This window comes from Cariama cristata, unplaced genomic scaffold (assembly GCF_000690535.1).
Source record: "Cariama cristata isolate BGI_N322 unplaced genomic scaffold, ASM69053v1 scaffold37496, whole genome shotgun sequence".
Classification (NCBI taxonomy): domain Eukaryota; kingdom Metazoa; phylum Chordata; class Aves; order Cariamiformes; family Cariamidae; genus Cariama; species Cariama cristata.
The window spans coordinates 1-58,868 of record NW_009623338.1 but is presented as its reverse complement, the minus strand read 5'-3'; the positions used below and the strand labels follow the sequence as shown (position 1 = coordinate 58,868).

General features: G+C 43.6%; 2 protein-coding genes across 2 annotated transcripts; one reads left to right on the top strand and one right to left on the bottom strand.

The window, feature by feature from the left end:
* Positions 1–1,706: 1,706 nt before the first annotated feature.
* Positions 1,707–29,351, top strand: LRP6 (low density lipoprotein receptor-related protein 6; the record flags this gene model as incomplete). The annotated part of the gene is made up of 14 exons (XM_009702691.1): positions 1,707–2,001; positions 4,202–4,386; positions 6,136–6,462; positions 10,054–10,256; positions 12,139–12,350; positions 12,544–12,734; positions 17,159–17,368; positions 18,684–18,809; positions 20,204–20,440; positions 22,139–22,249; positions 24,079–24,309; positions 25,289–25,425; positions 26,594–26,691; positions 28,413–29,351. Coding segments are annotated over 14 exons (2,855 nt in total), but the record flags the coding sequence as incomplete, so codon positions are not given.
* Positions 29,352–48,648: 19,297 nt separating this feature from the next.
* BCL2L14 (BCL2-like 14 (apoptosis facilitator)) lies at positions 48,649–54,889 on the bottom strand. Its single transcript, XM_009702689.1, has 5 exons — positions 54,454–54,889; positions 51,753–51,917; positions 50,744–50,811; positions 49,451–49,723; positions 48,649–48,690 (listed from the first exon to the last, which is right to left on the bottom strand). The coding sequence occupies exons 1-5, from the start codon at positions 54,887–54,889 to the stop codon at positions 48,649–48,651; spliced, it is 984 nt and encodes a 327-aa protein (XP_009700991.1).
* Positions 54,890–58,868: the final 3,979 nt, after the last annotated feature.

The window sequence follows — 58,868 nt, the reverse complement described above, 5'->3', positions numbered from 1 at the left end:
GTGAAGTTGAGCCTGGGAAGAAGGGAGGTGTCAGAGGAAGGTGATTTAAGATTTGGTTCTGTTTTTCATTACCCTACTCTGATTGATTGGTAATAAATTAAGTTATTTTCCCCAAGTCGAGTCTCTTTTGCTCGTGACAGTAATTGCTGAGTGGTCTCCCTGTCCTTGTCTTGCCCCATGAACCTTTTGTTATATTTTCTGTCCCCTGTCCAGCTGAGGAGGGGAGCGATAAAGCGGCTTTGGACGGCACCTGGCCTCCAGCCAGGGTCAACCCACCACATCATTTAAATTGAACGTATACATTTTCAAATAAAGGATAAGTTTGCAAAAATGAAGTTTTTTGGCAGCAAGCTGAGAAGAATGCCATATGGCAGGAGATTTTGGGGCTCACAGATGTTTTGCCAGATACGTTTGGTGGGGGGAAGCCTTGTCTTGGGTCAGGAAGTGAAAATGGCTCTTACCTATTCATTAACTTTATATAGCTACTGCACGTGAGATATATTATGAATCACAGGCTTTGTGAAACCCGTCTAGGGTCTAGACTGACAAATCGGAAAAGGTTGAGGGGAGGTGTTTAAATGTGGTGGTTAATGGAGTGACAGAAATCTGTGTATTGTCTGTCTGCTATCCGTGAGTCCAGTTATTCCCTTTGTTTTTCATGGGTTGTAGATGTAGTCGGAATTGTGAGCACCGAAAATTAATTTTTAACAAAAGAAAGTTTTCTGCAGTTGGGTTGAGTCCTGTGCCAACAATAACTCATGGACCTTTGCAGCTGAAGAATCATGAAAGTTAAAAACACAGAGTTTAAGTGAGTTTGAGAGAGGTGAATTGGCTGAACTCTTTAAGTATCGTATTCATTTGAGCTGTGTTTGAAATGAAAATAAAGCAACAATCTGATCAATTTTTAAGGGTGATACAGATGAAGACTGGGATACAAACTTCCCTGCTGTGTACTGTCACAAACTGGCATAATTATCGGGTAGCATCCACACTGGGAAGTAAACAAAAATCAGTCTTTGTGTTAACTTCTGATGGGTTACGAGGATGAGGAGTGTGTGTAGAGGGGAGTATTATGGACACAGAAAGGAAGACCATGTTTGCCAAAAATAATTTTGTACCATCCCAGTGTTGTTCCTTTACTTTCAGGCTGATAAGCGGTCATAGTAAATCAGGGAATGCGTAAACTCCGATATATTATGAAAGTATACTTCTGGCTGGTCCATGATGGCAAGAGTTAAAAGAAGTCTTTTATTCAAAAGACCAAGAAGAAATTATGCTTAGTGAAATTAAATTAAACCATCATTACCGAAGCACTTGCACTGCTGACCCTATCAGTTGTTAGGTTGTTTTCTTCTCTTTGCTTTTCTTTCCTGAACTTTTTCATTAGGCTGCTCTAAATAGTGTTCCACACTATAACATCGATGCTTTTGTATAGTCCTAGGAGCACCGAATACTTCCCCCTGGAAGTTGGCACTGAGTTATTAAGGTCACTTTGGCATGTAGACTGCTTAATTGAACCAGACTAGTTATCCCATTTATTTCCCCAGTGAAACGCTGTTGTAATTGACACAGGATACATTCATCGAGTACAGTAAACCCTTACTTCTGAATAGCAGCATTGTTCACCTTGCAAATAAGTAGCATATTGTAAGATCCTCTTTCCTGTGAGATGCCTAAAATCTGAAAATGTTTAAAATGCAACAAAGAAAACAACCAGCCCAATGACAGACGGGTAAAATTTCTAATTTGCCTGTGTATCTTTGTATCCCTGCAGACCATCAGCAGAGCGTTTATGAATGGCAGCGCACTGGAACACGTTGTGGAGTTTGGCTTGGATTATCCGGAAGGCATGGCTGTAGATTGGCTAGGGAAGAACTTGTATTGGGCTGATACTGGCACAAATCGTATAGAAGTGTCAAAGCTGGATGGGCAGCATCGCCAAGTCCTGGTGTGGAAAGATCTCGACAGTCCCCGGGCATTGGCGTTGGATCCTGCTGAGGGGTAACTTGCTGATTTAATTTTATGTTTATGAGTGGTGAAAAACAACATCGTAATGCTTCCTCTAGGGCATATTAGTTAGGCACTGCATGTAAATCCTGAGAGGACTGAGCTGGGGAATACAACCTGGTAATTTAGAGTATGAGGGCTGGAGGAATACGCTCTTAATGTCCTGAATAATCATTAAGAATACTACAAAAAAAATCAGAGCAGCTCATTAAAAAGGGATTTATATTTAGTTTTTTAATTAACCGCAGAATCAAAGTAGTTTTAGGTTTATGGAATTCATTAATTAGAAAAGGACTATAGCATTGAAAAGAAAATATTTATCCTTTTAAAAATGAGGATCCTTTTTATCACAAGTTAGAGTCCAATAAAAGTATTAAATGATTTAACTTAACAGTGGGGGAGTGAAGCTTGTTGTCTGAGAATAAGGAAGGTGTTTGTTTCTTCAAATAAGGGGGCCTTTTTATGTGGTATGGAGAATGGAAGCGAGGACAGAGAACGAGCAGAAACAATTATACCCATCTATCCCCAAAATGAGAGATTTCCTGAGAAGAAACTTCTCATTTGGATTCAAATGTAATAGCAAAAGTAGGGCAATAAGCAGGGGGAGGGAGGAAGGAGCAGGGCAAGGCAAGGCAAAACTAGTTAGCTTCTGAAACAGCTCTTCTACCATGAAATGCTCATTTGACATTAACTAATTACTGCAAAACCTTTTTGACGTTATACCAACATTGCACTAGTCTTATTTTACAAATGAGGGAACTTCATTTTCAAGCGTTATGAAATTATCGCAGTTTCTAGCCTCGCTGCAAGAGTTACAGCAATGCAGAGAACTCGAAACATGTTCCTCCTGCTTCATTTCAACAAGGTGGTGCCAACTGTCGCAGGGCTTAGTCGAACAGAGTTCTGCGCTGGCCCCGGTGGGACACCTACACGGGGTTCAGCCCTGACATGCCAGGGCTTACCTGAACAAGTACATCAGAGGGCATCCAAGACCGGATTGTTAGATCCAGTTACTCGGTTGTAACAAAAGGTTACTACATATGATTCTAGTTTTACACTAAGAATAATTTTTTTCCAAGGATTATTATAATTCAGTGCTTTGTCTCTTCACCACATACCGGGGAAAAAAAATTAGTTGTGAGTCTGAATGCCTGTTTTCCCTTTTGTCTTATAGCTGAGCTATGTTGTTGTACTTTGTGTGGAAGGTTTTGTGGCATTGCTCCCAGGGGGGCAATTCTAACACTTAGGTCCATACTGTGTACAACTTGCAAAATTTATGCACAGAATAAATGCTGAATTTTTAAGAAAAATTTGCAAGTATTCTTGGTGTCTAAAGAATAGCTCCCCCTTGATCATCGGTTTCTGAAGCAACCTTTCTCACTCCATCGATTGATTGAAACTGAAAGCATTTCACAGGTGCTTGTTACTAGAAGTATTAAAGCAGAAAGAGGTAAACATTGGCTAGCTATGTCTCACTTGTTTTTAAAATGGTATTGGCTTTACATTTTGGAAGAAGTGACTAACCAGCCACCAAATGTCAAACATACAGCCCTCTCTACGGTGCCTAAAGAAAACGTACGAAGTCTGTGCTGCTGCCAAATGAGGCAGAAACTGGCGTGTGAGTACGTAATAGTTTGTACTTTTGCTCCAGTGGAAATGCCGTACAGTTTTGTGTTATTCTGCCCTTGGCTGCAATGTAACACACTGTTACGTGGCTGACTGACTTAGTTGTGCGGAGATGAGCAGTGGCACCGATTAACAGAAGTACCCTGCATACCTCCCTCTTTGTATTCCTTCATTTGATGGACAACTGAATAGAAACAGAAGTGCGTGCCATGGGATGTACCTTGCTAAATAGCCAGGTATAAATGAAGGTGCCCAACTGCCAACCTTTTGCCTCTTAACTGATGTGCGTGGATTAGTTAAGATTGAAGGGCTTTCGTATGGAACTCGCTGCTGAAAATCCAGCTCCAAGTGGAAAAAATAATGTTGGAAGCATTTTAAGGAAACTTGACTCACTTCCTTGCTTGTATTTTGAAAAAAACATTTAGCGTAATGGGACTTAATAAATGCTCGAATTTACAGCTGTTGTTTTTGTCTTATTCTTTCTAAGGATTTTTTGTTTTGTTTCTCCCCTTGAGTTCTTTTTTTGATTAAACATAATTTTTTTTTTTCCTTTTGTCCTTTTAATCAGGTTTATGTACTGGACTGAATGGGGTGGTAAGCCGAAGATTGATAGAGCTGCTATGGATGGCAGTGAGCGGACTACTTTGGTACCGAATGTGGGACGTGCTAACGGCCTAACTATTGATTACGCTAAAAGACGACTGTACTGGACCGACCTCGATACCAACCTTATAGAATCCTCCAACATGCTAGGTGAGCCCCAGAACCCTGGGTAGCGTTGTGGGGATGATGCTGCTTTTTCACAGTTCCCTGTGGCAAATTATTGCTTAAATAATGCAAAGATACACGTCTTAAGACAAAAATAGATTTTTCCAAACTCGCACACCTTTAACATTTGCTTCTATAATTGATGTTTATGCAACACAGCATTTAGCACGGCCTCGGTTTTTTTTGTTGTAGGTGATATAGTTTCTCACAAAGTTAAAATTATACAAGCTGTACACGTTTTCAGTTATATGTAGGACAAAGCTGTCAACTTTCAGTGTTCTGGAGAGTCTTGTTTTGCTGCTTTGAAGAGCACTGGCAAATACATAACAAACACTTCATCATCTGTGGAAAGGTAGAGAGAAAGCCAAGATAACAACAGCTTATTGGACATTGTTCACAATGTAATTTAATACAACTTGGTTTTTAATCTTTGTTGGTACCCTCAGGGTTCATGTGTTTCCTCCACCCTCCCCCATCCCCAGTATCTTGCACGCTAAGGAACTTTTCCTGGCTAGTACTAGTCACCAGGGCGGCACGCTGTCATGCTGGGGTCTGTGTGATGGTTTTATAAACTGGTCATTACAGCTAAATGGAGGTGGAATATTTTATTCTTTCACCGTCCCAGGGTAGTGTACTGAGGACTCGAGCCCTCTCAGATTGCACAGTATCTTTTTTTTTTTAACTTCTCATTATCCACAGGAGTGGGCTGCCTCATTGTGTGCCAAATGACTCAGATTAGCATTATCGCTAGCCAATATTTAAGGCTAAAGGAGTTAGTCTGCTTTAAACAGTACATTTGCAATAGTGGAACAAAACTAGAAAAAGGTCAAAACAGGAAAATGCATTATAGGAGTTATACGTAATATAAAAGCTTTTCTTCAGCTTCTCATGTACTTTGGTGTGCTGTTGAGGCTGGCTCAGCATTCCCCTTGTAGGATGGAAGTGGACACAGCATTAGAATTTCATCTTCCATGTGCCTGTGGCTAGTGATGGTAGAGTGCAGGGCTCTGCATCCTCATCTTCTCAGTGCGAAGTGGGAATGACTTCTTGCTTCATAATCTCCCAGTCATTTTCTGTGACTAGACAGCAGGATGTCCCGTGGTGATGAAGTGGTTGAAATAACGTGGTTGAAATCATTCTGCTCCTCCCCATGCCCTGCTCCTTAAGGTCTCTTAATATTTCCACATTATACACAATTAACTGTTCCTACCTTGAGTTTCTGACTGCTCCAACATTCCAGAGACAGGTTAGTTTAACCTTGTGCATTTAATTTTTCTCGTAATACGATGTAGAATTTTATTAAGCTCGTAACAATTCTCTCTCTGTAAGCAGCAGGCAGAGACCCAAAAGTGATGCAAGAGATGCTGAACTGGGAATACAGTGTCAGGATCCTGCATCTCCTTCAGAGGGCTCCTGTTTGTTTTGAGGAGGAGGAAAGGACAGAATCTGAGAACCCTCAATGTTTTCAAAACAGAGATTTTTTTCTTTAGTAAAATACATTCTCTTCTGTGAATTGAAAGCAGGATTAGCACATTTCTGTGATAGACTCTGACACTTCAGGATGGTCTTTTGCATCTTGTACATTACTTTACAATTTTGTAGTACTGAAATAGTAACTGTAAAGTAATTATATGTTAACCTTTCTGTGCAGGGGACATGTCCAACAGCATTAAACAGCATATTGTTTGTCCCCATATAATTCTGCTTTTTCTCTCCCTTCCTTTTTGGAAACAGGCCTTGACCGTGAGATTATAGCTGATGACTTACCTCACCCGTTCGGCTTGACTCAGTATCAGGATTACATTTACTGGACAGACTGGAGCCGGCGTAGCATTGAACGAGCCAACAAGACCAGTGGTCAGAACCGAACTATCATCCAAGGGCATTTGGATTACGTTATGGACATCTTGGTCTTCCATTCCTCCAGGCAGGCAGGCTGGAACGAGTGTGCCTCTAGCAACGGTCACTGCTCTCACCTCTGCTTAGCGGTCCCGGTCGGTGGTTTTGTCTGTGGCTGCCCAGCTCACTATTCCTTGAACTCTGACAACAGGACTTGTAGCGGTAAGCCATATCGAACGAAAAGAAAACAGAGAAGCAGATGGGTTTAGTAACAGTTGCAAGCACTGTACTTGGAGGAAAGAAGAGTTTTACTTTTACATGAGGTAGTGAAGCTTGTTTGTCGATCGGCCAAGTTAAAGCTAGTTTCTATTTTTAATACTGAACGTGTATTTGAAAAATTTTTGGTTCCTTAGCCTCCTTTCCTCCATAGGAAGCAGGATATATGACTGGATATAGACAGCAATAAAAATAGGTATTTTTAAATATAATTTTCTAATACTAAAATCCTACTGACTTTTACGAGAAGATAGGATATTGAAAGCAAAAAAAAAAAAAAGTCTTGCAAAATACCCGTATTCCCGTAAAATAAGAAGAGCGGCTGTTAGTGAACCTTTTCAGTGACTCAGCTAAATCTGTGTAAACAGGAGAGCTCAAAATTTGGTATCTGTCTGTCAAACCCTCCTCAAGTGCTTGCTTGCTTGTTTATTTATCTGCTTATTTATTTCTAATCCTGCCTGACATGAAGGGTATGTGATAGCTCGGTCTGTATTCTGGACTTTGTGTAGCCTTTAGGTATTCAAGATTTAATTCTATAGTAGCTGTGTTTACTAGCGGATGAGATGCTGAGATGGGGCACTCTTGTACCCCTAAAAGTGTTTTTTCCTCAGTGAGGAGAGGCTCGGCTCCACGGCCTCCCCACCACTTCAGATTTCTGACCTCAGTGCAGCCAAGCTCTGGTTTTCTTTATTGTTGTGCAGAACATGAACTGCAAGGCCCCTCAGGCTGTGCGTAATTAGTTTCTAACCAAATAATTTATCCATCTCTCAATAACTGGCTGCCAGTGAAGCTCTCATAATTTTGGCAGCCACACTGGATGGCTGATTTCCACTGGTGTCATTCAGATTAGTCAGTGGGTGAAGAGATTCGTGGTACAGAGAGACAGATTGTATCTTGTCCACATTACGCATGAGTAGAGAGATCCAACTGTTCTTTTAAAACCAAAAGCAGGGCAACTTGTTGCACGAATGCCACCTCATGGCATTTTTTGAAAATCATGCTCTTCGGAAAACTCTCCTTTTCCACCCCTCCGTATATCCTGTACTCCTCCTTTCCTTTTTTATTACAAGGGACGCTTGCATGACAACTGGATTCTTGTACTCTTTAACACTCTCGCACCTTCCTGCGAGTTGGAGGCACGACTGGCACCTCTCTGGTGATGACTGTGATTTTGTAGGCGGAAGAATTTGACTTCCAGTGGAGAATAAGTAGCAAAATGATCAAAGCTCATGTTTTCTTGTGAAAATGCTCTTGGAAACAACGGAAGGAGAAAAATACAGGAAATACGGTGTGGGCAAATAGAGCCGTTTCCCCGCAGGACAGTTCGGGGCTGTTCGTGAGGTATTAGGAGCTTTCCTTCTGCCACGTTCAAACCTGGGAACTTTCCAGCTTCTCATTTGTAGGTAATTGGAGACTTAGGCTTCTCTGCATATAATTTAATTCTTTTTCTTGGCCACTATAATTGGAGCATGAATCGTTTTAACTTTCTCTTGCCCGTTTTACTTGCTTATGTACTCCTGAACATGATTATTAGCCCAAACCCCGTCTAGGGGCCAGATCCTCCCTTCTGGATTACCCTGCTTATGCGTGCGTAGATTCTTTTCATTATGGAAAGGACACACAGCACTGATGAGATGTAGTATCTCATCAGCCCTACCACGTGTCATGAAATTGGAAGGCAGTGTTACACAGGAGACGTGCTCATTGCACTCCTTTCGCTTGCCAAAAATACAGTTAAAATATGTGACTGTTGGGAGGGAGGATGCTGAAAACTGGGAAGGGATTTCTGAAATTGGTACTGTTTCAGAGATGTGGGGACTCAAGGGGGGAAATTCTGCTGTTGCTTTTTATAACGAGCTACCAATTCAAGGTTGTAAGCTAGGCAATCTTAGGTGTCTTTGGGGAAAAATGGAAAGAATTTTAGCTGCTTATGATGGTATGTTTACCTGCACTGTTTATCTTAAGCTTTTTCCCCTTTCCATTACTCTCTTCACTGCTTGGAAAGAACTCTGATGTTTTCTGAATCTTATTATTTTGCTGTACACATTCACGTAAACTTGGCTTTGCTTTTTTTGTGTGTGTGTGCTTTCTTCTGCAGTTTAAAGTTAAGTAGAAGGTGGCTTAAATTATTGGAGAAACACTTGGAGGGGAAATACAGGTTTTCCAGAAAGCCAAAATACCTTGCAATTAGGCCTGATTGTTATAGGATGTTAGGATCGAGTGTTAGTTACCAAGGAAACTCCCCTGCGCCTTTTTTTTTTTTTTCCCAGCAGCCAGAATAAATGTTCAAAGCCTACGCCTAAAATAACAAAGCAAAGTGATGATGTTCTCTGGAAGACTTTTGCTACCTCCCCTTTCCAAGGTGCTGCCTTACCTGTTTTACAGGCTGGATTGAATGAGTGCAGTGTCCCACTGCTCATCTCTCCAGACTTGTGCTAGAGAGAATTGATTGTACAAACTTCAGGGAGGCTGGAAACTGCATTTCTGGCTGTTGGCTCTTGTGCCGTCTTGCCCAGCGGTGGCTCCAGGTAGACCGTTATTGAAAAGAACGCTGTGAAAAGGGAAAATGCTTTAACTACCTCCTCTGATTTCTGACCCAGTTATGTAATACAGGGATAAGTTCCTTTTAACGATGTATTAAATGTGTTGTGCACTTACTGTAAGATACAGCTGGTAAACTACAGCTATATGGGATGGGGAAATCTTATTTTCTGATGTTTGATGGTATTTCTAAGGAAAAAAAAAAAAATCATTTGTCCAGGAAATTTTTGCTGGGCATCTGGAAAGCTGGAGCAAAGCATCAGATTTTTTTTTTTTGATTGCAAGTTAGCATTCCCAGATGAGCACCTAGAAATAAGAAAGATATATAAATTTGAGAAGAGTGAATAGATTTTTTTTTTTTTTTTTAATCCAGAAACACAGCCTTGCACACATCTAAGAGATTTTCCTGTGAATTAGTTGTTCCGCTCCGGTGCAGGCAGAAAGAGGGTTTGCGGGAACAGGACTGAACCTTTCTTAACAGCAATCTCTCTTCTTTGGGACCTCTAAATAAGGAACTTGGTGCTGGCTTTTGCTTGACTTCCTCCGCAAGTAGAAGCATACCTAGCAAAAGGTTCAACTTCAAAATAGTGGAGCTGCATTTCCCTGGGACCCCTTTAGAAAGAAAATTCACGGTTCTTTGAGAGGCATGGTTGACCGTTCTCCTTGGAAGTGATTTTGACAGAAGTCTTCACATTTGTTAGTCCTACAACTTACAAAATTGTCTCTGTAAACGTTGAGACACTGATAGTAAAAAGAGGGCATTTGAAAGGCTTTCCAAACTGATCAGAGTTTGAGATTTTTATATTTTGTTTTGGTTTTGTGGGTAGGGGGGGCAGCGAAAGGAATCAGGAGAAGGGAATGAAATAATCACAGAATCATAGAATAGGTACTGTCTGGTTATATATAGTAGTTGTTGTTATTGAACATACAAATACCCAATGTTATTGCTATGTGTAACCCTTTCACCTTCCTTTTTTTTTTTTGTAACCCATCAAGCTCCTACGACCTTTCTGTTGTTCAGTCAGAAGAATGCAATTAATCGCATGGTGATAGATGAGCAGCAGAGTCCAGATATCATACTCCCTATCCATAGTCTGAGGAACGTTCGAGCCATCGATTATGACCCCCTGGATAAGCAGCTGTACTGGATTGATTCTCGGCAGAACATCATCCGGAAGGCACAGGAGGATGGCAGCCAGGTATCCTGTGGGTGATGGAATTATTAAAAGATGAGGAAGGCATGCCCTACACCCAGCAATTAAAGATTGTACATGAATAATTTAGATACACAGACTTCCTGTAGATCTCTAGCTGTCACTTGGCAAAACAAGTGGCATCTGGAGTTTCTGGAGTCCTCAGCCCGTAATCTGGGAGGTGCAGCGAGAAATAAAACACGGAAAACTAAGGCCAGCTTAAAGATACTGTTGTTCACAGTGCATTATTTGCTTAATGCTGTCTTTTGGCTGGGGGCTGTTGGAAACCCCTGTTTGAGAGAAGTGAAACATGGGAAGGGGAAGTTCTTGGGAGAAAGGGAGTGTGTGGGAGAGAAGGAAGGGTTGCAAATGAGCAGGGTGCAGGGGCATTGACTCTGAAATGAAGAGAGTGGGACTTGATGAGCACATGGCTGTGTCCAAGGCCTCCCAGGTTCTGGTGAGGGTAGGAAGAGAACTGGTGTCAGCCGCCGAGGCACCGAGCGAGGAGGTTGAAACTAGTGACCTGTAAGAGATATAGCAGGCTTGGGAAATGTATTTGACTGGGGAATACAGAAAAAGTAGAGTAGGGTAGAAGGCGAAAGGTGATACGGGTTTAGTGAGGTTAATTGTGAGCAGTGACTGCTTGTTCATTTTCACATTTTAAAATAGATTTTTTTTTTCTTCTTGATTTTTTTGAATGAGGGAGGAGCGGGATACTCAGATGAACACACAGAGGTGCTGTATTCAGTTTAATTTGTAAGAAAGTGTGGTTTCTGGTGGTAGGTGTGGTGGTAGTTGGATCCTACTGAACGCTTTTCAGCCTTAACTCTTAATTTAGCAGTGGTTTTAATTCTGGAATATCTAAATAATTTAACACTCAAAACTATTCAAAGGCACCAGGTTTTTGCCAGCTTCAGCAGAATAAACGAATGTAAGACTTGTAGGCACACCCTTTCATAGAGGTGATAAGCCAAATAAAGTTAGGCAGATTTTCCAGTGAAGTTTAATTCGGAGGTGAGAGGGTGGAGGCTGCTCACCTCAAAAGCATGAAGTTTTCCAGAAAGGTTATGTAAGGCTGTGTTTTGTGAGTTACCAATCCTCTTCAGATTTTTTTTTTTGAAAAGTTCATGAAACATGTCTGTTAGGTTCACCTTTCACTATAGGGAGACTCTGCAGTTTCTTTCTAAAAAAATAATAAATTAAAAAAAAGAAAGGCATATGAACTCCAGAGGTCTGGACCAGTAGAAGGCAAGAACTTTGAAGCAGAAAGGTGTCAGCTGGCAATGCTCTGAAGTCACTGGCGTACGCTAGCTGATGTCCTTTCTGTGCGTCGGCAAAGTTGCCTTCCCGTTTGTTATTCATCCTGATGTTGTGTGCCCCAAGTGTGATGGCAGTGATACTGGAGAAGAATGAGGGCAGAATTTCAAGTGCTGGCTGACCTCACTTTGCCTGTGTTTTTATCCGTTCAGCTGCAGCTTTGGGAATTAGTGGTGATGCGTTTCTGTTGTAGAGTGCTAAATGTGCTGAGCTGTGGTCTCTCCAAACTGAACTTAAGAGTTGTCAAGAAAGCAGAAGAAACGTGGAAGCTGACCCTGAATCTTCAACATAGAGACAATTTGGACTTACTGGTCAAACTTGCTAAGTCTTATGAGCTGCAACCATCTTGCATGATTGCCATTACAACAAACCAGCAGGACTAAGTGTCTATATCTGATCAAAGGTGTCGGTGGGGCAACTGAACCTGGGTGTTTCCTTACTTTATGATAGTATTTTGGTCGCCTTCTTTTCCTGAGCAGTAGTTTGATGTGCTGCATCCATAGCAAATAAAATTGCTTGCGTTAGATCAGATTAAATGTTCTTCTGTGGGTTGTTTTTCTTTCCTTTGTAGAGCCTCACCGTTGTGACAAGTCCAGTTCCCAATCAGAACCTAGATATGCAGCCTTATGACCTGAGCATTGACATCTACAGCCGCTATATCTACTGGACCTGCGAAGCTACTAATGTGATCAACGTGACACGTCTGGATGGGAGAGCCATGGGAGTAGTGCTCAAAGGAGATCAAGACAGGCCCAGGGCCATTGTGGTGAATCCTGAGAAAGGGTATGTAGTTGAAATAGTGATGTGGGGAAATTCAGGCTGAAAGTCTTGAGAATCAAATTGTTTTCTTGCTGCAGGTTGGTTTCTGTTTGTCAGAATCAAAACATCTGTGACATTTGTTAAGATGTCTTGGTCATATAGCAAAACTATGGAAAGATCAAATAAACTTTTTTTCCTCTAATCATTCCTATTCCAGATACATGTATTTCACCAACCTACAGGAAAGGTCTCCTAAAATTGAGAGAGCAGCATTGGATGGAACTGAACGAGAGGTCCTTTTTTTCAGTGGTTTGAGCAAGCCCATAGCCTTAGCTATTGACAGCCAGCTAGGCAAGTTGTTCTGGGCTGATTCAGACCTGCGGAGAATTGAAAGCAGTGACCTTTCAGGTAGAGTAGCACTTTAATTCAGTGATTCATTTGTGTGGTGTGGGTGTGGGGGAACGCAGAGAAAAGTGTCGTCTTTTCCTTCCTACTATAAACAGTCTGTACTGTGATTCTAATTGCTCCCTAAATTCCCAGCCGGGGAATGTGCATGATTCATGCAGCGTGCCTTTACAGTCTCATGTCTCTATCTGTGATTTGCATTATTAATTGCTACACATGCTATTTACTTCAGTTTCTCACTGCAAGACCTTCGAGTGGTTTCCCAAAGTCAGTTCACAAATAAATTGCAGCAGTTTTGGAAAGGGGAGGGAGAGGGTTGTTTTTAAAGGCATTGGTTTTGGTGCAGTAATCTGTCAATCAGAGGAAAGTTTCCCATTAGTGGAAAAATCTTTCCAGCAGAGTTAAAGCAGCAGGTGTGCAGGTCACTTCTGTACCTGTCATTTAGGGTGAAATGATGTGAGAAGGATAGAGCAGATCTAACATCTCTCTGTTCTCAAAAGGCAGAAAAACTCCCTCTTCCAGCTCTGGAGTTCTTTTTGTCTGCTCCCTAAGGTTGGTTATGCTGCTTGTCTGACCTCCTCTGGGAGTTGATTCGGCTCACTTAACCACATAAGTAAAACAATAACCTAACAACAATATCCAGAAAAATAGAGAACGGTGTTCTGTTGGTTTGGAAAGCTGAATTGGTTCAGGAAGGAGTGCAGCAAGCAGCCAGAACTGGAGCAAGAGGGAAAATCATGCAGTCAGATTGGGTGAGGGAAGAGACTGAGATGTTTCTTACCAACTAGCCAGATCCAGCAAGTTGTTGGATCAGCTGCGCTGTCTCATGTGGCTTCAGTAGCAATTTGTGGTGATACAAATTGGGCTGGATGTTGCTGCTGGGAATGACAGGATGTTCTGAGCACTTAGGTACCCATCTCTGTTAGGTGATGGGGTATGTGCCCTCCTCGCGCTGCTGCTAGTGGAAGGCAGTGGCAGAATTTCTCCGTCCTCTGCAGTAAGTCCATCCCCAGTTTGAATAGTGCATGTCCTTGTACTTCACCTGAGTGTTTTCTACTATCAGAAGTATAAGTACACGTGTAAGGAAATAAGGACACACTTTGCAGTCCGTGAGCAAGTTTGGAAACTTTACAAACTACCGTACTCAATTGTTATAATATCTTTCACCAATGATAAGATACCTTCGTTCAAAGTAGCAGCATTTAATCCGGTTGACACGCTGTGATTTTCAGCCTTTTATTAAGTTGCTAGAATAAGCTTTTGTTTTGGAAAACATTTCAGGTTTTCTAGATGATTGGAATTGAGGCTCAGCAAGATAGTAATTTTTTTTCAGTGATTCATGTGGTGTGTCCCTGGAGGATTCAGAGTCACTAATGAGCTGTGATATCCTGATTGTTTACTATTTTAAAACACAGAAGGTAACCTGTGAAAATTTTTTTATTTTTTTTTATTTTATTTTAAGAATAAGTGGTACGGTGCATCTCAGTATGTTCTAGACTATCCCAGATCCAGGGTCTGCACGAGTAAAGTAATGGGCGGCAGAACATTGCACGTGCTTTGTTTCTCTCTTCGTCTGTTATCTGCCAGAAATTAGGACACCAGAGAAGGAGATGGGTCTAAATTCTAATTCAGTCTGGTTTTAATGATTCTGCTTTTTTTTTTTCTTTCCTTAAAGATGTGGCTGTTGGATCACCAACGTTCTGTAGTAAAAACTTGCCATATTTTCGAAGAACATGAAGAAAAATCATTCCCAAACCTCTTTTGCTTTTTGGCATTTGCACTGCAAATAGATTGCTATAATCACCACAATAAATTGCTAACTGCTGAGATGCATTCCTGTGCTTAGGAATGTTGATTAATAGGCTCTTTTGACCGGCAGAGTAACTTTTCTGCATGTTAGCTTCCTAAAAACATGCACAGTCTCTGGCTCTGTCGATGCCAGTACCCGTAAAGAGAAGGAGAGCTAGAATGCCTTTTAAGTGATGCAGTCCTCCTCTTCCTCCCTGTCCTTCAGGCATGCAGTTAGGACTTGGTTATGCTGCCCAAATGGGAGATCCTATTGAAGCTAACCAGATTCTGCACATGATCAAGGGGTTGTTTATGAAAAGACGACTGGAATTAACTCCCTAGAATGGAAACTATTTGGAAATTAGTTCTTCTATTTGAGAATAATTAGTGTGATTTGGAAATGTCTAATGATTCTGGAATTAAGTTGTTTTTATTAGGAAATAGAATGAGCTATGGGTGTGTCCTGAGTTTTGTATGTATTTGTTTTTAAGTCTTTTTGTAAAAGGTATTGCTGGAAAAAGAATGGTTATGTCAGGAGACAAAGCTCCTCTTAATCACATTTCCCTTTCATCTGACATTCCTAATAAAGGGAACTAGCACCCTGATGAGCCAGCTTTGGATTTTATTGTTGGCTTTACGGAAGGGGGGATTTCAGTGTCTCGGTTTAGTCAGAAATAGTCGGTTACACTTGGTCACAAATATTAAAAAGAAAGATTAAGACATTAAGGGAGTGAAAATTTTAAGCTTCAGAGCTTTAGGAGCATACTGCAAAATGCCATGCTGATTGACACGGGCATGGCAGAGCAGGGCATGTACAGACTTTGGATAGGTCAAGGTCTTAGTTTTAATTGTGTTCCTTCCTGTCATCTTTGCGTTTTCCCCTATTGCCAGCTTAGCTTTTCTTCTCCTTGAGATGCAGGTTGCTGTTTCTTACCTTTTCCCTGTATAATGAGTCATGTTCATGGGGGTTAATAGACAGTTGCAGTTATTTAGTTCGATTTACATGACTCAGTCTATTAATTTCTACATCAGTCTGGGTGTTGCCTCCTTCAGAATCCATCAAAGTTTTTTCTTAATCAGATCATTGCTGGTGGTGTTCCAAAGTGGTGGGTGAGAGCCCGGTCTAGCTGAGGGATTAATATTTGAATTTCTGTGTTCTGCTTTAGATGTTACCACTTGTTAAATGTTTGGAAGCTTACTTAACTTCTGAGCTCTGTATGCATTTAGTGAAAAGGAGATAAATACACTCTTCGTAGCTGAATCTGTTTGTAAGTCATCATCGCTGACATACTGTTGATTAAATTCTCAACAAGCCAAAAAACATTCTTGCTACTAAACAAAGCAGAGAGATAGAACTTACTCAAATTATAAAAACAGGAAACATATGTGTCTTTTGTCCCATAACATTGTTTTGTGTGGGTATGGTAGAGACATGGTGGTGTTTTTCTGTAGTATTCAGTTGTACTAGTGTATTTTTACAGGATGAAATATAAAAACTTATTGGAAATTGTGTTGTGGATGAACATATGCAAAGCTATTGTCTGCTGTAGTAAAAGTGAAAAATAAGCCTAGCAGTGAGCCCAGATATCTGAAATACCAGGATTTATATGTAAGTTTTCAAGCTGTGACCTAAGTTTAGACGGTGTGATATTGTTTCAGCATTTCAAAACTGAAGCAGATTCTTTATGTTTGTGAGTAATTTTAGACTCAAAATCTGATAAACCTCACTGAATACTTGAGTGTTAATGACCATGTCGTATCATGTAAAATAAATGAAGCATGGATTAAACCTCACTCCGGAGCTCTCAGGTTTTGAATAACATCTTTTCCTTCTGTGTATGAGTTACAAAGTCTCCACTGTCTTTGGACAGTCTTTAATGATACCTTTAAAATAGCTGTGGACCGTCTTGTGTAGAGTGTTAAGCATGAAATGTGACAGTCGCCCTTGACTATATTTGACGCCAGGTAATCTAGCATAAAAGTCAACAAATACTCTTCAGAGGTGTAAGGCTTCTTGGCTGCTGCCAATGATTGCTAAAGGAACTGAGGAAAGCAAGTCTTCACTAGGAAGAAAGGAGCCTTCCCAGTTTAGCATGAAAACTTTAGTGAAGATAACGTAGTTGAAACGAAAGAATACGAGGAAGTCAGAAGTCAAGTGTTTGCCTTAATCTCATAATTCACGTGAGAAGTACTAACTACCTTGTCTTCACTTGGATTTTGTCTTGTATTAGTTAACTCAAGCTACAAATCCATCTTCTTATTCCCTGTTGTATGCAAAGACAAAGCAGTTAATCTCTCCAAAAAAAGGACAGAAGAATGAAAAGAATCACCAATTCCCATCATATCGATAAAAGACTGGATAGGCTCATGAGAGCCCAGCCCCCAACTCCAGATGCTTCTTAAATGTATTCGAAGCACAAAAGCTGCTGTCTTGATGAAAGCAGAAAAAAAATTTGATCATCTGTCTGCAAAATGCATCAGTCTTGCATCAGACAGCCCAGGATTGCTTGTGGTTTTGTAGTAGGCTTATCCAGTAGTGTAAATGTAGTAGAAAATAGTGGTGTGAGTAGTGTAGAAAATGTTTGTGATAGTATTTCAGTTCATTCTAGTTGAACTAAACCACTCGTTCCCTTCTGCAGGTGCTAACCGGATCGTGTTGGAAGACTCTAATATCTTGCAGCCTGTGGGACTCACGGTATTTGAAAACTGGCTCTATTGGATTGACAGGCAACAGCAGATGATTGAAAAGATTGATATGACTGGTCGAGAAGGACGTACAAAGGTCCAAGCTCGTATTGCACAACTCAGTGACATCCATGCTGTGAAAGAGCTCAACATTCAGGAATACAGTGAGTGCAATCCCTGTTTGCAAGTGCAAACAGTGCCTGTGGGGCTCGAGCCAAGGAGTGGCCGCAGAGGGATGAGCCTGTTTGGCCTTGTCACTGATCAACATCAGTGCAGATTGAAGGGGCCAGGAGTTGGTATCGGTTTGTGTCTGTACATTGCCAGGGTGCAATTAAGTTTGTTTCCTTCAGGCGCTTGGCAATGGACTGCAAATCTATCACAAACCCAGCATCACGTTTTGTTGCTGCTGCTGACTTTATTGGTAGTCCCATACAGGCACCTGGCATTTGAGTGTCTGCAGGCACAGCAGAACCATCCTGTTGTCCCTCGTACAGGATTGTCTGGGTCACGCTAGCGAGTGGTTATTAGGTGTTTACTCCATTTAGACAAGCACAGATCCTTTTACTAGCAATAAATGTTTCGATGGACCGCCTGCCTTGAAGGCAAAGTGAACAATTTTTGTTGGTGGCAATTCATATCGGAATTAAATGACAGAAGAGCAACGTTACATTGCACAAAGGAAGCGTGTATTGAATAACAATTTGTGTTGAACATGGCTGCACTTTTAAAAGTTTTCTGTTTAGTAGGATATAGCCTTTCCCCACACACGTGCTTGAAACGATGGGAGCTGGATGGTTAAAGCAGTGGAGCTGCTGTCATCTTGGAGGAAATAGGCCTGGTTAATAGGCTGTGGAGCATGCCTTGGAGAAATATGTAGAAAAACGTCTGGGGATGTTTAATTAAAGCATCAGTGCAGAGTACTACTAGTTTTGTTTGCTATTAATCTCAGTAAATCTGTCAGGAGTTCCAAGAGAAGTACGTTGTCCTTATTAAACATTAAAATGAAGAGACATATTTATCTAGAGCATGTTAATTTGAGTTTCGGAGACAGTGTGGAAGCTTCAGAATTCATAAATTAGAAAAGTTTACTTTTTTAACCATCTTTAATAGAGAAAATGAAGTATGGAATCCAAGACATCTTTTTGTATTACTAATGCTACTATTTTTGCTGCAGACAACTAATTCTACCTCACACAAGAAGCAAAGCACTTGGAGTGCTGTTTTAGTCCCCATAGCACAATTCTTACAGTGTTTGAGATCACGAGCAGTTACCGATGTGCGTGCTAATTATTGATGTATAAAGGGAGAAAACACGCACAACAAAACACAGCTTTTTCAGAGTTGTTTTTAGTAGTGCTCTCTCCAGGGGAAAGGAAGTAATGAAGGGAGTCCTGTGAGCCCAAAGAAATCACTGAAAGGTCGGAAAAAGAGGTGGGGATTTCTTGTCAGTACCTGTCTTTCTCATTTTCAAAATCACAGGACAGCATCCTTGTTCTCAAGATAATGGTGGCTGCTCGCACATTTGCATCGTGAAGGGCGATGGCACCACGCGCTGCTCTTGCCCGGTTCACCTTGTTCTGCTGCAGGACGAGCTGTCCTGCGGAGGTAAGTCCTGCCCATGATCTGTGTCACTGAGCGCTCAGCTTCTCGAGTGAGGGGGGGGTCCTCCATCTTTAAGGGTGGCTTCTGAGCAGAAAGGATGTGACAGTGTGCCAGGTGCTGTTATATATGCTGTTACAGCATAGCTTTTACGCACTTACCTCTTTGTGTCATCTGTTGCCCCCCGCCCCCAGCTAAATCTGCAAATATTGAGAATGAGTAAGAGAAGAGGAAAAATTCACTAGTTGACTATTGAATAAGGATCTCTGTTCATCCTTTCTACTTAAGACCACTGCATTATTTCAACTTGATTTCTTCATTATATGATTTTTATTACTTTTTTCTATCCCTCTGTATGTTCTCCTTTTTCAAAGAGTGGTCCTTTCTCCTGTTCTGGCATATCACACCATGTCTGTGCCATTTTATTCCTCTCTGCTGTCCTCCTCAAACTCGCCCTGTGTGTTGCTTTTCTGCACCACAGTCCCAGAAGGGCGAGTTGCCTCTTCCATGGCGATACGGCCACTGTAGCCTACGCCCTGGTGCCTCCAGGGGTGGGCTTGAAATGGGGGGGAGGAGAGGCACTTTGGTGCTCGGCTCTCTTTGTGCCACTGTACGGAATGGATTTATTATGCAATCTTCTCGCCATCAAGGCGACGTGTGGTCTTACAATGGAACAAGTGCTAACATAATCCAGATATTTTCTCAGAGCAAGTTTAATACCAGGCCAAAAGGCAAGGGAGGAAAGGGGGATTAAAAAAAGGGGAGGGGGGAAATCCGCACTTGTTTACTGCATGAGATTAACAGTTACTGTAGTAAGTGTTAAATAACAGCTAACAGCTGTGTTGAGATGACGGGACTTGACTACATGGAGCGTTTTTTTGTCATTTTAGAAGAATTTTGACTGAACAGAGCTGTCGAGGGCACATAACTAGACATTGAGTCACAGTGCATCCATCTGCAGCGCATTACATCCTTTTAACGTTTTCTAGACAATGGCTGTCGAACATTAAAAAGAAAGTGAGCAATTGGTCGTGTATACAGTGGTATTGCAGAAAAAGGGGGGTAGAAAATGTGTTGACTTTAAATGAAGACTTTTGAAGACCTGGGAGAAGGGTGTAAGAGGCTGAAGCGGGAAAGGAAGAAAATAGTTGTGTTTTGAGTGTGCGTGTTTCTCTGTTCCTCTTGCTCTTTGTCAAATGAGTCTGTGTCGGTCATGTGGGGTTCAAGATCTGCACAAATGACTGCAGAGACAGTGGGGGTAAAAGTTACCTTAGGACGTGGCACGTTTATCGGCTGCTTGATAAATCAAAGCAGCCGAGATCTTCTTGTCCTTACCTGTCCTGATCTGCTGTTTGTTCACCTGGATTTTTAATTTTTGTTTGTTTGCTTGATTTTTAAAGAACCACCAACATGCTCCCCTCAGCAGTTCACCTGTTTCACAGGTGAGATTGACTGCATCCCGGTGGCCTGGCGTTGTGATGGTTTCACCGAATGTGAAGACCACAGTGACGAAAAGAACTGCCCGGTGTGCTCAGACACCCAATTCCAATGTGAAAGTGGACAGTGCATAGACAGTGCCCTCCGGTGCAATGGAGAAGCAAATTGCCAGGACAACTCGGATGAGAAGAACTGTGAAGGTACAGAGGATCTTTCAGAGTGTGATGAAAATAAAGCTGTCCTGGGGACTCTGTGATACCAAAGTTATTGCTGAGTAGAATTTGGAAGGATCCGAGCTTCTGCTAGTTTTTAAATTGTTGTATTGAATGGGAAATTATTTCACTACTTTCGTTTCTCCACTTGTGGGATAGAAATAACACTGATCTGCACAGTGATTTAAGCTCTGTTTGGGGAAAGTACTATTAAAAAGATGATATGTTTTTAAACGCTAAAAACCTAGTAACTGGGCGTGAATTACAAAGTGAATTTTTGTGTGCCTTGTACCGGGTAAAGGTCTTGGGATTGTTTATTTTGTAACACCCGAACAAAATGAAGTTAAGCTTTTGTGAGTAAGTGGGAGTGAGAGACAGGCAAGATTTCTGGAGACCTCTTCTTCCTATAGAGCACAGCAAAAGAGAGTATTTAAGCCATCATTACAGAGGGAAGTGCTGTTGCCAACAGAATGTGAATTAGGTTCTTTTAATTTTGGAAAGGACAGGTTATGCTGGTGGAATCTGAACTACCCCACCATGATACAACGTGAAATATGAGCAAACTCGCCCTTTCCCCACTGTGCAAGCAGTGAAGAGTTGTAGGGACAACTTGTGAGCTTGAAAGGATGCCTCTTCTCTATATCCTTTCAGTACATTTTCCTTCTTTGAAGAGACTGTCTAAGGGTCTTTGAATCAAGGCTGAATTTCTTTCCAAAAGATGTGCTCCAGCTCAAACAAAAACATACAGACTGATGCAGAAATTCCTGTGCAATGAAAGGTGATTGTTAGCCAGATGAGATGCTGACATCTGAAAATGTATTGTGCAAGTTAGCTTCCCGGTTGCCATCCAGCAGCTGGAGATATCAGACTTGGGGCTGTTTATCACCTTCAAAGTGGCCCTGTTATTCAGAGTATTCAAGTTGATTACAGATCAGAAAAGCCTTTAGATTAACTTCTTAATTCAACTGAAGTCAGAAAGAATTTTTGGATTTATGAGAAACAGGAGGCAAAAATATGTGTAAACAACAGCAGCCAGCACCTTGCCTGCAGCACCTTTTTTCCCAAAGTGGTAGTTTATTTTTTGAGTGTGCTGGCAAAACTCCAGTTTTATCTTCTGTCTTTCATTTCAGTTTAAAAACATAATGTCAAGTGAAATATCTTGTCTCATGATCAAGGAGTTTTCTGGTTTACAGGAAGAACACAAGGGCATTGAGAAACCGCATTTATCTTTCTTAAACAATTTTATCATCATGGTTTGGCAGATTTATTTTTAATAACTTCATTCTTCTCTCTTATATTACAGTAAATGCTTAGAATTGGAGATTGTTATAGTAATTTTGCAATAACCATATCCTGGGATAAGTACCTGTGTTCTCAGTGGCCTTCTGCTTCTGAGCTATTTTAGTCAAAGTAAGTTTATCCTGTAGTGTCCTTATCGTAAATAGGCAGTAAGGACCGGGTACCCACTGTGCAATATCCTCAACAGAACACTGAATCACTTTTTCTGCGTGCTTGGCACGTGGGACGTTGTGCGCCCCTGGCCACTTTAAAAAATGAAGCTAGCAGCAGGCTAAGCACTCCCAAGATACTCCTGATTGTATGCTTTGGCATCTTGTTTTCTTAATCGTTTTAAAGAGTAGAAGTCTTTGATACTAACTCTTGGTATGCGTGGGGTTCTCTTTCCAGTGCTTTGCTTAACCGATCAGTTCCGCTGTGCCAGTGGGCAGTGCATCGGGAAAAGCAAGAAATGTGATCACAACCTGGACTGCAGTGACAGCTCAGATGAGCAAGGATGCTGTAAGTGTAAAACCTGAAACTGGAGACTTGATTGCAGCATCTGATATTTGTTTCTTACCTTCTCTGAGTTAGATTTTATGCTACCAACCAGACTGAATTAATTGTTCCCAAAATGAACGTTCCTGTTCATAACTGCTGTTGTGCAATTAATGCACAAGGTGGTGGAATAGGAATAACAAAAATAACTGTATTCTGAACAAGTAGTCTCTGAGGCAGAGCAGGCTAGTGACTTTTCCACTTACCTTTTTCAACTTAAAAGAAATAAAAGGTTCGTTTTACTATAATCTGTTAGTATGCTGAGTTGGTGCAGTGCTAAAAAAAAATAAAATCTTTCTAGCAGCATGAGGCTTTTATATATAGCTGCTCTGCTTCATGGTTTTCTCATCCAGAGAAGGAATAGCAGGTGCTTTTAAAATCACAGGAGCACTCTGTTTATAGAGTAAACCTTCTAAGATTTCCTTTGTATCTTGAAAAGATGTAATTCTGAGCTTGATTTATGATTTGTAACATGTGATATCCCCTACCTTGAAATCTCCAGGGCTCTGCAAGAAAACCACTGCCTTTAAAATTCTAACTTGAAAGTTCATTTTCACTGTTAGTGCTTTAAAAGAAATTGTAAATAGGGACATCTCTTCTTGTGTTAGAGATCTGTATATCATGGTTGACACACACATAACTTGAAATTGCAAAGCCAGAGTTGGGCCCTTGATCTTAAGAAAGAGTAATAGGAGATGTTCTGTCATGCCACCAAGTTATTAGTGACATTATCACAGACATGCATAGTTATCTTTATTATAGTTCATATATTTTCTGGTTTTGTAACAGAGGATGGAAAAGTAGCCCACCCAGAGTAAGACTGCAGTTGTCGCTGTCCCTCTTCCAGTATGATCAGAAGTCTGTTTACTTATCTCTGTAGACTGTGACAAGCTGGTTACAGTGTGAGTTTGGTGTTCAGGGAGAAGAAAATGTGTTGAGGAAAAGACTTTCAGTAATGGATAAGATGTAAAACACTGACTAGAACAGGAAAGTACTTTAAAGTCTGCTTTTCTTGTCAAATTCATGAAGCACAGGCAGGGGGTTGTCAGTTATTCCCAGAAATGTCATTGCTTAGAATTGGTATTGTGGGGAGAAAGCCACTCATTTTGACTGTTGAATAATCTTTTCGGATACAGATTCCTCATAAGGATGGCATCTTTAAAGCTGATGCTCAGCTATATCTGTAACCATCAGTGTGGGTCAGATGTGGAGTAGGTTAGGTGGTTTAATAAACCCAAAGTTCATCATTGGTGCATCACCACTACTGTTAAGCATAAGCGAACGTTACACAGTTGGGAAAAGGAAGTGCCAGTCTGTTACACTGAGTGATAACCTAGGTGCTTACGTGATGAGGTGCAACATGAAAAGTAGTTGTCTTTAATAACCAGAAAAAGCCTAACTGGAGTCCCCAGCCCAGTGCCATCTGGAGTCATGGCTGCAGGTCTTGTTCATCAAGTGCAAAGGATAGCTCTGCCTGTCAGCATGAAGCAAGATCAGGACCTGATTCATCAACCCCCCTGCACATGCATGTACTCTTTGTTTCTGATTCAAAAAACTTTGCATGTGTGGAGGTCATCTTGTGCACAGGTAACCCTTATGGACACTCAGAGGCTTTAAACAGACCTGTCCCAGTGCCTGTTTGTTCCTCCCACATATTAATTTGAAAGCTGTTGTCTGCCTGCGGAAGAGAAGGCTTTGATTTTTCCTGTGTGGAAAAATGTCAGGAAAACTGATGTTGGTACATGAAGCTGTTGGATTAACTTACGCAGTCCGATTTTCCTTTTTCCTTTTAGACACAACGGAGGAGCCTGCGCCACAGCCTAACAACACAATAGGCTCCATCATCGGTGTGATCCTTACAGTTTTTGTGGTTGGAGCAATGTACTTCATCTGCCAGAGAGTGCTGTGCCCACGCATGAAGGGAGATGGGGAAACAATGACCAATGATTACGTGGTGCACGGACCAGCCTCTGTACCTCTTGGTTATGTGCCTCACCCAAGCTCTTTGTCAGGTTCTCTTCCTGGTGAGTAAAATGGTGTGATCCTTGGCCTGCCCTTTGGCACCCCATAGTTGTAGCTGAGGGTACTGTGCATGTATGCACAGGAGATGTCCATTCCAGATGCGTAATTCTTGGAAGCTGTTGGCAGCCAGGACTGTCAAGGCTATTTACTTCTTGTAAGGTCTGTAATGACCAGCAATAACTGTGGTCTCAGCTTACTTTGATGAGGAAGTTTCCAACACCAATCCAAGCACATGATGCTACTGCTGTTTAAAAAGTAAGACTTAAGCGCGATGTTGTGCTTCGTTTGTATGCATTGCTTCTGTATATATTGATTAAATCTGTACCGTAACTTGTGGCTTTGGATCCAGCAGGTTCCAGTCAGAACACAGAGGTTCTGCGAGGCTGTTAGAGGGTTAAAATAATGCACCAAATTCCTTGGCTTTCTGTAATAACCTGCTTTCTGAGAGTCTTTGAGCAGAATTTTCACCATTATTTCGAGCACAGTGGCATACCTCTCCGTTTCCCGCTTGGACTCTCTGCTGGCGTGCTTCAGTCCAGTAGCAAAAGCTCACTTAACGGTGTGGAAATGAAAGAACACAAACCCTCTCTTCTCTCGCACAAATTTCAGTTGCTCAGTTGAGGTGGTCAGAGTCAGCTTCATGTTTTATTCTGAGGCATAGAAATAGTGCCTGAATGCCTGTTCTCTCAAGTCTTTTCCAGCCATTCAAGTGAAAGAAATGTATTTCTCTTCGCACAGCTCTAGTATAGCCCAGTGCCAAGTCTTGCAGTTGAGTAGCTGATGCGCAAACCCAACCTGTTTATTCCCTAACAGTCTTCATCCCAGTTGTCCATCAAGGAGCGCTGCATTTGCTCTTAATACCGAGAAGATTCATTTTGGTTTTAGGAGTTGTGCTTATACTGCTGTTATCCTCGATTATTTTTTCAAGCTTTTCTGTTTGCTTCAAGGAATTGAATATTGACATACGTCTTTGTTCTTCAGGGATGTCTCGAGGTAAATCTGTGATCAGCTCCCTCAGCATTATGGGAGGGAGCAGTGGGCCACCCTATGACAGGGCCCATGTCACTGGAGCCTCTTCCAGTAGTTCTTCAAGTACCAAAGGCACTTACTTTCCTCCCGTAAGTCATTCTATTATTCATAGACCTTTAATAACTTTCAGAAAAGTGCCAGTGTCTTTCTGAGGGTAATAAATTGACAGATAAATGTTTTCTTTTATATTTTTAGCCTAATAAACTTGTTTGAATATGGAGTAAGTGATTTTTGGAAGGGAAGGGAAGGGAGAGGAGATTGTCTTTTTCCAAAACAGTATAGGAATTTTCTGTTAATTTTAAAAAGTTCCAAGAGAGCTCAGTGCCAGAAAAAGATGTTAGAATGAATGTCAGGGGAGATTAAAAAATCCCCATAAATGTTGAGCAGCTCTGGCAGAGTGATCTCCTTTCATTAAACGCTGCCATGTGCCTCTGGAGGCACAACTATAGTTGATTCTGTATAGACCTTTCAAGGAATTAAGATGAAGTTTTGTGTCATGTGTCTTGCAAGCGACACATAAATAAATAAACAAGTGTCTTGCAACTCCGTAGCGTTCCTCTAGTCACAAATGGGTAGTGTGCTGTGCTGGATGCTATATAAAACTTGGTACCAGCCCTAGAGGGCTCCCTGTCTCTTTACTTCTAGCATCAGTTCTAGATATTTTTATATGAAGTCCACCAAGCCGCTATCGAGTGTTAGTTACGTGCTCGGTCAGTGCAGGCTGAAATCTTCAACTGTCTGTTTTCAGTTCCGAAAATCAACCCATCAGGTTGTATCTTTAAATTTGTCAAAATATGGTTTGTGCAGGAAGAGCATGCCTGTATAGGGAAGAAATGCTTGCCTTGGACAGCACGCTGCAAGCATAATACTTGGGGACTCCAGCCAGCAGGAGCAGACATCTGCCAGTTTGCCTAGGGCGGTGGTATCCCTAGTGACAATCTAGTATTGAACAGCTAGCTCCAACTTTACTTTTCAGCACTGGGTATGTCACAGTAGCAACAGCAGTCAGCGTTTTTTGGGAAGAGCTTAGTAATAACTTCTGTGGGAATGGTAACAAGCAGCATTTCCAATGGCTGTTAAAGAACTGGGGAATAAACAGAAGAAAAATTCTGTTTGTTGGGAGGGGCCACGCATGCAGTTCTTAGCTTAAAGTTCCTATTAAACAGTACTAAAAAGAAAATTTATAAACTGATGTTTTCTTGAGTCTCCTTCATATCTTTTTTTTAAACTGGCTTTTTTCTTCCCCCCCCGCCCTAGATTTTGAACCCACCACCATCACCAGCTACTGAACGTTCACATTATACCATGGAATTCGGTTATTCTTCAAACAGCCCATCCACTCATAGATCCTACAGGTAATTACTATTACAATAGCTTCCGTCAGAATCAAAGCAGTTAGTGGAGAAAATGCAGAATAAAGACAGTCTCTGCTCCGTCAGAATTGCAATCAAAGGCCCTAATTCTGCAGTCACTAAAACAGACGTTTAAATGGGTTCACACGTACCGTGTCGCTGAAGCACACGTGTAAGTGCAGCACTGTTTGAGGTAAATGCTACAGTAAGTGGGTTAGTGGTACGCCTCTTGGGTATATTGCTTTAGGGGGAATGACAACACTCATCACAAAATTAGCTAAATGCCAAAAGAAACCTGGTGTCGTGATAACTTTGAGTCAAAAATACTTGCCCTGGAGTGAACTCCACCTTTTTTTAGGTTTCTGTCGTAAATAATTTGGTAGGTAATTATCAGAAATGATAGGCGAACACCATGCGGAGGAAAGCTGGCAATATAAAGGCTAGTAGGTCAGAAGTGATGTTAATATTATGGCCTAGATAAAGCACAGAAATTCTAGTTTGACATATTAAGGGTTAATATCCGAAAAAGGTTGCTAACGTTTTGCTGCTCTTCTCTGACTAATGTTTATGGGCATGCAAGCTTTATCTCTGTTTACTTGAATGTATCTTTCTTACCTTCCCTGTCAGATGCTAGAGTTCATTATCATTTTATAACTAGTTACCAAAAATAGAGACAGACACCTACTACCCAAGGGTGTAAAGGTTCCCCTCCCAAATCACTAGCAGATCTGGTCAATGAGAAGAGCGCGCTGTATTTGTCTATTGAAAGAAATGCCTCCCTAACACAGAGCCTTTGGGGGCTTTTGGATAATGAGGTCTCTGGGGCTGAAAAGACATCTCTCTCCATTAGCAGAAAATATAGCCTCTCTTGTGCAGAAGGTCAGACCAGATGTTTATAATGATCCCTTGCAGCCATATGAAAAATCTTTTTAAATGATGAGTAATTTTCTAATGAAAGAAACCCAAATTTTGGCACCGGCATGAATCATGCTGATCGCTGGTTAGCTGATGGGACTTTTAGTATTATAATTGGTATTAGGGATGTAGCACAGGGCTGAATGTTTTCCAAATGCTCCCCCACCCAAAACTAAACCCTGACTTTGCTGCTTCTGATCTTCCCGTCTTTCCTAACTACCTGCTACCAAACACCTCCCTTTCTGATTTGTTTTCTTTAAACTATCTTGAGCTCATTTTAAAAGAGGTTTTGTAGTAGCAGCCTTTGGGAATTCCATCCCAGTTACTGCTTTGGCAAGTGATTCTCCCGACTGCTATGAATGTGCCGGGCGATTTTCAGTCTCCCTGGAGTTAATATCCATAAATTGCATAATTGAAACAGAATATCTTCTCCATATAATTGCAACACAGCTATTTTCCCTCTGCCCCGTGCCCTTTCTGCCCCACTATCTTAGGAGCAACTTTTTCTACCTCAAGTAAGTCCTTAGGGAGCCTGGTGTCCGTAGATAATTATTAATTAGCATCCGTTTCGCTAGTTGCTATAATTTGACTGACGCTGTAGTGCAGAGGTGAGCCTTCTGCAGGGGAGCAGGCGAGTTTGCCGTGTGAGGGAGAGAAGAGCGTGATGCTGTGTATCTACTGCAGAGAGGTTGACCCGCTCCCCGTTTCCACCTTGGCTTATCTACCCCTCGCTTGTTGGCGGGCGCATCATCCGAAACGCACAGTCTTTCTATATGCCGACGCTTTTCCCATAAATCTCCCCTCTGCAGCTACAGGCCTTACAGCTACCGGCATTTTGCACCTCCCACGACGCCCTGCAGCACAGATGTCTGTGACAGTGACTATGCCCCGAGCCGAAGGGTCACGGCAGCGACGGCCAAGGGCTATACCAGTGACTTGAACTATGATTCAGAGCCCGTCCCCCCACCACCCACTCCACGCAGCCAGTACCTGTCAGCAGAGGAGAACTACGAAAGCTGCCCGCCTTCCCCGTATACAGAGCGGAGCTACTCCCACCATCTCTACCCGCCACCGCCGTCCCCCTGCACGGACTCCTCATGAGGGGTAGCCCCCCCACCCCGTTATCTGCCTCCGCCCTGAAAGTGTAAATACAAAATGTTCTACTGGGGAGGGGGGAGGGAGCTCTCGGCGAAGGATGAGGTAGGACAGTGTACAGTTAAATGTTATTAAATGGGGTGGAGGAATAGTGAAGATATTTGTACAGAAGAAAAAAAAAAAAGGATATTTATATATTTTCTTAAACAGCAACTGCTGCTTGTGCCATAAGAAGAAAAATTTTTGTATAAAAGAACCCAGACATTTGTACAAAAAGTTTTTATTTTTGCAAATGGAACACAAAAACATGCCTTAATCCAGTGAAGTGACTGAGCACATAAGGAAACGGAAGGACCAGGATGTGTTATTTGTCCAGCGAGGTGAGATGTGGGGTTTGTCAATACCAAAAATGTTTAAAGTAATTAATAATAAAGAAGTCTGTCTCAGAGCAGCATACCATAGATACTTGGAAGTAGCCAAATAACCTCTATGTTAACTACGGAGGGCCAGCAACTAAAGTTAAACTTGAAAACGCAGTCAGGACAGATACTAACCTAACACAAAGGGCTTTGTTTTCTACAGGAATACAGCAATCCAGAAAAAAAAAATCACACACTTTTTTAAATGAATACACCTCTCTCTTTCCTTAATGCGTTTACCAAACTAGAGCGTTTAGAGCGCTCTCCTTGCTTCTAGAATTTCAGTGATTTTTGTTGGGTGTATTTTAAAGTTTGCTTTTTTTCTCATGTTTAGCTTTTCCCATCTCTTCATCCTTTCTTCCTGCCCGTGTCACTTGAAATCATTATATCCTTATTTAAAGTACTGCTAGAACTGGGATGCTGAAAATTCTTTATTTTTTTTTCTCCTAATTAGCCCTGTCATGCAGTGAGTATCATGCTAAATACATTACCTTCTTCATTTTGCCAACACGGTAGGATTCTGTTTTGTACCAGGTCAGTACGATTTTCACGTAATTGACAAGGGTAATATGCATATACCTGAATGATTTTTTTTTTTATTATTATTATTTTTTTTGTCCCCCTTAAAAAAGAAAACCTTATTTTGACCTAGTGCCCACAAAATGTCAAATATTTTTGTACCACATATAATATAGACAGCATATTTATAAACTATAAATTTAACCGTGGATTGTTAGTTTTACTGTAAATGAATAATATATCCTTGCAGTACTTTCAGTGTATATTGATATCACAGTATACGAGTCATATATATAAATATATATATTATTTTTTCCTAGTAAGGGAGCATTTAACTTTCAGTGGAGCAACTGTCCGTAAAAAAAATAGATGTTTTGATCATTGGAGGGGGTTCCCGTGCTGTATTAACTGCTCATGATTTCTCTGTGTTAGGTAAAGCCAGTTTTTCTCAGTATGATTTTGACATACCTCCTCTTTTGCGTGATGTGAGTTTAATACTTTAGTATTAACCGCTGTGAATGTCAAATTTTAAGATATTCTTAACCAAACCATTTTATAGTCGCATCTCTATTTTTGTATATTATCATATTTAGCCCCTTCTCCCGTCAGCCTCACCATGTGATTTTGACAGGGAGAGTATATAATCAAGTGAAAATATTATTTGTATAGGTTGAGGGGCAACCTAGGATATTGTTAACTCCTCTTTGACTCCAGTGCAGTGTTTTGAATTCGCTTTGACTGTAGTGGAGCTCACAGTATACCTGATCTTAGATGGCATTATGCATTTGCACCTTCTGTTGACATCAAATCCATTGAAGTTGCTTGATGCCTTCAAAGACTGGCCCTCTGAGTCTTCTCTCTCAAAACAAAGGTACTGAGGAGCTTCTGCCTCCTAGCCTTCGGGCACGGGATGGGTGTAACAACTCTTCAGGGGTGCCATTTGGGTTTTATTGTTCTCTGTTGCTTGTTTCCCAGCCAGTTCCAACTAAAAGAGAAATAATCTGAAAATGTGGCATGGGCTTTAATTCATGCCGTTGACAGAATTAGTGACAAATAATTCTTGCTAGTGCTGCCACTCATCTGGAGGACTGGAGCCTCACTTGGTTTCAGCTCCAAGGAAAACCCTGGCATTGGGATTCCAGCTGTAATAAAGGGTCTTTCTAGTTGCCCAGACTACCTGAGGAAACTTTAAAAAGCCTTGGTGGTCACCAGGCTATCACAGTTGATCTCTGGATCTGGCATACTAAGTGGTTTTTTTGCCCAGCTTTATTCTAGGTATCTAGGAGTCGTGGTAGCTGTTCTTCTGGCTCTTCCTTGCTGGTGAAGAATCTTGTTGGTGTTCTCCAGCAGGATGGATGTTGAGGAGGGTATTGTGAACTCTAAGGGAACTCGAAACCATTTATATGAAGGGGGGGAGGGCGGGCGGTGTCGAGGCTGGCACACCGATGAGAATTAGAAACTTCTCTGTTGTTTACATTTTTTCACGTGCAGCATTCCGTGTGGGGTTCACATGTGGAAACTTGCACTAATGAACTCAGAAGAATATTGCGTTGTTGTATCTCAGTCCAAGTGCTTGTACTGCGATGGCAATGGTCGCTTCTTGCAAAATACTTCTTTCAGTGTGCCAATTTCTGTTTGAAAAACTCTTTAAGGTGGTTGAGCTTAAGAAGTGGTATCCTCTTTCTGGGGTGGTTGGACTGCCCCATTGAGGCTTCCTCTTGGAGGGGCCTTCCTGCAGGTAAGGTCGTAAGTGTGTTAATTACAGCCAGGGTTCTTTAGAAGAAAAACGTTCTCTGCCTACGGGTCGTGCTGCCTGCCTTCTGTGCTAGTTTATGTCCGCGCAGAACTCAACTGAAGTCAATGGGGTGGACGTATAATTCAGCGTAGGATTTGATCAAGTCTTTTTGATACATACGTTTCAGTTTGTGCATCGGGTGTTTTGAGTGATCTGCCTCTAGGAGGTTCACGTGAACCGGGGGAAAGTGGACAGACCATGTTTTTCCACTGAAGATGACCAGCATAGAGAGCAAGCTGTTTCTCGTCTGGACTAACCAAAGAATTCATTTAGTGGGAAGCTGTGATCTGCCTTTACAAGTACATGTATTTTTCCAGTAAATCTAGAGTAAAATTTTGAAAGAGTTGGTGATCTGTGAACTTCCTCTTGGGCAGATCTGCGAATTACAAAAGCAGTGATACAACTAGTGTGCACACCTGACACATTCCCAGCAGGTAAACCATAGACTGATTGAACGTGGAGACTGACCGATTTCTCTCTGTTCCTCTCCGCCACTGAGCCAGTCGTGATTCATATTCTCTCCTTCCCTCAGTGAGGATCATGCTTTCTCCTGCTTCTCAAATTGACTGAGATGTTCGAGCTGTAGGTAACACCCACATGTCAATTCAGGAGATGGCTAAAGTGGGTTTGTCGCATTAGCATGGAAGTGGTTTCATTGATGTCAATGAAATTGCTCCTTGTCTTTTAAGCTAAGCGCGAATGTCCTTGTTTTACGGCATCAGGTACATAAGCAGTGAGGCTTTAACACAAGGTATTTGTTGTGCATTTTTTTTCTGCTGTGTAGATACTGGGGGAGTGTTCGTCGCTGCCTGTCCGGCGATGGAAATAGCTGGCATGCTCAATCAGGAAAAGTGCAGTCCTTTGTCGTTTGAAAAAAACCAACCAACCAACCAAAAACCCAAACCAGAACAAAAAGGACATTACAGCATAATTTGTTGAAAACTAACCTTTGCATGTTCAACAGGGGCTTAGCATGTTTAAATGGCAACATTAATGAGACCTAATCTTGCCTTTTAAAATTATACCTGCCATGTCATACTGCATGCATTTCATACTTTCCTAAGGAGCACTCCTCTCTTCTCCACCACTTTTGGATATCAAGATATTTATTTGAAAGGAACTTAAATACGATAAATGGAACATGCACGAGGCATTTGCATTTGAGATTAAGAATGGTTTCCATGAATATAAATTCATGCAACCTGTGCATATACGTTAAAGGAAATATTTACAGTAGTGCAAAATATGCAAATGAGCCCATTGATATCAAAGGATTCATTTTGCTGTGACTTGTAACCTTCCGTATTGGAAATTCCAGATTGCTGCCATAACATTTCCCCCCTACACGCATGTCCAAGTATATGTATGCAGGTACATGTATCTTTGATAATGTGAATTTACGCACAGCTAATGATTTTCTCTGTCGTGCCTACACGTTCACACGCCCCCGTTGGCAGATTCAGCCTCCGTGCCTTTCAGAGTGCCAGTGCTGGATGCTGTCCTGCTGTCGCACGTAAGCTGGACTTCTTTTGGCCAGGTTGTAGGGCAGACAACAGAATACTTGCTACTTTAAACCTGAATAGTTAGTGCTGTGTCATACCAGGCGGGAGAGGAAGCGCGTTTTTTATATTGTTCCCCTACTTTTGGAGTCCATTTTGCAGATGAGTAAAACTCCTCTGTTTTCTGTAGGTACGTAAAAGTCAATCTGTTGTAGTCCTAGTGTAACTATGAAGAAAACTGCACCCAAACTGCTTGACTCAGCAGGTGCTACAATCCGCTGCAAGTGAAGGTGCATGCAGAAAATCCCTGTTGATTGCACTAATGGGCTTTGGTGGTGGTCTGGTCTCCAGTTGAGCATCGCTTCTGTATTTATTATAGCCCATTCTCTAGAAATGGCTTGATTGGTGAGTCTTAAACACAGATTCATTTGTTTTAGTTTAAAGCAGTTAAGCCTGTGCTAAGATGAAGTAAAGGCCACTGTCTTGAATATTGAGTATTTCCGTTCCTTATTGCTTGGCAAATCTTGAATTAATCAATTACCGCCATTCTGGGGGGAACTGCTTGAACTATGAAACTCCTCACTCACACATGCTGTTGAATCGAATGGCTTCTTGAAAATATCTCTTAAGAAGTAATCAGTCACCTTTTTTCCTGACATTTTTGTCTTGAGCGTGTTTGTCGCACAATACTGTTATGGACAGAATCTGCTTTTGAACGCATACTGTGCAGGTAGCAGATTACTTATTATTTCTACAGCAAAAAAAATAGCTGGTTCATTCGGTGCAAAAATAATTTGAACGTTGTTATTCAGAAATTGCTTTCTTAGCCATGAGATCTTTTTAGTTGCATTTTGGTGGGGTTATTGCTTGAAAGTTAACCTTTAACTTAATGGACGGGTGACAGATACACCTTGCAAGTGAGTTAGGAATGACCTAGTAGCTTGAAAATGGCTGCAAAACATTCCATTTCTTTCTAAAAGAAGTCAAGTGAAATACAGTAGTGATCCAAAATGGGCAATTTTTTTTCCTTTCCAACTTCAAGAAGGGCAGCTCAGTGGATGATGCCAGTGTAGCGTTTACAGGGACGGGGTGATCCACTCCAAAACTGTGCAGGGCAGGGTAAGTAGACTGTCCATATTCGATCCGAGCCAGGGATTGTCTTGGTAGCAGGCAGCATGATTGTTATGATGAAACTCTTGGAGAGCAGCCTTGTTCCCCTCTTTTAAATGAACAAGGAGCGGCTTTGAAGTCCTGATTAAAATGGCTGTAGCCTTAAGCCAGGCAGTTAAGAGTCAGCCAGGGAAAATGAAAGTGTCTTTTTGTAAAGAGGATACCACCAGGCTTAAGCTGAACTAGCCTTGTTTGCAAGTGAAGGATCTGGTGCTGCTTTCAGATTTTTAATCTTGTTTTTGGTTTTTGTTTTTGTTTTGTTTTGTTTGTTCTTTTTTGTAAGCTTTAATCACTGTTTGTCATTGTCTTAAAGCCAGCTGGTGTCTGTTGTTCATCAACTTTGGTACGATGGTGCTTTGCAAGGATGTATTTATATTATAATGACCAACATTTGGTCAGCGCTATTCACTCATTCACTAACTTTTTTTTTGTAAAATAAAGTGCTTTACTTGTAAGGTGTATATAAACCTTGTACAAAAATCCTTTCCAATTATTACTATAAACTGAGTTGTAACAAATGAAATGTTGATTTTTATAATAAAACTAAGAGTGAAAAAGGAGAGGTACTCCTCATTTTATTGCAGCATCTGGAGGACAGGTGATTAAAGGTAAAAGTCCATGTGTGTCTTTGCTCACCATAAAAGCCCGAGTGTGCTCAATTTTCTGATGCTGTAGGCAGACTCTGCAAACACTGATGCGTTTGCCTGAAACACATCCTTGACTTCAAGCCGCTGTGTTGATTTCTGTTATTTCTGCAATGCAACTGGATACATTTTAAAGCAAAAAGTCTCCGTTACTGATCACTTCGATTGGTTTACAGGATAATACAAACGAGACAATTTTACCAAATAATTCCTTATCGGACTAGAGATGCGTGGTGATTAGTTTGGAGACTGCTGATCTTTAAATCTGTATCAAAATGTTTGCAGAGAGGGAAGTGTTTAACTTTAAAATGTAAAGGAAATTCCCCCACCCCTCCATCCTATTGCTGTAACAAGTAATTGGATAGGAAGCAGTTCTGAAATCATAAGCTCAGCCCAGGAATTCCCACTCCACTTGCATCTACTGGTTGTGGAAAAAAATATGACTTTGTATTAGTGTGGATCTGGCTATACTAAGCTGCTTTTACAGCTCCAGTTTTTCTACATGGAGGCATGGACAAAGCCACATATCACTGCCTGTATCAGTAAAATAGGGCCTACACTTTTCAGTCTCACAAACTGTTGTAAAAATGCTACTCATCCTCAGCTAGTGTGCCATGCTTATTTTATTTCAAGGTGCTATATTTATTCTGCCCTGGAAAATGAGCCATTAGTTTGGAGCTGCTGTGTGCTGTGTTTTTGTCTAAAAACGCCACTTGTGAATTGCTGCCAGGCTACAGAAAGCTCAAAAGCTCACCAGCTCTTTGGGGTTTGGTTTTGTTTTGTTTTTTTTTTCTAAGCAATGGTGGCTACCTTTCTACAGAGTCTGTGCACTTGTAATAGAGTAGAAGTTTGTGTATAGCATTCATGTTGTTTTGGATTCCCTGAATCTTGTTCTTTTCCAGATACAGCTGTTAAGCATCAGCGTGCATCTCAAATGCAGCTCTTCAAAGTGCATACCAGCGAGGCGGTATGGACAGACATCACAACGTATGGGCAGACACCCCAACAAGCACGGTCAGCCCTATCAATGAGCCACTTGAGTTAAATCTTTAAAAAAAACCCACTGTTCTCTTTAGAGGGAGAGTGTAGCTCAGGAAAGAGAAATAAGCGGTGTTTCAGCTGCAGCTCCACCATGTGTCTTACCTGTGCCAGTTATCAAGGTCTCCAGAGATGGCAGAGCTGCTGAAATTGTCTTTTACCAGGCACCAAGGGGCAGCAGGCATAGTGAGGGACACTGGAGTGCTTTCCGTTGTTTTAAAAAATATTCCCCGCCTGTCTGAGAGAAGACCACTTGAAAGTCTGAAAAGAATTGATTTCCTTTGCGTGACTCTCTCTTTCCTTGCACGTGTGCACGTGAGCAGAGGTGACTGCAAACACTGGAATCCTGCCATTCATTTTATACTCGAGGCGGGATAACACACTGCATCTTTGTCTTGGTACTAGGAAGAACCCTTCATTAAGAGCACAAAACCAAAATTTTGTTTGATTTTTTTTTTTTTTGGATCTGCCAGTATTGGCAGCCCTTCCCTAAGAAGGTGAGAGTACAAAATCACATGCTTGTTCCTGGAGGGGAGCTGCTGAACGCGTTTAACCTGTTTTCACGGAGGAGATTTTGTAGCTAGCTGAGAAACCTCTGCGTGGGAGTCAAGGCACGTTTGGTAGAACTGCCTACTGAAAAGCAGGCACCTGACAAGGGGAAATTTTGCCTTGGATCAAACCCGCTGTGTGCGGCAGCTACTCCTGCATCCCTTTTCCTGGTGCGTCAGGTTGGGAACATAAGGTATATGTTGCTGGGCTTAGTGACTTTTTTAAAAGTAAGGCAATAACAACAAACACCCCACCTCATTTCTCCTGTAGAAACTGCGTGTCTGAGTAAATAAGCTTTACCTTGCCCTTGATCGCTACAAGATCAATGATGGCAGCTATATGCGAACTCCCTGTTTATAGGAAAGATTGGGAGCTGCCGGCCCTCTCCTTTTGTACCCTCTATTGCATGCACAAACTGCGTAGTAGGAAAGGTCTGGTGCTTGGGTTACCCGGCTTGGTGTGGCCCAGCAGTGATCTTACCAAGGCTTTGCTTTCACAGCCCAATACCTTTTTCATGAGTTCAAGGGGAATGCTCTGTGCAGAAACCAGGAAGTTTGCTTCTCTGGGGACGCATAAAGAGGATCATTCGGGTCTGAGGAGACGGAAGGATTTCACGTGGTAAGTGTTTTCTATTTGTCAGCGTTGCCAAAATTCCTAGCCCCATCTCCTTGCCAAGAAACCAATAAGTACCTTAACCGGCAGAGCACTTGGCTGGAGAGTGACCCACCACCAAACTCGCCCTGCATTGCCCTGTGCAACGTGTTTCAAGCCACTGATGATCCCACTGATGGTGGGTTGCTGAATAAAGGGCTACAGGCAGCTCTGATGGCTGCTGGGGTGCCGGGAGCCTGTGGCGAAGCCTCCAGCTGTCCCAGGAGGAAAGCTCAGAAGCCTTCACCTGCAACTCAGGTGCATAAATAAAGGATGCAGGGCGTGTGGTAGGAAGGGTCCTGGAAGTGTGTGGCACTAAGAATCATAGAACCATTTGGGCTGGAAGGGACCTTTAGAGGTCATCTAGTCCAACCCCCCTGCGGTGAGCAGGGACATCTCCAACTAGATAAGGTTGCTCACAGCCCCATCCAGCCTGACCTTGAACGCCTCCAGGGATGGGGCTTCCACCACCTCTCTGGGCAACCTGTTCCAGTGCTTCACCACCCTCATTGTAAAAAAAATTTTTCCTTATGTCAAGTCTAAATCTACCCTCTTTTAGTTTAAAACCATTACCCCTTGTCCTGTCACAGCAGACCCTGCTAAAAAGTCTGTCCCCATCTCTCCTATAGGCCCCCTTCGGGTATTGGAAGGCAGCAATGTGGTCACCTGGAAGCTTTCCCTTCTCCAGGCTGAACAGCCCCAACTCTCTCAGCCTGTCTTCACAGCAGAGGTGCGCCAGCCCTCGGATCATTTTCGTGGCCCTCCTCTGGACTCGCTCCAACAGGTCCATGTCTTTCCTGTGCTGAAAGGTTACAGGTGGCTCTCTGAAGTTGCTCGGGAACACAGTGATTGCCCCCTCAGCATTGCCGTAACAGCAATGTGCCTCGTTGGCGTGGCAGGGACCCCAGGGGGAATAACCTGGCAAGGGTGGAAAAAAGGAACAGGTTGGGCAATCCAGGGCAAAGAGCCAGAGGAGTCTGGCAGGAAAGCAGGGAGTCCTGTGTTTCCTGCACCCCGTCTGTGCTAGGAATGAAATATTAAGGGCCTTGATTCCTGTGGGGCCAGACAAGGTCAGTTCAGGAGGGAGCAGAGGAGATGATATCCCATCCCACCTGTAGCTCCAGTGCTCTAGCAGGGAGCTAGAGAGCAGTTCTGTGGGAGAACAGGACATACAAACACCCCCTGCCCTTGCCGCCCCCATCTTGGTAAGGGATGAGAGTGCAGAAGAAGGGACATGCTGAAGTAGATGGGAGCATTCCCTTGCATTCAAACCCGTAGGGAAAAAACGGTGGGAATAAAGAAGTGAAGGGAGAGTCACCAGCTGCGTGGCAGAGGAAGATGCCAGGGCTGCCCAGGTCCGGCACTGGATAGGACCTTGCAGAGACTGTGGCCGGTGGGAGCCGTTTGCTGATTTTGTGACTTTGGAGACATCTTCAGTTTCTCCCTGGCTCCATTTAAAGTGGGAAAAGAAAATACCTCTGAAATAAAGCGTCTTTTCTGAAGCAAAGCCAGAGAAACCCCGGTGCCACTGGTTCCACCGCCTTGCCTGGCAAAGGTACTGGGGAGGGGAGTGGGGAAAGGCAGTGCTTCATGGCTGAGGGAGCCAGTGACGATAACATGGTGAGATTAACTGTTTTCTGCTCAGGTCTTCCTTGAGCTGGCTCACAAGAAGGCAGCCGCGCCGCTTGTGTCCCGAAGAGAGGAGCGGCAGTATGGAAATCAGCATCGTGGCTTGATGGGGCAGAAAACGTGGCTGCGCTAGGCGCTTCGTGAGACTCTAAGGGCTTCCTGGTGGGGGTAAACCCGCTCACACGCTGCCCCGATGGGTTTTTTGGCAGCGAGGCATTATCGTGCCCGCAAGAGTTACCGGTAGCCAGGGTTTGGGGCCATCTGGAGGAAGAGATGGCGATGGGAGCGAAGCATCAGGAATCGGCTGAGACGCCCCGGCGTGCCGTGAACCCTTGGTCCTCCCGTACACTCGCTCGTTGAAAGTGTTATAAAAAAATCTGTGAGCTGTGCCTGTGTACGATCTCTTTCCTCTCTTGCACCTCCCCTGGCTCTCCTTACGTGCGATGCCTAATGAAAACCAGACCTTGGCCTCCGAGGGCATTTCATGTGCTTTTGTAGCTCGGTCCTTAACGGAGCCTGCCGTTGTCCTTGCTGTGAAATCGCATTTGGCTGCTGTGGAAATAAGCGTGGTGTTGCTGACACACCGATTTGAGTTCAGGTAGGGAGCGAGCAGCAGGTGAATCCTGCAGCTAGAGATCCAGATTTTAGGCAAACGTGTCCTGCGCTGAAAAGCCAAGGAAGAAAAGATCAGAAAACGACCCCTACTGTGGACAGGAGGAGAGTTTGTAAATGAATTTTTGATTAAAATGGCTCATGAGGCAATAGATGCTTTAAAAAAAATATATATCCATTGGTGTATTGTTCCTAACTTTATGTTTTTCGGGCATGCTCTGTTTGCTGGAGACAGTGATTCCTCCCTTGACGCCACTTTTGTCTTTCCATCCTACGAATGTTTTGAGAAACCCTGTGGCTGCAGCATCGCTGCGCAGACGGCTTAACGTGGGCTGTTGTTCTGAAGCACAGCTGTTAGGAATTAATTACTTGGAGGAAGAAAACCACTTTCAGATGCTTCTAATAAAAAGTTGATCCACCAGCAGCACTAGTAAGGAAAGCTAATTTTTTTTTTTTTTTTTCAGAAGAATGTACTTCTCTCTCTCCTGTCCTTCCAGTGCAATGTCCATAAGTCCTGTCCACGCTGTCTCTGCGTTGCATCCACCTCTCCAAAACCCCCCGGACCCCTTCTTCCTTCCCCCTTGATTTTGGCTGTGCAAAAGGCAGCGGCATCCAGTGCCGGGCTGTGCAGGGGGGCTGACGGCGGGTGGTGCTGAGCTCCTCCTCGGCTGCCTGGTCAACCTGCAGAGGTGGGTGAGGACCGAGGTCCATCTGTCCCCGCTCGGGGCGGGTGGGCTCTGGCGTTTGCAGGAGCGAGGAGCAGGGCAGGAAGGCGGTGGTCGTGGGGAGACGGGCGCAGAGGTTGGGGCAGTGGGGACAGGGAAGGGAGGTAAAGGCTGCCTGCCAGGGAGAGAGGAGTGTGAGGTGCGTGGGAAGAGGAGTGCACAGGCAAGTGACTGCTCGGCCATTTCCCGATGGAATGGAAAGCCCGGGATCGCTTCTCTGCCAGCACTCCTGCATCCCGGGGTTTCCTGAACAGCTGGGGAAAATGACTGAGATCAGTTAAACTTGAGTAATTGAATAGGAAAGACGTATTCCTTCAAATTTTGAAAAAGGAGGGAAAGGGATATCAGTTGTCTCCATCATTGGCATCCCTCTGTCTCCCAAAGAGACCAAAAAATGCTCACAAGTCAAAAGTTAGACAGAAGCATGGGCTTGTGGTAAAGTCAGAAACCGAGGGAAAGTTATTTGGTGAATGGCAGCAGGTAAGGAAGAGTTGCTTTTGGTTTTTCCAGGTCTTTGTAGAAAGCATAGGTCGGTCTGTCAGCGCAGGGGGCATGGGAACGGGTGGGAAAGGGAAAGCTGGCTTTGCTGCTGCTTTAGGATACTTGGCTCCTTCTTCCACGTGAGCATTTTTTTTTCTCATTTGATGTTTGAATCATCCTTCAGGTCTAGATGGCTTCAAAACAAGAGGACCAAAAAGACAGACAAGAGACATAATCCTCATGTCCCAATCGTTCGCTTCCTTGAGTTAATTTTATGTTGGTAATAAAACCTATGTCTTTCCATAACTGTAACAGACAACGGGCAAAGCACCTGCAGAGCTAAGAGGGCTTGGCGATTCAGATTCGTCACTCCCTGCAGGATTTCTCCAAGATTTGTTTCCAATTTACCTGGCATTTGTCTTGCCGTTGTGGACGACGAGCTGCTGTTGCGGTAAGCAGGTACTTGGTGGCTGTGGTCTCCTGGCTCCGGCGTGCCATTGGGAGCCAACTGTAAGTTGTGAACGAGATTGTTTCAGAGAGAAGGGTTTGGGTGGGTTTTTTGTTTTATTTTTGGCAAGATGCTGCTCTTTACTGTGTAGCTGCATGAGACCACTTCATATTTGAAATAATCCCTGGCCAGCTCTATTCCTGAGTTATTTTGTGACATGGAAGAGTCGGGGAGGGAAATAAAAAAGCACTGCAAGCAAAGATCGTATAAATATGAAGATCTCTCCCTTCTGCCCAAAGGTGCTTTGCTACTTGTAAGTCTAAACGTCCTTAGAAGGAATTGAATTTCACATGCAGCACCAAGAGTAAGAATCTGCTCCTCTATCTGTCAGTGCAGGATTGTTAGGTTTATATTTAATCATTTCTACATCGGTTCCTTCCAGATAGAATAGGTTCAGTGATCTCATGTATCTTTTACATCTTTGTGGTTTTTTAATGTATTTTATGTAATATATATATATTTATATACCTAGAAAAGCTTGTTTGTCATTACAGCTGCCTCCACTCTTTTCATTGTGTTTTTTGCAGGAAAACCCACAGATACTGGATTTTTGGGTTTATGTGTATTTTTATTTCGGTCTGTGCACAAAGAAGCTGACAGCCCATCCTTCTTGGGAACAACTACAGCAAAATATTCAACTCTGTAACAGCTGTGACAGCACCAATCTCCACCCATCCTTCAGCTGCTAGAAAGAGGGACTCCGAGGCCAGAAGGTAATTAGCCGACTTACTTTAGAGCGGAGATGCTTGATAACGTCCGTACTGAACCCTCTTGAGTAAACTGCAAACTCACATGCATCGTATTAACAGCAAATTTGTTCCCGTAGTGGTTTTTGGCTTGCTTTGCTTGAGTGACTATCTGTAGATAAAATAATATATTTTCCAACCCTTTCTTTTGAAAAACGTTAGCAGTGGTGGGGCAAGCGGGCCATTTAATGCTGGTAATTACAGTGTTTTACAGGTTTCCCTGCTCCTCTTCCCCGTATGAGAGACCCTGGTGTACCTACCCACGCAGAATATATCTGCCTGTTGTCCTATGCTTTGTCCTGTGCTCTGTCCAAGCAGGGGAAGAGATGGCAGCCTCAACCCCCAGCTGTCCGCTGGCTTTTCACGCTGCTGGCGTTACAAATCAGTGCCCAGGATGGGATGCTGAGCATCACCCTCCCAGAGCCCAGTGGTAAGCAAAGTTTGCTCAGTGGCATTTGAGGGAGGGGGGAGAAGAAAGTTATCCCAGGCCCCCTCACTTTGAGCAAAATACCATTTATGAATCTTAAAACCTTTTTTCAAAAGCAGAAAGTAAGGAAGAAAACTTAGTCTTCAAAGTGACTGTGAGTCACTCCTCTTCAAAGCATTTCCATGGATTTCTTGAAGTTTCTTTCCAGTGTGTATTCCAAACGTTTTTGTGGGGATGGTAAATTTTTCCTGCCTCGCATTTAATTTCGGTCCATCAAACTGGCTCTCATTTTGGTTTTTCTTCTGGCACTAAAGGCTAATTTGCCTCCTTTAATTGAACGCAGGCACTGCATCTAACGTGACAGGCACTACCCACTCAATAATGGGATATTGTCTTTCCTGACTCCTACTTGCCTTAATTAAAAGCAGAGGGCTGACCTCCGCGCTGAACTCTGCCCTTTTCCTTGCTAATACTTTTACACATCGCTTCACGCTAAGGCTTCGCAGAGCACATGCAAGTTCCTGGCTTTGCCAGCCTCGCTTGTTTGTTTTGTTACTGTTTTAAGGGCGAATTTCACTTAATTGGCGGGAGGTTCCTCCTTGTTTTGGTAGGGCTGGCCCGCTGCCCCGTCTGCTCGTCACCTGCGGGGATGGGCTGAGGGAAGAGGGAACAGGTACTGCTGGGCACAGCCCCTGAAAACAGGAGCAAATTTCAGCTGGGTGAACATTTCTACGGGCCCATGCATCTTGTAGCCACCTGCATGACCTCCTCTGGCTTGTGTGCTCTGCTCTCCAGACGGACAGAAGTCCATTTTCTGGGAGGACCCAAGGTCTAATAGATACTCTGAGGTCTATTAGATATCCAGCCTGGGTTTCAGGCTTGGAGTCAGGTGTTTAAACTTTTAAGGTTTGGGGTTTTTTAACTTGTGTCCTCTTCGGGCTAAATCTAGGACTTCACTGTGGGTGCTTAGGTCCCCGTCACTTGAACCTGCAGAGGACCTCCCTTGGTCAGCAACCTTAAAAGGTTTCTTTGTGAGCTGGGAGGGTACAGCAATAGCTACCCCGGGCTGGCCGCAGGGATAGTGGACCAAATGATGTCCCACTCGCCCACGTACCCCAAACTGGGATACAGATGGATGCCTTTATCCAGATGGATGCAAACCAGGAGGCAGTGAGTGGCTGAAGGGGCATGCTCTGCACGCCAGACAAAAGTGGGACAGGGTACGTACGGGTGGTGCTGAACGCTCCCCACTCCCCCGGACAGCGCTGAGCTTTCCTTGTGTGAGCACTGGCTTGGGAAAAACCACATGGAAATCATCTGTCCATGCAGCCTGTTTGTGCAGTGTGGTTTTGTTGTCTTTATTTCTAGAGAGAAGCGTTTTGCTTAGTCTCCAGCTCCTGAAGAGGCTGGGATCGGAGAGCTCAGCTGGCTGTTAAAAGCCTTTCTTCTCCTGCTTCTGGAGAGAAGGTAACCAAGTGATCTGCATTTACCTGAAAGGATAAAATACAGAAGGTAAACATGACACCCAGCCTCCACAACAATTTTGAATACCCCAGAACACCACCTGAGGGGGTTCATCTTTCAGGGCTTTTCTGGGAGAGGCTGAGGTGCTCACTCAGGGCTTTTTGATGTTGGGGTTGGCAAGGCAAAGCACAAGACTTGGCTGCTACTAACAACCTTCGGTAGCTTCGCCAGAGAAGGTCAGTCACAAGGTCACCCTCACCTTTGCTCTGATGCTTAACATGATGATAATGCCTGAAGCAATTCCCGTATCCCCTGCCCCACAGAAAATCTTTATAACCCAGGTGCTCAAAGGAAGACACCTCTCCTAAGGTGCAAAGACACCCAAGTTCAAGGAAGGAAAAAAAAGTCCAAGCCAGCTGAAGCCAGGTACACACAGCTACTCTAAATACAGACCATGTGTATGCTTTTCCTGTATCCCAGTACAGTCCATATCCATGCCTCTGGCTGGTTCTGGAGCCTTGACCCACCAAAAGACTTTAATTTCCCTGCAGGTACCTGCACTGAATATTTAGTCGCCGCTGGCATCACCAAAGACTTCCTTCAGGCCTTGCTTAACAAAAATAGTCCCATACTTGCCTGCATTTCTGCCACCAGAGACGAGCAGAGCCCTCAGTCTGAGCGGTGATGAGTTTCTTGGTACCGGCTGGCTGTCCTCTTGCCCGTGCAGCAAACAGGACCAGTTTAGCAGATGCTTCCCTGGATATATTGTTTCAGGTTGGGGGGGAGTGGAGAGGATAATACTGGTGGTATTATCCAAGAGGTAGTAGTATCCACACTGACGGGGGTTAGAAGAGCTAGCCGGCACGCAAGAGTATTCATGTTCAGATCTCTAGGGAAGATAACATAGGCATAACCCAAATTTTCCGACGCAGTGCTGTGTAATGAATATTTAAAGCAGAACCACTGCAGTGGCAGACAGAAAGTTCCACTTTGGGTGTTTAACTTCTAAAAACTTAAGTCCCATCTCCCTCCAGCATCCAGTGATGAACCTGGTTGGTTTCCCTTTTAGCATGCTAACTTTGGCTGGGAAGCATCTGAGCTTCCCCTTAGAGAAGAGGTAAGAGGTTTGGCATGGATCTGCCAAAAGTGGCGCTGGGGTAGAAAGACGAGGGGAAGACTATCATGAAAGTCAGCATAGAGATCATATGCTGACTCCAGCAAGAAATCTTTTTGCTACCCATCATTTCTACCACCCCAGGCAGGAAAATGCATCATCTCTGCATCTGCACAGCAAAAAACTTTCTGCTTTGCCTGCAGGAGATACGCAGTGGAGAGAGTGACGGGACACAGGAGAAACCTTCTCTGTGGGTTGACTAGGATGGATGGCTGTAGCTCCGGTCCCAGAACATCTCCTAACCCCACCCCACAACCTGCTGTGCTAGGCATCCTGCAACAGTGCTAGCACTTCTCTCTCTCTTCTGGGGTTTACCCCATCCCAGCCGCAGATAACAAACAAGCCCGGCAATCAGCTTTAATGTTTTCTGCTGAGTTCTCACCCTTCACTCACACTACAATGCCCCAGCTGTGAACTTTGAATCCTGAGCTTGTTCCAGGTTGTGAGCCTTTACAGCAGACAAGTCATAGGCAATAAATCCACTTTTCAGACAATGGTGTCTATTGAGCTGTTCCCCTCCGTCCTTCGCTACAATTCACTTTCTGTCCACCTGCTGCTTTTATGCCTACTCAAATGTGTGTATCTGTAGTAGTAACACGCTACTCACCCGCGGGAAGGAGAGGAAGGAGAAGCAGCTTAAAAAGAGGGAGACGATGCGATGCCGTGAGAAGATCCAAGATGCCTCATCAGCCTGTTTTGGAGAAATACTGGATTTGCCTGCATTCCATGAGAGCTGAAAGCAGTCTAGCCCTCTGAGAGCTGAAGCAAAGGTAAGTAACAGACAAGTACAATGTCTGGGTTTGGGCAAAGCCTCCAGACTCTTTTCTACTATTTCTGCCTCCTGCTTACTCACTGGAGCGAGGGACGCTGCGGCCATGAGCTGGGGCAGAGCTCCTTTGTGCAACCCGTGTGCACACGGATGGTGGGATCTTCTGATCAGATGCTTTAGCTGCTCCAGGGAACAGCAGCCGGGACAGGTCCCACTCCCTGCCTGGAGCCCCGGCTCTCGGAGGGTGACGTTAGGCTGGGATGGCAGCTCCCAGGTGCTAACCCAGGCTGCCCCAGTGGACCAGCTCCCTTTCGCACAGCACAGAAGGCAGCCGCAGGACATTTCTAGCATCCTTCAAAAATAAATCCCAGCATCACCTGCACAGGGCTAAACTCTTCTTGTTGCAACCTTAACGCACCATGAAATCAGCTCATTCTAAAATTAAACTTGCTGATAGAACAAATAGCGTGAGGTTAACCTGGATAGATATACAGTAAGAAAAATCCCAAGCAACACTTCTTGTTTTACAGTAAACCTCTCTATCTTTTACAGTAACACCTCAAAATGGCAGCAGAGAGTCCTACAGCTAAACAGAGATAAATAAAGATGTCTTGTGAGAGATTAATGTAAAATGAAGGCATGGCCAGTCACCCTCCCTCGCGACATCCCTTCCGCTTCCATACGCACCCACAGCACACGCATATGTCTGCTGCTAGTTTAGTCATCACAGATTAAAAAAAGACAGCAAGATGGAGACTGGTTGAGCCAGCAGCAGAGCTTTGGTAATTCGTGCCAGGCAGCAGCAGTGGCAACAGCTCGGTGCTCAGCCTTGCTGACTGCTCTTAGAATAAACCAAAGCCATCGTTGCAGCAAGGAGGTTACCACAGATCCCTGCCATAAAAGGAGCGGATTGCTCTTAAAATCGAACTGATGCGGATGACAAATGTAAGAATGACTAAATAAGAAACAGCTCGCTTGGCTGATTTCCTATGCTGGCCCCTACTGCTACTGAAAAAAAAAAATCCCTCTTAACAGCCCAGAGAAAAATAAAAACCAGCTGAATATCTTTTCTCAGATGGCTCATTTTCGCATTTCCATTGAAGACGGTTTGTTTTGCTGTTGGCTCCGCTCTTGGCATGAAACTGGCCCTGAGGTACCAAACTGGGGATGAGGGACAAGTGTGGGTTTTGGGGCTGCTAAACCTTCAGCTGGAAAACCACGCTCACAAACACAGAATTTGCACCTCACTAAATAGCAGACTGTTATTCGAGCAGAGAAAATTTAAAAAGTGACTTCCATAAGCTAGCGCCCAACTAATGGCAAACTGGTGCACGCTAGCAGACTGAGCCTAGTCTTACTGTAATTAGAATGGAATCAGGTCTAGTTCTTCAGAGCCAAGATCTAGCTAACGAGCCTGCTTTAGAAACCAATCAAATTTCTAATAAAGCAGCAGCCTCCAATGTGTGGGAGGGTACAACGCCTCACAATTTTTCTTTTTTTCCATAGAAAAAAGATGTTGGAGAACGAGACGGAAGGAGAAGAACAACAGTTTGAACTTTGGAGGAAGTTCTTGCCTCTCCCCCACAAACTATCCCCCTTTGGGGATATCTGATATGACCAGAAAGAGTGAATGTTCCTAAAACTAAGGGCATCTTAGATTTACAGCCTAGAGATACATCAAGTATTTCCTAGCTCCTTTGAAGAAGGGAAACAGAGGTAACTCGCTTCCACCTTCTCCGTCTTTTGTTTCACACATACATGCCCAAACAGAGGCAGAGTTTGCTACGCGTGAGTTGCAAATTTAAGGTTTATTAGAAAAATACTTGATTTTTGATAGCGTTGCATATTTTACACATCTGGTTAAAATGCTTTTTATCACTTGCATTCAAATTCATGATTTATTAGTAACAACTTCGTGCAATCTTTGTAGTTAATGTACTTGTACACACAGAATGAGCACCCGTAATGGAAGGGTATCTTACTGAGAGGCAGAGAGCCTGTTCAGGAAACATTACCTCTTTGTACCGGAAAGTCACCGAAGCGATGCCATGGTTTTATGGCTTCAGCAGATGTCCCAAGTTCCCTCTTTCTCCGCTGGGGATTTGCAGGGGACAGAAATCCAAAAGTCATCAACTAAATGGGCCACAAACCAAGCCTCAAACTCCTGAACAGTTTCACTGGCATCTGCCTCTACTCTAAACGATGTACTGCTGTTCCTTCCACTGCCACACGTACGGATGCAAGAACTCTAATCAGATCACTTGTTTTCAATGGCTGAAGGGCCAGTTCAGTTTATGGAGAAATCCCTGAGTTTACACATAGCATGGAGCTCCTTTTGAATAAGGAGGACACGGTAGGATAAGTTTTAAATTTCTTGGACTACAAAGCTCTCAATGTTTGTATCATGCACATTAATGGCCAAAATAATGCTGTAAAAGTCAACATCTATTGTGCTATGCTTTGAAGGGGTTTAAAACAGAAGAATTCCAATTAAAAGCATCTGTAGGTAGATTAAGTCTATTCTCTTGGGGGAATGGGAAAGGCACTGGAGTAAAAAGCCCTCATTAACCTTACTCAGTTCCTTTCAGAAGTATAAAATGGCATCAATACGTCAGAAAACCTAATCAGAGAAGTAAGGGGGGAGAGGGAACCGATAGCAATGTGCAGATATGTCTTCTAAGAAGGGCCTGTGGAATTGATAACAGACGGTACCACTGTGAAGCACACCAAGCTGGCAGCACTTGTCTCGCTTGGTTGATGGCTGGTCACAGTTCCACAGTTCTTGATTGCATACTTTTGGTATTTTCCTCCAGTTTGCACTTTAACATCCATCCATAGGAGTAGTGGCAAGCATCTCTACTCAGAAAGGTACCTAAAATCACTATCCATGGGGCTGAATGTTCCAGGGGAGTTGAACGTGCCTTCATATTCCCTGAAGAACACTTCTACATCAATACCAACTTTAAGAAAGTGCAATTGTACTCATCAGAGTTCGCCATGCAACACTTCAGCCTTCCATGGAAAAAAATAAAAATACATAGCCACTAATCATTCTGGCATCAGACTGTGGTAAGATCCTGCGTGTTCCTTAATTGAAGGCTCCTGCACCCTGAAGCATTAATTCAGTCACGATTACTCTACTTCTTCCTCATCCAGTGAAGTCAAAGCCTTCTCCTGTAACATAGAAAGAAAATTTATTATTATAAAAGCAATGTGGACCTCCATCATAATTTCAACTCTGCTGAGGTCAGTCAGTAGGTTTGCCAGTAGGATTTCCTGACCTCACATGCTATCTATTCCAACGGACACAGGCCGTACAGCTGCTGAATGTTTCCATTCATTTCATGAAGCACAAAAGGACTCGGATCTCCAATGTAAGTGCCTCCCAGCAAATCCAGGTAAGTGAGCCACGCAGGGCAGCGGCTCAGCACTGCTACTGGCAAAAGAGCACCTTGCACGACTGACTTTGAAAGACGGGTATGGAGATAAACAGATGCCTTTGTCTACGAGGTAAGTGGAAGCATACCGCACCATAAGGGCAGACTGTATGAACTGCTGAACTCCTATGCTGTCCCCAGAACCTGCCAACAGCACACTTCTAGGGAGAAGTATGGGATTAGGGCAAGCGTGAAGTTCCCTGGTGTTCCTCCCAGCCTTCAGCTATTCGTGGTGGAGAGGCTGGCTGTGCTGGGAGCGGTGTTTTATACTTAACAACCCTCCATGAATGTCTCCCATTGATTTTTAGACCTATGTAAATAAAAAACTTGCAGCATAGAAGATGTCTTGTAGCAAGTAATTCCACAGCTGGAGTACGTGCTGTGTTAAAGAATATTCAGTTTGGTTTGGTTTGCATCTGGCCCGTGTTAGTTCTGCGAAAGTGTGTTGCTTCAAGGTGCTTTAGGCTATGCCAAGTCAAGGGAAGCAAAACACATACCCAGCCACCCTGGTCCTGAATCCACGGCTTGAAGTGTTCTCTGAGGTACTTTAATCCGAAGCCCAAGACCAGGTTCATAGGATGGTTGTCCACAGCGGTAAGTCTGGTGGCGACTTCCATTGTAAAGGCAACTTTCCTGCATTGTACTTGGCTTCCTGGCTTACTTGTTGAATCTGCTGAGACATCCTTCAGGAACAAATCAGTGATCCTCTTGAAGAAGGTATAGGACAGCATGTCTTTAAAATGCTGATATAAAACCCTGTCCTTTTTGATCTGAAAATAAGAATAAGGATTGGTTAAACTGAGCCACTTTTGTTGGAACTGCTTTCCCCATCTCACTGCGAAAGGAGAGCGTACATGCAATATAGTCTAATCGTGGTGGAGAATGCAAGAGATGACACATGAACACCACAACTCACTGCAAAGCTGCTCCTTCAGGCTCTGGGGTTGGCTCTATGTTTTTTCTCAAAAAAAAAAAAAAAAAATCTTCATTTTCTTTGCATTTGAATGAGAGAAGCAGAGCGAGAGAAAGCAAAACAAATGTGACACTGATGCTGAGACCTGCAGGTGAGGAGACACGGGAGCACAGGAGCAGTGGGAAGATGACAGTAAAGGTGAGGTTATGAGAAGTGCTGGCAACAGCTACCGTGCTAAGCTCCTTGTGCTCAGTCGTGGTCCTTGTGATGCTTCTTACTGTACCTGGGTACCTCTCGGCTGCAGGAGCTGAGCATGCCCTCCATGTTGCAGCATACCTTTATAGAGCAGAAGGGGCAGCTAAAGAAGGGAGTAAAGGGAACAAGAACCTGTCTTTTTAATAGAGAAAACATCCACTCCAACTAACGGACTCACGTGGGGGTTCTTCTGTAGCTTTTGGGCAGGGCTTTCAAAATACACTCTTTTTTTTACAGCAGCTCTCAAAGCTGTAGAGTTTCCCTCCCTCCGCTGGGAACAACTTATATGCCAAATTTAATGCAAACACAAGAGTTTCTCGGAGTCAGTCGAGGGTTCAACGTCCCATGAAACTCAATGGGAATGAGGCAAGTGGCTCCTCTTTGAAATGCACAATATTTTTGTTGCCTTCCTCCTGCACCCCAAGAGAGATCTCTGCTAGTCCTCTGGTCGTAAGAAAGGTTTCAGGATGAGTGGCGAAGGTTTCAGAAAGCCCTAAATGTGGAAAGAGAAGTTCAGGATAGAGACAGAGTGTGCCAGGTTCCAAAACATTCACTCCCAAGAGAAGTGTGATCTCTCTCTCACACTGTAGCCTGTGTAGCTCCTGAAAACAGAAGTAGTTACCTTTTCTTCAAGTTTGTCCCCTGATTGTCTTAACAGTGAAACTATTGTTTGTATTATCTTTTCTTCGTCTGTTAAAGAAAAGAGTAACGTAAATATCGCAGCCTTGTAGTAGGATCCAGATAGCAAAAACCTTTGAGTCACTTACTCGTGAAAACAGCTGCTAGTTTGTGGCAAATTCAGAGAGGTCTGCGTTCAGGCTTTACGCTGAAGCTCACTGTTCTAGTCTGCATGGAGTAAGCAATGCTATTTCTCCATCTGCCCAGTGTTTTGCTCTGGTTAAGAATCTGGGAAGGAACCGGGGCTTTAACATCTCACTGCCAGCCCTTTGGGCTTGGAGGTATGTCTGATAACAAGCCAGAACAAAAGAGCAGCTAGCAGAAGCCCACGAAAATGGACTTAAAATTAGGGAAAAAAAAAATCCTCTCATCATTACCATTTACACCTTCTGCAATTCATTAGGGCAAGCTCTGGGTTTGTTGGATTAAAGAAAATGCAAGTATGGCAGGATCGACCCCCCTTGTAACCAGAAATCCCTAGAAAGCTTGCGTTAAAACCAAATCTCTGCAGACATCATGGAAGACGAGCAGTTCAGACTTGTAACGGAGGTTGGTGAGCAGTGTTGTCCCGTCACCGGCGAGGGGTTGACCAAGACATTTTGGGCCCAACGCCTGGTCTTTGGCCTTCGAGCCCCAGTGTCTTATTTTGCCCCCAGCCCTGCCACTCCTGCCACTGCTCTGTCACCTTACATCATTGCCTTCATCCTCCTCTTCTCCTGCCACACCTCCCTGGATTTTTAAGGATGCTCCCTTTAATTGCAGTAGCAGGCAGAACTTGTTAGAGGACTGCAAGAGCAGTCCCTAAAATGTGGGCAACAGAGCAAGAACCAGGAGAGCAAAATTCCTCCTTCACGGCATCTTCCCACAGAAGTCCCGAGTGCTTCGCCATGTCTAGAGAAAATGCAATCCCAACCTAACGTACTTCCTGTGAGCATGAAATTCTTCATCCTTACCGTATTCCTCGCCCTCAGTTGCATCAGTAGGATCGCTATCGTCTTGTTCCTCACACGGGGCATGATACAGTGTCCTGAATGACACATCTGAAGCAGATTGCTGGGATCTGGAAGTAACAAGCTTGGCAAGTTTGTCTGCAATGTGGTTGACATCTGCTGTTTCACCTGATTGGGAAGGAGGGTGGGAAATAAAGGAGGCAATTAATCTTTCCAGGAAATAATTCAGTGATTTGCTCATTTACGTACCCCCTGAGGTGGAAGTGCCCAGAGGATACCAAGAGATAACGTTTCCCCATGCAGAGGCTTTGTTATTTCTTGAGATCAACTGGTAGTAATTTAGAGAAACAAGTAAGGCAGTACAACCCCTCTCTAGTATCCGAGTAGCAGCTAGCCGTACAGAGGCGTGCAGAAGCAAGTGTGAGTGTTGCTCACTAGCATACATCCTTGCAAGCAGAAGGACATTGTATACAAAGAAACGTGAGAGTACTGCTCTAGAGGACTGTGAATCTTAGATCTTAGTGGTATTGGCCATGGTTACTTCACCTATAGGTCCAGATTCAGAAAAGACTGCGTATTTGAATGCTCTTTCCTTGTTCTCACAGGCTCATCCTGAGCAAAGGAGGAGCAGACTTCGCTTCAGAGGCACCTCTAGCACAAAAGCTTCTCGTGTCCTTGACGTTGTTGTATTAAGCAGACAATGAGCATTGGGAGAACTCGGCAACGGGACTGGCTTTATCCACCTTGCATAATGACCCTCTTCAGGACCCTCACCGGATGAAGGTGTCGATCGGTGAGGGCACTCCAGCGAGGGTCCTGCTACAGCAAAGACAGCACGAGGAGCTTTTGCAAGGTTTGTTTCATCTAAAAGATGCTCTTCCTTACAATTTGCCTCACAGGGCCTGGGATGCAAAACTTGATCTCCCCACCACCACTGCCAAGTGGCAGCTCCTGCGTGTAAAATTCATGAGCAGAGTTTATTGTGAAGGCAGCAGGGGTTAATGCAGCCAAGAAAAACTGCATTTCAAGGCTGGTGAATCACCCCTAAGACATTTCCATCCCCTCATCTGCCTGCAAAGCTTGTCAGGGGGCTGCTAAACTTCTAGGAAGGAGATGGGGTTGTTCATGACTTTGGAAACCTAAGATTAGGGAACTGGTTTTAAATTGAACAGGCCTTCGATTTAGAGAGGTAATCCCCAAAGCACCCCCATTTGCTCCCGAATGGCCTGGCCAAGCTTGCAGCGCAGCCACTAGCAGTATAAATGATAAATAATAATAATAATGCTTTAGGAATTGGTGCAGCAATCTGCTGAAGGGCAGGTAATGCCCAGATTTGGATCCCCAGGGAGGTTAACACCCAGCACGGAGAGGTTTTACCTCGAGGCCGCGCTGCCGCCCATGCTGCAAGGAACATGGGCGATGTATTGTCAGGGCCACCAAGTGATTGCACCCAAGCTCTCTGGTGCTTTCCTTGGCAATGTGTAAACACGGAAAAATGGGTATCTGGATGCAGAGATATTGCCCTGGCAACCAAACAATGGAAAGTTATAGTTATTTCCCCCTAGCAAAAGGCACTGGGCTGAGGCAGGGACCCTTTTTTGAGGGACAGAGCTGGATTTGGCAGCAGGAGGAGTTATGGGCTTGGTGGGTGGTGAGCTGGCCCAGGACACTTAAACTGATCAGGGATGGGGCATTAGGCTGGAGAAGTCAGTGCTCGGTAATTTCTAGAAATATCTTTAAATGCAGTGAAAGGGGAGAGCAATCGCTGTGACACCAACAGTATCATGCTGGGACAAATTAAACAAACAACTCCCTACCTTATGTATATGAAGACAATATGGCAACCTATCATATAGTGTATATGGCAACTTAACGGGGATACCTCATCCTCCTCTCTTAGTGTTGTGTGAGAAGTTAAGGTATTAGTTATTATCCAGAGCAGAAAAGGTAAAGTCTCATTGCCGGCAGTGCAGCATCTGATGTGGGGCTGGCTTTGGGGGCTGGGGTACGAGAGGTTTATGTGGATGGGATCCCTGGATGTCGGATGGATTACAGTCGCCTACCTCACCTCTTCTTCCAACATATGGGAGGGCAGGCTCAGACTTAACATAATAGCAATGTGTAAAGGAGACTTCCATAACTCTGGAAGACTGTTTCCATTTAAGATACGTTGTGGGGTTATGGGGGGTGGCCCAGAGACATGGGCTGCTCTCTGCTTGAGGCTGGTCACTGCCAACTGCTTGGCACCAGAGTTTCAAGCAGAATCTAGCACTTCTGTCTTTAGTGTGGAGTATTTATTGCATGATAAAGCTCCTCAAGCAGGTCTTCAAACAACTTCTCTTCCTTGATTTTAGTGTGGAGGTCTTCAGTCTGACCAGTGTTTTATGTTTTCTTTCTAACCAGGTATGAAAAAGAAAAAGCCAACACTCGGAAAAAAATCAAGCTATGCAATTATACGATACTTACCACCGTATGATGGAAAACAGAAAAGCCAGTCAGAAGCATGAATCTTGTGTGTGCAAGCACTACTAAAGATCTGGCAATCTGCCTTCCTAATTGGAAATCAATAAAGCTAGCATAAGAGGTGACTGAAAAGTGAAAGAAACCACCTTGCTCCTCCTGCCTTTCCACAGGCCACCAGCCATTGCAGCTATTTAGAGAGAGATTAAAAGACAAACAGTAAAAGGAAAGAACTAAGACGTACTTCTCTGATGCTGAGAATATCCTTGTGGACGGATCTCAAATTGTGCCTTGGAAATGGAGTAACCTGCCGTGCCACCTTGGCGCGATGGCAGCACTGGTGGCTCGCTCTGCTCTGCTCTGGTGCAGAGTAAAGGTAGACAATATCCTGGCAAGTGTCTTCTTTTTGGTTGCTTTTTGCTGTCCTGTTGTGTCCTGGCACCTTGATAGACTACTCTTCGGACTGATCCATCTTTATCCTTTTGATGGTCAATCTTTGTTCTTCTCTTCATTAGGGATGCTGATTTCTGCACATTAGCCTCATTTTTCAGAAGTTTCCAATATTTACTGACAGACAACCGCCGCTGGGCGTAGGCCATTAGGATCTTGTATTCTATGCTGTCTCGCTCATCATCTTCCAGCGGTATTTCTTCCATACTGACATCATTTAGCGAAGACATCTTGGTTCCTGCAAGAACATATTCTTAGTTTTAATGGTGTAGGGATCAGCCTCTTTTTCAAGAATGCCAACCAGTACTTGACACTTCTACAGAACGTTTCACCAAACACCTTATGAACCCCAGTGATGTGAAGAACATTGCAGTACCCGGGAGCCAGAGAAACACGGTTTTCTAGAAAGAGAATTTGGTTACTGGGAAACACCTCAGGTGGCAATCAAGGCCATCAAAGAACAGGAACAAGAGATCTGATACATTGCTCTTAACTGTATTTGGTGGCTTAGGAAAGATGAGGAAATTCAAGGAGTATTCAATGGTCGGGGTGCAGTGCATGAAAAGAGGAAAAGCCATAACAATAATAACTGATTCTTGGGATGGAAAGAAAAACGAGTCATCAAAGGAAAACCCTATGTTATGGCTCAAATGAGCAAGCATCTAAATACATGACAACTGTGCTTTCAGAGGAAGCTTCGACAAATTTGGGCCCTGAGTGCTCTAGGTAGGAAAGCAAACAAGAACTAGCCCAAACATTAAGAAAAAGTAGGATATTTACCTTTCATAATGTTCTCAACTGTCCTTTCACTTTAGGGGACCTGAGTCAACAATCTTGCATGTTTGCGTGCAATGGATGGTGGCACTTATCTAGTGTAGCTTGCTCTTGTCCAAATAAATGTACCAGTCCCCCCGCATGCACACGCATTTTGCCATCCTCCTGTTTCCCTACGCATCGTAGCTCATCAAGCCACATCAAAACACTCTTAAATCTTTGCTTAGCACTAGACCTGTTTGCCACCCAACCTCCTGGAAGCAAAGAGCAACAAGAGGAAGAAACAGGAATGAGGAGCTGTGATGCAGCGACCTAGCTGCTGTGCATTTTTTTTATTCCTAAAAAGATGTCTTCTGCAGAGCCCAGGTGAGGTTTTAACTGTTTGAGGGGGCAGCCCTGACCACCGACAGCAGGCTCTCTGCAACGCCTCTGCTCAGTGACCCACGCAAAGCCAAACAAAACTATGCCTCTATCCAGAACCTGTCACAGGGGTCTCTCTTGCTGACAAGTCGAAATAGGAGGCTTCTGTCCCTACTGCCCTCTTAAACAAGCACTAAATTCACTGGCACTATGCCCTCAGCCTGACAGAAACAAATTTAAGCTAATTTCTTCCTGTCTGGAATATCATTCAGCTATTCGCCGCTTTGAATGTAATGCTATTGCTGATACGTATCTAATAAGACATTTAAATCCTAAGTATGGAGACTCACCTTTGGGAGTTAAACACGCACCATGCACCCCCTGAGTCCAAAGGAGAGTCAGTGGGACCGGGGTGCCCTGCTCCCCATGTATTTGTAACTTCGGCCGTTAGGATAAGAGCAAGCCATCCCTCCTAATTCGCAACAACCGGGCAGCTGTTCTGTAGGAGGGAGCCTTTTTCTGCAGGGGGCTGCAGGCACAGCCATGGGGGTGCAATGGGGTGTGAAGGGACCTGGGGTCCTGTCTCTTCACGGGTGCTGGGAGGCAAGGCTCGGAGGCAGGGAGATTGCCAGGCTGCACTTTAATTGCAGATCACTGGTCTTTACCGTGCAAAGGTCTGAAGTTACTAGCTGCTTCCTTTACATTCCAGAAAACTACAAGTCGTTGTGTTACAATCCATCTGCTAATTACCATAAAACTTCCTTTTTCCTAAGCGTGAGGGTGAAATAAGTCATATATGTATGTACGAAGCCCCAGGTCTTCATCTGGTGTAAACCATCCCAGTCCAGTCCCATGAAAATCCACAGCAGAATACTGGCTCCCCGTTAGCAAACATCTGGCTTTAAACTTCTGAGTACCTCTATTTGGAACAGACACCTCACCTCAAATGCATCTCATTTCACTACTCAGGTATAAAGGATACCATTTGTCTTCTGGATACGGGTGGTGGTAGGACTGGCACACTTAAAGGGCGTTAATGAAAAAATTTGACTGATTAGTCAAAAGGTTTCCCTGCCCCAGCCAGTTACGGAAAGAAAAAAAGCTCAACTGATTTATCACCTTGTTTTCAACACTACTTTTCTTGTAAGATTTTAACTTCGTTTTGGTTAAGTTTCACATTTGTAACCTTTTCAGTTAAAAAAAAAAAAAAAAAAGGTTTGTGGCACTCTTTGTGTACTATTTTGCTATTACCTTCAGAAAGCAACCAATATAACAAAACTTAGCATGGTGGAAGTAAGTGGCTTATCTAAATTTGGGCTTGGTGGTGGTGTTGAGACAACAGAAGGAAAAAAAGGAACATCTAAAACCCCCCAAACTCCTTTACCACATGTGTGAGCATCAGAAATTAGACCAACTCCAAACCCATGGCTTACATGTACTCTTTGTTCAGCATTGTCCTCACCAGGGAAGGGGAAGGGGATGAGGAAAGAAAAGGGGAAGAGGAAGGAGAGGAGGAAGTGAAGAAGAAAGTGAAAGGGATGAGGGGGAAGAGACCTGGGAGTGTCGTGTCATGTCGTGGGTCCAACACAGCAGTTCCTCTAACCTTGCACTGCTAAATGCATCGATGCAGCTCACAGTCTGCAGCCCAGTTTAGACTCTGTTTTTCCCTGAAGAGAAAGGACTGTTCCAGATGCTGCTCTGGGATATCACTGGCTTCCACTGTCGCTTTATGATAGTCACTAAAGAAATGAGAATGGGAATAGTGTGGTAGGGAGGAAAAATGGGGAAACCCCCCAGCTCATCCATTGGCAGAGAAAGGGAAGATTACTTGTTTATCTCTCACGGAGCTGCTAAGTCACTCCACGAGTGAGCCAAAATGTAATTTCCCAGTCATGCTCGAGTTAAGTTACTGACACACACCACCACCCCGAGCCTGCAACAGCCTCTCTCAAACCCATGGCAACAGCCTCTCTGAAATTTTCTTCCCAGTGCAAGCCCAGCTGTCAGCTTGCTCAGTTTTCTTCTAACAGTGTGCTGCAATTTAGTGTTTAGAAATCTATACTTCACTTCGTGTGGCAAAAACATCTCACTGTGCTTGGATGAGAATTTATCCCAACAGCATCCAAAGTACAAGCGACTACGTTGTCTTTGAACAGCCTCCTGTCCTGTGAAGGGCCCGGTACTGCACCGAGACCTCTTGCTCACAAGGTCATGCCAAGGTGAGTCCCTGTTTGCTGGACATGGCCGGGGTAGGATGGAGCCTGGGGGAGAGGGTGCAAGTTCCCCTTCTCTTGCTAGTTCCTGCCTTGAGATACTCAAAGGGTCAGCAGGAGTTTTGCATCTTTTCACAGCGTTCGTGCAGGCAGCTTTAATGAACCTGCAGGGGAAACTGAAAGCCCAGCAGCAAAAAGTCAGAAAGAGACTGTTGCAAGAAACAAACCGAGTGGAGAAAAAGAAGTGGGCGCTAGAAATACAGAGAAAACAAAGGAGAACTGAAATTGTGCAAGACAGGCATGGGGCCGCTGGTTCTTCGTTGCTGTACCGAGGAAAGGAGCGCTGATGAGCAGACTGCCCGCGGGATGCAGGGGAGCAAAGGTAAGACCTTTTCTGTGCCCCATGGTTGTTTGAGACCATCTTCCAGTGCCAACTGGAGCAGCCTAAAGAGCGTCTTAAGCTGCATTGTATTTCTCAGTGTTTCCGCTACACAGAAAGCAAGGCTACAGCAAAACCCTTCAGCTAGTCGGTGAGCCCAGGAACGGGTACATCCCTTTGCCTCAGAAACCAGACCATGCATTTATTTCACTTTGAAGTTTGTCCAGAAATAGAGAGAAAATTTTAAAGGCTATGCCATTCTTTTCCATTATTTAATACTTTATTCAAACTCAGGTTCCTCTTTGAAAAGATCTAACCTCGCCCTTCAGATCAGACACTGATGCTACCTAAAACAGCACAGCCTTCCCCACCATGGGTACTCTTTATAGATCTAAAATAATTTGTGTAGCATTCATATATACTCATTTTTCACTAATATAAAGAACAATATAAAAATAGATAAATTATATATAAAAATAACTA

Excerpts from the sequence above, each read along its gene's own strand:
- BCL2L14 (XM_009702689.1), bottom strand. The coding sequence starts at position 54,889 with ATGTCTTCGCTAAATGATGTCAGTATGGAAGAAATACCGCTGGAAGAT. Across the intron at positions 50,812-51,752 it reads AACTGAGGGCGAGGAATACG|ACGAAGAAAAGATAATACAA; the intron begins GTAAGGATGAAG and ends TTTCTTTAACAG. Across the intron at positions 48,691-49,450 it reads TTCAGGACCAGGGTGGCTGG|GAGAAGGCTTTGACTTCACT; the intron begins GTATGTGTTTTG and ends TCTATGTTACAG.